We start from the raw sequence: 57,898 nt of genomic DNA on the forward strand, positions 1-57,898 counted from the left end.
TACAAGATCATTTCCTCATTTGTTCAGTGAGGAAAATAATGATTCCTGTTTTACAGGATTGAAGGAAGCTCAGCTGGACTAGAAGGGAAGCCTGTCTATAAGCCATAAACTGCTAGTTGTTGGACGCTGCGGTGGTAGCAGTAACACCGTGGCCTAGCGTGGGGCTATGAGAAGCTTTCTTACCTTAGACATTTGCATCTGGTCCATAAATAGGGCTGGGCATAGGCACTGGACTCAGAGGATGAACAAGACAAGTGCTGGAGGTAGAAGACAGCCAAGTACGAGCACAGCACCTCAAGGTGGTTTTCAAGAAGTACACACGGGGCATGTAAGCAACACCTCCCCTCCCAGTGTATTGGGTTGGCTTGTTCTGTTTTGTTTGTTTGTTTTGTTTTACCATCTCTGCCATCATGAGCAGCTCCCTTAAGGGAAATATGCACAGTTCAGGACCTGCCACCCTTCACCCAGCTTGGGTGCCACACCTAAGGGAGAGGTCAGTTGGGTGACTCCCCTGTCACCTTTTCTTGAGGTCTCCAAAAACCTTTTCTCAAAAACCTCAGGAACAAGTTTGCTGGCTTTCCTTGTGGTTCAGCTTCAACCTGCAGTGGAAACACAGCAGGTGGTCATATTTGGGATGTTTGGTTTTTTACCTTGTACCTGAACAATGCTCTAAATATTTTACATTTATTTTTCAGATAAATTTACATTTACTCATACATGTATATGGTTCAAATACTCATGCATGTGGTAAAAAATTCAAAAGGTACAAAAGAGAATATAGTAAAACGTAAGTCTTCCTCACTCCCCTGCCCTCAAGCCTTGAGTTCCCCTCCCCAGAGATAACCACTCTTATTAATTTCTTTTATGTCCTTCCAGAAATCAAGTATTCTCTTTTAGGAAATTTTTGGGGGGGGAGGAGGATTGTTGTTTGCTTTATTTTATGGTACTTTTTTTTTTTTGGCCGCACCTCACGGCATGTGGGATCTTCCCCAACCAAGGATCGAACCCATGCCCCCTGCAGTGGAAGCACGGAGTCTTAACTGGACCCCAGGGAAGTCCTGTGGTACATTTTAGATAGATGATTTTAATTGTTAAAGTGAAAACATTCACTTTGAAATGAAATTTAAAGGAACTTTAAAGTGAAAAATGAATTTAATCTTTTTTGTCTTTTTCTTGATCTTTTTTTAAACTTATTTATTTATTTTCATTGACGTGTAGTTGATTTACAATGTTGTGTTAGTTTCAGGTGTACAGCAAAGTGATTCAGTTATACATACATATATGTCTATTTTTTTTCAGATTCTTTTCCCTTATAGGTAATAACAAAATATTGAGTATAGTTCCCTGTGCTGTACAGTAGGTACTTGTTGGTTAGATAATTTTATATATAGTAGTGTGTATATGTTAATCCCAAGCTCCTAATTTATCCCTCCCCTCTCTTTTAGCAATTTTTTTAAAGCCATGTTTGTCAAGACATGCTCTATAGACCACCTGAGTCAGAATCACCAGAGTGTCTGCTCCCTGAGTTGCAGTCATTAGAGTTGGAGAACACTTGATTTGAAGAATTTGACAGCTTATCATCCTGCGGTTGGAAAGATATTTCCATATGTTCCTACTTCTAGATGAGGAGACTGTGGCCACACCTGGTCAGCTTCATGCCAGATCTAGAACCGGAGTTTCCAACACTTTCAGCTACCCCAGTGTCTTACAGACTCTGTGTGTGTGTGATTAGTAGCAAATCTTTTTTACGAAAGGAAATTGTACCTGTACACATGTAAAATAAAAGCAGAACTCCTCCTCCTGTTGAAGTGGGTTGGGGCAGGGTAGGGGGCACTCAGCAAGCCTCCTCTGCCTTATGGCAGCCCCTGTGGCACCTGCTTGGAATCCAGGGGTTGAAAGACCACAGTCTCAGCTGACATCCTCGAGGTGACAGGAACTTTGTATTCAGATGGTCCAATCCAAGGTGGGAGAATCCTAGATACCCCCGGTGCCTGGTAAACTCCACCAGCCTTCCTTGAATCCCTCAAGCCCATGAAGGCAGTTTACAGAGAAAGCTGCTCGAAGCCCAACGGTCCCAGGAAGAGAGGTGGCCTCCTTTGAGCATCTACATCCCGATCAATTCAAGTACATTTATGGAGACCTCCGATGTGCCCAGTGCAATAAACTCCAAGCAGTTTAAAATTAGTCCCTGCCCTCCCATTGCCCTCAATGTACCTGGAGAGAGAAGACATAAATAGAAGTGATGACATTAGGCAGGTGTGTGCTGGGTGAGGGGTGAAGGCGGGCAAGCAGGCAGGTAAGTCATCTTCTCTCTGGATTTGGGGGAGCTGGAGAAGGCCTTGGGTGGAAAGGCAGGAGGAACAGCAGGACACCCTTCCTGCGGGGGAAAGCTGGGCCACTGTCCTTCCAGACACGGTCAGAGTCGAAGAAGCAGCAAATCGGGACCTGAAACCTTAACCCCAGCTGAATTAAACTAACTGGCTTGAGGGACTTGGGTTTAGGTCTTCACAGCCAAAACGTCCATCCTTCAAACCTGCTTCTCCATAAATAGCAACTCTATCCTTCCTGTGGCCCCTTCTGGCTCACTCGACTCTCTCACAAGCACTGGCCTGCTGCTGCTTGTTCCCTCTGCCGGAAGCCTCTTCCCCAAACATCTGCACAGCTGGATCCCTCACTGCGTCCCACACCTTATCAGCTGGGCTTCGTCCAGCTGTCTTTGAATAAATATCACCCTTCCCCCCACTCTCAATACCCTTCCCTGCCTTATGTTCTCCATAGCACATATAGCTGTCCGGCATTCTATACATTTACTTATTGGTTGCCTCTCCCATTAGATGTGAGCTCCATGAGAGCAAAAAGGTCTGTGCCCCTGGTGCCTGAAATAGCACCAGACACATAGTAGGTATGTAATAAGCATTCGTTGAACGAATGAGTGCGTGAATGACTTCCCCTTAAGGATTCTCCGTAGAATCCTCCCTAGAATGGAGAGGGCTGCTCATGGTGGCAGGAGCTCTGATTTGGGGACAGCGGTAGGAGCCAGCTACGTCCTGGGGCAATTTCACTGCGAGCAGTCATAAGAGCACGTCGTAAGTCTCACCAGAAGGTGCAGGTGCAAGTTGAACCAGCTTCTCACAGTGAATGATGAGGATCCTGGGGGGAGGAGGAAGACCCAGCCTTGGGAAGGACCACCACAGGGCTTGGGAGGAGCAGGTGGAAGGCGTGGTTCCCTGTTCCCTGCACTGCTCAGTCACCACAGAGCCTGAGCCAGGGACGAGAGAGAGGAGCCCATCGTGTGTGATGGGAGTGGCTGAGGCTGTGGCCAGGTGTCCCCTCCTATCCCCTGACTCAGTGCCCTTAACCTGACCTTGGCTCCCCGGATGAATCAGCAAGTTCCAGCCTCTGGGGTTTGTTGCCGCACTTCCCTCCGGGCCGGACTGGAGGATCTTGCGTGACATTAAGTAATACACCTGGGCGGGCAGGAGGCTCAGGAAGCCAGCAGCAGCCTGGGGACAAGGGTCATCCAGGGCCAAGGCTGTGTCTCCGTATAGAGACCCCAGCCCAAAAAACAGCTGATGCTGGGACCTTGGGGGTGGGGAGGGGTTCCCAGCCTCAGCTGAAAATCAGCACCTGGGGTACAAGTAGTTGAAGAAATACAGTTTCGAGGCAGCACATCCTCACAGAAAGTGAATATGAGTGTGCCTTGCTTTAAGCCACCACTTACAGGAAAACTGCATAGCTCCTGAGGATAAACCAAGGAGCAAGTCCATATTTTAAAGAAGGACTCTCTTTGGGGATAGCGGGCATGGGTGAGCTCCCCTAGTGAACTGGAAATTGTTGCCTTTATGAATATTCCGCTTCCACATAATAATCATTTGGAATGTGGCACTCTCTGATTTATAAAATGCCTTCAAAGATGTAAATACTTTTCCACGTATATATTCTCATCAGATTATCAGAGGGTCCTATGAGATCCCCATTTTACAGATGAGAAAACAGAGGCCTAGAGTGGGTAAGTCATACAGTTCAGCCAGGTTTTTGGACTTGAAGATCTTCCCAGCCCAGCATGCTGTCCCCATGTGATTCCTACAACATCTCTACAGAGCAGGAGACTATGGCCCATGTGACAGAAGAGAAAACCGAAACCCAGCGGGTAAAGGCTCCAACCAGATTCTCAACTCTGAGCCCAGGCTTTGGAGTCAGACAAAGTTTACCACTCACTAGCTTTACTTAGCACTTATTTGACCTCTATGGGCCTCGGTTTCCTCATCTATAAAATGGGGGTAATAATACCCATGTCACGCAAGCTGTGAGGGTGAACTGATGTATGTTATTGCTTAGAGCAGTGACTGACACATAGCTGCTATTTTCATGCCTGTCATTCTTGTTATTTTTACAGTATCTCACACTGGTTATGTGAAATATCCACAGAGACATGTTATGGAGTCTCCTCCAGGAGTGAGCAAGATGTCAGTCCCTCCCTCATCCCAGGCTTTCACTCCCTTCCTGCTCTCGCCCCTTCCAGAAGGTCACACCAGGCTGCTTCTCTCCCAACCCCCAGGAGCTGCCCTGCCACCGGCCCTGGCCCCACCTCACAGCTGCCTTGGCCAAGGATGAAGGGCAATCCCCACAGCCCCTGCCAGCATGTGGTCACCCCGCCTCTGCCTGCAGCAGGGCCTGGAGCCTGGCAGGCTACCAGTGCTTCCTTGGTAGGATGCCCCACCGCTCCCTCCGGGTCCCTCTATTCTGGAAGCTGTAATTTAGACGGCCTTCCCCGCCCCAATTGCTATCTGTGGCAGAAGTCACCCTTCCCTCTGGCCCTGCCCACCACCACTAGGCTGCCTTTTCATAAACAGCTCCTAGGCTGCCCTGTTATCTTAGGCGCCATGGCTCTGGGGAGGAGGCCCTGCCACCCCGGAGATACAAATGACCCCTCAATCCCAGGGGAAGCCAGACCAAGGCAGGCAAAGGAAGGATGGAACCCTCACCCACCAGAGCCCAATATAGCAGCCCTCAGAACCTGACCCTGCAGTCTGCCAGGGCGGGTGGGGTGCAGAAAAGAGGAGAGCCTGTCATTATGCCCCCAACACCCTAGGGACTGGGTCAGCTTAGGCTGTGGTCTCCCCCGCGGCCCCTGCCTCAGCTCGGCATGCTCAGCCACAGGGCCATGGGGTGGGGTGGGGGGCATGGGGGGGGGCGTGTGGCAGTCAATAACAGCAGCAAAAGTGATGTTTCTAAAATGCAAATGTGACTGTGTCAATCCCTAGCTCCACACCTTCAGCGGCTCCCCATGGCCCTTAGGGATGAGCCTCATAACACCCTCTGCCCTCTGCCCTTTCTACCACCTCTCTCACTTTCGGACCTTGGCACAAGCTCTTCGCCTGCCTAGACACAGTTCTTCTCTTCATCTAGCTCCTACTCATACTGCAGGTCTTAGCTTAGGAGTCACTTCTCATGGACCCTTCCCCTGACATCACCACCCATCACACTCCTCCCAGGTCCTCCCTTAGACTGGAATGAGTGTCCATCCCACGTTCACCTGAAGCACCAGGCCCTTGCCTATACACTTGTCTCTCTCCCTTGCTGGCTCTAAGTGCTCCCAGGGCAGGAACTCTGTCTGGCTCAGATTGTTTCTAACACCTAGCCCAGTCCTGGTATACAGTAGGTGTTCAAGAAAAGTTTGTTGAAAGGGAATTTCCTGGCGGTCCTGTGCTTAGAACTCTGCGCTTCCATTGCAGGGGGCCCGGGTTCAATCCCTGCTCAGGGAACTAGGATCCCACAAGCTGCACAGCACGGCCAAAAAAAAAAAAAGTTTGTTGAAAGAACTCATTGATGAATAAAGGGATGGCTCCTCTGCCCTCCAGGATGAGTGGGTCTCTTGGGGGCAGGGGTATTTGCTGCTTTGGGCCCTTCATTTTCCCAGAAAGCCCCATCTTCAGTGTTCTGTCCCTTTGTCCTCTAAGTATAACTTCAGGCTTGCTGCACTGTCTGTCCATTCTGATCTGGAATATACAGTTGCTATCGTCATGGGCCTGCCACTGGGGAGCCCTGAGGGGCTCTGAGGACGCGCTGTAGGACAAGGCAGACATCCCTGTGTTGAGAGGGAGGAAGGCACAGAAAGAGGGTGTCCCCAGGCCATGGGTCACTTACAAGCAACAATTCTGTTACTAGGAGGCAGATGCGGGTTCTTATTTCGGCACTTTTTGCTGTGATACCCCCGTATCACCCACTTCGTATTCTGCTTGCTCCAAAGACAGACATTGCAAAGAAGAACCTACAACCACAGCAATGAAGCTGGAGTTAGATTGTTCTACCTGTCATCCCCCTAAATTATTGGAGGATCTCTGAAATTTGACCTCTGCATCCAAATTGCATTTCCTCCGTCGTTTCTCTCATCCTGAAGTTTCACTTGAGCTTCTCCCAGACCGCCTGCCTGGGAGACCGGGAAAATATGGGCACTGCAGCTGCTTCTACCTCCCGAGAGCCTGAGACCCACTCCCAGGAATACAGCCACGGAGCCAAGGTCTAGGGCCCAGGCCTTTTAGGGGTAGAAGAGTGGGGGCTCAGCACACCACCTCCCTGCTCCTGGAGGCTGCCTGATGATGTGGCCAAAACCAGGCCTGGTGAGGACAATCAATCTAGCGGCAAAATATATTACAAAGTGAGAGCTCTGGTAGGTCCCATAATCCAGACATGCTCCCACCTCAGGGCCTTTGCACTTGCTGTTCCCTCTGCCTGATGCTCTTCCCCTCAGGTTTCTCTAGGGCTCACACACATGGGTCTTTGTTTAACTGACCCTTTCGCAGTCAGACCTTCCCTGGTCGCCCTATTTAAATGGAACCTCCCTCACTCCCACCCCATTTCCCTGCTTTATTTTTCTCCATAGCACTTACTGCTTATCTAACATATAGGGTTCCTTTTCTCCCTCCCTCCCTCCATCCTCTCCTTCCTTCCACTGTCTCCTTTCTACAGAATGTAAGAAACATGTGTACAGATGTATCACTCGTTTAGTTCTCTATGGCTGTGTAACAGATGACCCTAAATTTTTAGCAGCTTAAAACTAGCATTTATTATCTCCCACAGTTTTTGAGAGCCAGGAATCCTGGAATCCACAGTTTTTGAGAGCCAGAGGTGAAGTTGCAGTCACCTCAAGGCCTGACCCAGGCTGAGGGTCTGCATCCACACTGACTTGTGTGGTTGCTGACAGGCCTCAGGTCTGCGCTGGCTGCTGGCCGGAGGCTTCAGTTCCTTGCCTTGTGGGCCTCCCTATAAGACTATCCATGACATGGCACCTTGCTGCCATGAGAGCAAGTAATCCAAAAAGAGGAAGAGCAAGAGAGTGAGAGAGCCCCCAGGAGGGAAGCCACAGTCTTATAACCTATATTGGAAGAGACGTCCCTTTGTTTTTGCCCAATGCCACAGGTCAGACTAACCCTGGGTGTGGCCACCAGGAGGCAGGCATCACTGAGGCCATCTTGGAAGCTGGCTACCAATCTCCAACACATCTTCCACACAGAGAAGATGCTCAAGAAACAGTTGTAGAATGAAAGAAGGAAGGTAGGAATGATTTCAGCAGTAATCAGTTCTCATGGGGAGCTAATAGCTGTGACCACTGCCCCATCCCTGAAGGATCTGGACCACATTCAGCTTCCCTCACCCTCCCCCCCACCTCTGTCCCTGCGATGCTGTCTTATAATTCAACTCCACCTCTTCCTAGCCATGTGACCTCGGACAAGCTGCTAAACTCACGGGCCTGTTGTGGGGATGAAAAGAGATGAGGGTGTAAACATCATAGTGTCTGACTCACACAGCCCTCAAGAAGTGTAGCCATCATGGGCCGTACTGTGTGTTACTAATGCCAGAGGGAAAAACCAAAGTATCTCCCTGGCGTCAGGAGCAGTTTTAGAGCTGCGTGTGGCGTGTGTGTGTTTCTACATGTTGACTCCTCCAGGAGAAGTGGCTGAGAGGAGCTGTCCAGGGTCTCAGTGCCGAGGGCGGGTCATGTGGGCCAGAGATGGTCACGTGCTGGGGCCTTAGTCACCCAAACAAGCAGGACAGACTGTTGAGCACATGGGCCGCTGTCCATTTACAATAAGTAGCATGTGTTACCCCAGTGGTGCTTAACCTTTTTGCAGGAAGGGGAGAGGAGGGCAGGTGGTGTCACAAAACTTTTTGAAAGTTTCCATAAAAAATGCACATTGGTACATAAACACACAAAAATGTATGTAATAAACTCAGGCCATTCCCAGATGGACCACAGATTCAAAATGCTAGCACCGGACTGTGACCTTCTTGAAGGCAATGAGGAGCTTGTGTCTCTTGAACAAATGAATGCATGAATGAATAAAAAAAGAACAAAAGAGTCAACTGCCAAAAAGGCCAGAATCTTGGAATCTTTGCTGGTTAGCAGCACATCATCTCCCCTGGTATAATCACCTCTGGAAAACTGGCTGGCTTCATAAGACCTGGGTTCAAGTTTTGCCTTATCCACCCTACTGACTGTATGACCTTAGACTTGTCACCTAACCTCTCTCAGCCTCATTTTCCTCATCAGGAAAATAATGTGAATTACAGAGAGTGTTTTCTTTTGTTTTAAGGTTTTTTTTTTTTGGCCACGCAGCGCGGCTTGTGGGATCTTAGTTCCCCAACCAGGGATCGAACCCGTGCCCCCTTCAGTGGAAACGTGAGTCCTAACCACTGGAGCACCGGGGAAGTCCCCAGAGTGTTTTGTAAGCTCCAAAGTCTACTGAAAACATGAGGGACTCTTATTTTTGGTGCACCTGGACCTAGGCAAAAGGAACCCAAAAAAATGTTCCTATCAACCTGCCCTCAAGGCCTCCAGCTCCCATCAGCACAGGCCTGCCTTAGGATAGGGAGATTCCTGGGTGGGGCAGCTTGCTCAGAGGAAGGTGTGAAGACATGCTGAGCTGCCAACCCCGTCTATTTTAGCATATCCACAGTCAGATGGCCAGGTTGCAACACAACTGAGGCTGGGACAGCTTGCTTTGGTCTCATTCCAGGCCTAAGGCCACACCCTACAGCAGTAGATGAGGTAGAGACTCCTGCAATCCTTCAGGCAACAAGTATTTATTGTGCGGCTGGCTGCTCTAGATCAAGGCCTGTGCAGGTGCTGCGGATATCCTGGGAGCAAACACACTATGGCCCTATCCTCCTGGAGGTGACAGTCTGATGGGAGGCAGACATTAATCAATCACCCAGGACAAGTACAGGGTGCTGTGGAGATGTGGAATGGGAGGTCCTGACATCAAGGTGGGAGGAGGGGTTGTGGGCATAACAAATTTCCTTTTAGAAGTGACATACGAGCTGAGCCCTGAACTCAGTGAGAGGCCATGGATGGTGTGGGAAGAGGCTACAGCATGTGCAAAGGGCCTGTGGTAGCACATGTGAAAGTCTGAAATAAGGCTGGTATGTTTAGGGCACACAATACGAGGAGGAGAGGGATGCAAGAAGTAACCATGGACACGAGGCAGGCAGAGACTAAATCGCCCTGTTCTCTCTAACGTGACATTTGCAAAAATGAAGAGACTAGAGTGGCAGATTTCAAGCCTCTGAAAGCTGTTTCACAGAAGGAGGGTGCTTAGAAGCCAAATGAGACGAACTACCCCAGCAAGTGGGATCTGAGTCAAACAGCACAGACTTCTTGGCCCAGAGGAGGCCCTAGGGGATTACTTTGTCTACTTCATCTGTAGTGGGGGTCTGCCAGGTAGCAGAAAGGGTGTTTGCTCATTCATTTCTCTATCCTGTTCCCCCTGCCACATTACTCCCCAATCTTGTTGTTTAGTGGCGGAGGACAGCAGACAGCTCAGTCAGGGTGAGCCCGTTGTATGGAGAAGGGGCCGGGACTGGGGAAGGCAGGGAGGGAAATGTTACCCGAAAAACTGGGTTTGCCTCTTGGTGGTGTCCAGCCAAAAGACACAACCAAACCAAAGAGTGGGAGAAGGAAGGATTAATTACCTGCAACAAGTAAGGAAAACACAAGGGATCTTCCCCAAAGCAGCAAAATTGAAGTTTTAAGCTAAGGGTACATGCATACTCTTGAAGGGAATTGGGCAGTGTACGCATATTCATGAAGTGGCTTGAGCAGAGGAGATTCAGCATAGAATTGGGGCAAAGGTGGACAGAGTTCAAGCTTTAGTTGATTGAAGTCAGAAAAGTTCAGCATCATCACTCCTTTTGTTCCGATCAGTCTGGGGTCTCAGCTGTAGTTCCCATCCTCCACCTGGGTGGGGGCCTTAATTCCTGCAGAATTCAAAGATATGCATCGGATTGTTATGTATATCCCTTGAGGGTTAGTGTTAGGGTTAGGGTTAGGAACTAGGACTCTGTTTAATCGCTGAGCTATTGTTTCTTGATTGCCGTTCCTTTGTTCCTGCCCGTAAAATAATTAATAACTGAGACCTGTTTAAGGGCATACTTTGTAGCCAGGCTTAGATCACAAAATGGCTTAGGTCAAAAATGGCCTCACTTATGTCAAGAAAGCCAGGCCTGGTTCTCTCTCTCCGGGGACCCCCTACCCTATCTGCTTACAGAAAGATGCAGGGGTGGAGAGGTGTTTGGGGTGTTTCCAGGCTGCTCAGGGAAGGTGGAAAAGAGAGGGCAGGGGACAGCCAGCAGCAGCCAAGAAGGAGAATGGTCAGGGTGGGGCATCTCTAGGGGACCCTACCCCTGGATTATGAGTCTCTTCTTTTTCCTGGAGGCACCTCAGGTCCCAGCTGCCTTACCTGCTGAAGGACAAGACAGAAGGGCCCTGATGGTCACAGGTAGAACAGAGCTGCCAGTTCTCTGAAACTCCCCCCCACCCCGCACCAACCAGGGATCGAACCCGTGCCCCCTTCAGTGGAAGTATGGAGTCGTAACCACTGGACTGCCAGGGAATTCCCTCTGACACTCTTTTGGGAAGAACTATTTGCTTGTCCCGGTCTTCTCTCTAAATTATAACTCCTGGATGGCAGGGTCTATGTCTTGCTCAATGTCATATCTCCCAGTGCCTGATGCAGATAATATCTGTTGAATGAATGAAAGGACAAACCCATAAATACTGTATAGTAGTGGTGATTTAGAGAGCAGGAGACTGGCGCTCACAGCTACTGATGCAACCCAGCTCTGAAGATCTGAGCCTTGATCTATGTTATTGCCAGATCCTTCCAAGGATGGGGGTGGGGGTGGGGCAGCCTATTCCAATCTATAGGAAGGCAACTCAAAACACAGAAACTTTTAAGGCAGGCCATGTGATGATTAAGAATAGAGCTCTGCGGCTGACTGCCTGGGTTCAAGTCCTGTTTCTGCCTCTTCCTAGCTCTGTGACCTTGGACAAATTACATACCACTCTCTTTGCCTCATTTTTCTCATCTGTAAAATGGGGGAACTAGTAGATCATAGGCTTGATGTGAGAATGAAGAAAGCTGAGGCTTTTGGAACACTGCTTGGCATACATTAAGTGCTCCATCAATGTCAGTAAATGTTGTCTAGGAAGGAGATGAGATACCTGGAAAGGGATTTATCCAGCCCTTATCCCTAAGCCCCAGCACAATGCCTTAGACCCAGAGCACCTAAAACAGATCTTGCAGAACTGCCTGAGCGGGATCACTCCCAGTGGCCTCTTCCACTAAGCCCACCTGCATCAGTTACCAGATCCCCAAGGGAACCTCTGCCTTCTGCAGACAGAGAAGTGCTGAACTGAACATTGGGACTGACCACCACTTGCTACACAGCGTCTTTGGGCAAGGTGCTTTCTTAATGTCCCCAAGCTTCTGCTTTCTTATTTGTAAAATGGTAATACTAAAACCCATCTGCCAGGGTTGATGTGGGGATTATGTTCTTGGCACCCAATCGGTGCCCGGTGCCCGGTGCCCGAATGCAATTGTCCCGGCAGCGATCTGCTCTTCCCTCTGGCCCGTGCCCCTCTCACCACCAGGCAGATTGGAGAGTCAGAGGCCACATTCCTGGCCTCCCGGCCTCCCAGGCCTTACAACCAAAACCTCGGGGGCAAGAGTTACATCCTCTTTGTGAAGACCAGCTGGAGAGCTCTATTCCTGGCCGCCTGAGTCAGGGTTCACCAGGGACTCCTGTCCCTGTCACCTCAGATGACTCCCATCCCCACAAGCTCTCTGCCAGATGGACTGAGCAGAGTTCTAAGGTGAACCCCATGGGAGGGGAGGAAGTTCTGCAGCCAGAGCACTGGGCAGAGGCCTCAACCTGCTGGGGGCGGGGATGGGGTGTGGTAGCAGGTGGGAATTCCCATTCCTTCTGTCCCCATCTTTAGACACATGGCTGATCATCCAACTTGCTTACTCATTGGCACAATGAGAGGGGAAAGTTTAAAGAGAGATAGGGTGTGTCCTGAAAATTTTAGTGCAGGGAGAATTAGGAGTTTCTACATTTATTCCATAAAGGCGCTTTGCATGAAGCCCCTGTTGAACTTTGGTATTCCTGTGGCTGGAAGGCGAAATCAGGCAGTAAGAACTCACTATAGAGGGCTACAGGAAGTTCTCTGCCCACCTCTCCTTCAGCCCCAGGGGTGAATCTGGAAACAAGGTTAAAAGGGCTAATTGCCTCAAAGGGATTAGAATCTAGTGCCTCCTGAGAGCATGTGACCCTGGACAAGTCATTTGATCTCAATTTCCCTGTTGTAAACGGGAATAAATCCGAAGTGACTGTTGGTGTGAAGATTTAACAGGGAACGCAAGTGGAGCACTAATGTTGAGGAGACTAATGTTGAGGTGAACACAGCAGGGGACTTATTTCATCCAACAACAAATATCTAAGGCCTACTATGTGCCAGGGTCTATATACTAGGGACTAAGGGGACACTAATAGATAAGACAAGCGTGGTCTCCGCCCTCATGTTGCCTACAGGAGAAGCAGCGAGGCAGACACTGAATGAGAGGGTGTGGCGTGATGATTAAGGCAGCCAGGTTGGAAGCCCAGCTCTACCATTCACCAGCTGAGTGACCCTGGTCTAGCTCAGCTCTTTGTGCCTTGATTTCCCAACAGTAAAACGAGCCATGCACCCACTTCATAGGGTGGTGAGGATTTCATGAACTGACATATGGAAAAATATTTATGTTACCTGAAAACTAGGTTCGCCTCTTGGTGGGTGTTGAGCCAAAAGACACAACCAAACCAAAGACCAGGAGAAGGAAGAATTTATTATTTAAAGCACACTTTCACTGCTGTGGCCCGGGTTCAACCCCTGGTCAGGGAACTAAGATCCTGCAAGCCAGGCAGCACAGCAAAAAACCAAAAAAAGTCAATAAGGAGAACACCAGGCATCTTTCCCAAAGGAGATTCAGCATAGAACTGGCGCAAAGGTCAACAAAGTTCAAGCTTTACTTGATTAAAGTCAGGAGGGTCAACATCTTCAGTCCATCCTCCACCTGGGCAGGGGCCTTAGTTCCTACAGAACTCAGATATGTATCAGATTGTTATGCAGATCCCTTGAGGAGGAACTAGGACTCTGTTTTATCGCTGAGCTATTGTTTCTTGACTGCTTTTCCTTTTTTCCTGCATTCCCTCACTTTCCTTAGACTCATGAATTACTGAGACCAGTTAACGATAAGCACCGTGGCCAGGATCAGATCACAAAATGGCTTAGGTCAAAAATGGCCTCTCGGGCTTCCCTGGTGGTGCAGTGGTTAAGAATCTGCCTGCCAATGCAGGGGACACGGGTTCGAGCCCTGGTCTGGGAGGATCCCACATGCTGCGGAGCAACTAAGCCCGTGAGCCACAACTACTGAGCCTGCGCGTCTGGAGCCTGTGCTCCGCAACGGGAGAGGCCGCGACAGTGAGAGGCCCGCGCACCGCGATGAGGAGTGGCCCCCGCTCTCCACAGCTGGAGAAAGCCCTCGCACAGAAACGAAGACCCAACACAGCCAAAAATAAATATAAATAAATAAATAAAATTTAAAAAAAAGAACCTGGTGCTTAATCACTGTATAAGATTGCCTTTAAAAAAAAAAAAAGGCCTCTCTCATGTCAAGAAAGCCATGCCTGATCTCTTTCTCCAGGGACCCCGTACCCTATCTGCTTACATTTACAGCACCTACTATGCGCTCTGTTAGCACACACGTGATCAGTATAATAAAAGGAGCTGCAGGATGTATAACAGGGCAAGAGTTGATGTCCAGGCTGAGCTTGCTCAGCAAATGGGGTGGGCGTGGTCCTGAGGAGGAAAGGGCCCCCTGCAGGGGAGCAGCAGGAAAGGGTGAAGCGTGAAGACAGGGGTGTGAGATGAAGTGGAGCAGCAAACCAGTTGAAGGAGCTGGGGCACTGGGAGTTACTGGCAAGGGTTTTAAGGGTCAGGTTTGCAGATTTAAAGCCTTGCTTCCCCTTTGTATATATGGAAACATGGCACACATTTGTCCTATTCATCAATGTACCCCTAGCCCCTGGCACAGAGATTAGGGTACTCCCTGGCTGACCCTCGCTCCCTCTCTGGTTTCCAGCCCCACAGGCCTCCAGATCACTCAGGGCCTTTGCATTTGCGCCCTCTCTTCTCCTGGGAGTGGAGCCAGGGAGACCAGGGAGGACTGAAGTTAGACCCAGGCCTGGGGCTGCCCACCTTCTCCCCACTCACACAGCCCCTTTGTGACCTCCATGAGTTAGGTGTGCCTGGGTTTGAACTCAGTTTCTCCTGCTGTCAACATTCAACCATAAGTGCTGCGATCTCGTACGATACCCGGTTCATAGTATGTTCTCAGTAAATAAGTTTCTTTCCTCTCTAAACATAATCTTCTCTCCTCCTCACCACCAGGGTGGGAGGGCATAAGGGTGGGGCGGGTGTGGCTAGGAAAGGACTCACGGAGCGAGGAGAAAGTGGGTTTTTTATTTACCACACTACTTGCAAAGGGGCAGAGAGTTTGGTCCCCAACTTAGTGTTTACAGGGTAGGGGAGTGGGAAAGTCGGCAACCCCCTGTGACCTGTAACGGGGGCAAGGGTCCCAAGAAGCGGGGCGCAGTGACTCCGCCTGGAGGGCAGAGGGCACCTAGCTATGCGCACGTGGTAGAGGAACTGCTTTTCCTCGGCGGGGTCAACCGATCCCTACTCTCGGGCTTAGGAGAGCAGAACGGAATAAGGGCTGGAGATGGGGGTGCATTTCTGCAAATCTCCGGGATCAGAGCTCTGGAGGCGGCGGTGGAGAAAGTCCACAGCCCGGGCACCTCCAGGTGTGTGCTCGGGGCTTACGTAGAGGCCCGCAGCCGCTCTGAGGGTGCCCCCCACCCACGCCCCTCTGAAGGGACGCGCTCCACCTCCACCCTCCTACCCTTCCCCGCAGCTCCCAATCCCACCTTCGCTCGCGCTCCGGGAGCCTCCGGAGCAGCCGGGAGGCGTGGCCTGCCGGAGGCCCGCCCCCTTAATGTTCTCCGGCACCACTGTGATTGGACAGCCGCTTGTGACGTGCGGGGACTGCGGTGGGCCCGGGTGCTGCGGCAGCCGCAGCGCCAACCGCGGCTCGGGCTCCGGCTCAGGCTCCCGGGTATTTAAAGGGGACGCGGCGGCGGCCCGGCGGGGGGATGGGGGACAAGTGGAGAGAGCGGCCCAGATGCACATCATCCACGGCCCCTCGGGAGTGGAGGGACTCGTGAGAGCCGGAACCCAGAAATCCGGGGGCGGATAAGACACCGCGTCCCCTCCAATTCCCGTAAGCACCCCTTGCTCCATCCTGCGCCCAAATACCTCAGCTAGCCCCTCTCCCCACTCTTTACACTCCAAACTCAGCCGGGACAGACCTCCGCAGCCACCGCTCCCCACGTGAGTCCTGGGTTTCCCGAAGTGGGGAGGGCTGGGGTCCCAGTGTGGGGTGGCGGCTGCGCTGAGTCTGAGAGCGCTCTTTCACACGCGTGTCATTGGGGGAGTCTCCGGGGCGGAGGAATGAGTCCCCTTTTTCCTACCTCAGGAATGGGCTGTCCGCGTATCGGTCCGTCCCCGACTAGGACAAGGCTTAGGAATCCGTGCTCCCTTGCTCCCTGCCACCCACGAGTCCCCTCGACTCCCGAGCTGCCCGCCCGCCGCCCCTCACTGGAGCGAAGCACCCGCCAGCTGGGGGTGTGCCAGAGTGCCTGCTTTCCAGCCACCTCTAAAAATATCTCTCCCCCCAATTCCACCGGCAGCTGCCACCTCCTTGCCTATTGAGGATCCCCTCCTAGCTTGTCCACCCAGGCAGGGCGAGACCAGAGGTGACTCCTGGTCTCAGCTTCCTCACTGGCACGAGAGCTCCAGGACTTTAACCCAGCTAGTCAGGACTGCAAGCTCACAACCCAGGGGGGCAATAGGGAAAGTTCTGGCTGCAGTTTTCCCAAGAAGCAGTAGAGACCCCTGAGTTCTAATCTTGATTCTGATGCTGTGTGACCCAGGATGTTATCTTGACCTCTCTGGGCCTTTCCCATTCACTGCTGGTGGTGGTGAGCAAGGAATAGACCATGACAAAGTTGGGAGTGCTGTCTGAGGGAGGGAGAGAATTCCAGCCTAGTGGTGGAATCTGATTTCTAGTGGTTGATACTAAGAGGACGCGTTACTATAGTATCTCTGGGGTCCTTGCCCCCACCACATCCTTATCCTGCACGTTTCTCGTAGAAAACCGTTAAAACTGCTAAAACTCCATCCATCCATTAAGAGGGGCATTTCAAACTTAGGGCCTATGCTTGTTTCCCTCCCCCATCCCCAGGTGTCCTCCCACCCTATTCCCATAGATGCAATGTAGCTGCACTTGTGTAAAAAGGTGCACGGGGTGGGGGGGGGGGAAGGGGAGGGGAGAGAAGCACTGCTTTTAGGTAGGACTAGAACGTGGACTCCCTGCCAGCCTGATGAAACCCTTCTCTCTCTACTCTAGCCCGCAGGAGAAGCTCAGAGGTCCTGTCCCCCTTTCCTCTGAGGGACTCTTTTTGGTGACCACAAAAGGATTTGATCACGCAGGACAAAGCTAGCAGAGGTGAGTACCTTTTTGAATGTCACAGGAGCCAGATCCGAGCAGGGCCTGGGGTCCCTCTGACTACTCTGGGGTAGGGATGGGTATCACAGCATGGCCTTCTCACTTTCGAGGGGAGAAACCCAGGATGCCTGGCTTTCTGCTCTGGGGACTAAAACAAGGGCAACTCACCAAATAAATGTTTAACTGATTTCCCTAAATACTAGTATTAGATGAAAAAAAATGTAACTATTTCTTTTGCTATGAGAAGTTTTGAACGTGATTAAAAACCAGTAGACTATTCCACCAAATTTAAAAAAGGAAAGAAAAGAAAAAGAACCAAGGGCAATGAAAGTTGGCTTCTGGGTGGCTCCTGGAGACCCTTTTTTATCTTTGTATCTGCCCGGCACATGTCTGTCCATGTTTGCTTTTACAAGGGGAGTGGCATCCCTTGACCTTTTCTCTTTGGATTTGCCTGGCCCCTGGGGGACATGTGATATCAGGCAGGATTCTGGAAGGCTGAAACTCCCTCTAGATGGGGCCTGGGGACAGCCCTCGCACCTCTAACCCCCCAAACGTGCCCTTCCTTCACCTCACATGCCTCCCTCCCCTTCTCTCCCATCTTCTTGAACTGTGTCTCTTCTCCCAACCCCCTCCCTTTTTTTGCCCACTGCCCCATTCAGCTTTGGCCACCACTCTCAATTCCTAGATTACAAGTTCTTAGGGAAAAGGCTGAAACCCACATCCCATCCCTAGCGAAAGGGTTTATTTAACGCAGGCGTGGTCAGGGAGTGGGGAGGGATGGGGTACCTCAAGATGGAGAGCGAGAGAGCCCCTCCCTCCTGGGATATCCCAGTCTCTGTCTTGAGGGCTACAGCTTCTCCTTGCTGTCCTGGGATGGTCTGGGGAGAGTCAACTTGACAAAGTCAGAGGGGTACCCAGTGTCACCCACTCTCACCACCAGAGGGCAGCAGCCAGCCAGACCTTTGCTCCTTTGCTCCTTAGCCTGTCTAGTCTCCGGGCTCACAGTAGCTTTCCAGACCTGTCCCAGCTGCATCTAGTCTCTCATTTAACCCCAGGATGGAGGGGAGGCGCTGGGAGTTGTGGGTTTGTAGCTGCACTGGTGAAGGCCCCACGAAGCCAAACCCTGTCCCCAAAGTTACATAGCAAAGTCCGGCAGAAATTTCAACCCGACTCTTGCTGACTGCCAGCCTCTAGAAGCACCAGGGAGGAAGACAGTCCCAGATCACCTGTGGTGCCCAGGGGTCCCGGCCCTCCAGCTGTGGTGCAGTGAGCCTGGTCATCTGCCCCTTCCCCTTTGAGGGCAGAGGGCAGGCAAGGCTGTGGCCAGGTGTTCATGAACCAGGCTCTGTGCCACGGAACCATCATAGCCTTGGGCAAGTTATTAATTCTCTGAGCCCTTCTCATCTGCTGAATTCATGGGATTGTGATGAGCAGGGAGAGAATATGAGTGAAGATGATTTGTAAACTATGATGTACCATACACAAGAATGGGGCAATGACCTTACAGAGAAAAAAGCACTGGTCTCAGACTCTGAGATCTGGTTTTGAGATCTCTCTCTGCCACATACAGTGGGTGATGTCTGCACAAGTCGGTTAACCTTTCTAGGTCTCCAATTGTATCTGTAACCTTTCCAGCATCGTGGGGGATTGTTAAGAGGGTGCCTAGCAAGGGCTTTGTGGTCCTTAGCCTATCTGAGGGGCTGTTTTTACTGAGTGGTTCCTGGGGCTCAGGAGAGGGGTTAGGACAAGGAAACAAAGCCACCTGACTGGGCACCCTCAAACGGAACTTGTATGGTTGTCAGGAGCTCTGGACGACGGCTGGAGGCCAACAGTCCCTACAGGTGGTGCCCAGGGTGATGTACTGACAATGAGCGGGTGTTTTCCAGTTGCTGGCCTCCGATGCCTGTCTAGGGTAAGTGGGTCCCTCCAGGGGTCTCTTAGGATGAGGCCTCAGCTCCCATGTTCCCACCATGGGGAGGGAGGAGCCCTATCCAGCCCCTTTGAAGCCTGCCCTCACCTCTACTGCGCCTCCACTAATCCCTGGACGCTTCCATCCCAGGGGTGGGGCCCTGATGCTTTACATCCTCAACTCCGGGGATCGTGGGCCACTGAAACTCACAGACAGATGTTGGTGAGACCAGAGAGTGACTCTAGGGATGAAGTCAAAGGGACAATTCTCTTAGGGAGGCAGATAGCAGGTTCAAATCCCAGTTGGGAAATTAGGAGCTTGGCCTTCTGTTTACAGGATGTGCCAGGCCATAAACGTCACAGGAATATTGGAAAGGGAGGTAGGAAGAAACCAGAAAGAGGAGTGGTTCTGTCTCAACTAACTGGGGTGGGGGGTTGAGAGGCAGAAGAAAGCCAGCATGGTGGATATTCTGAAGCTGTACATAATCTGCTCGCTGCCCTTCTGTCACATAAAGCTGCTGGCAGGCAAAGAGGCAGGGACAGGCTGCAGAGGGCTTCTGCTCTCCATTTGCTTGCCTTCGTGCCCTCACACTTGCCCTGTTGCCTCCCATCCTCTCCCTTGTGTTTCCCACCCGCCGCCCCCCGCCCCCCCCATCAACATGATTAACCCAAGGTCTTGACTTCCTGTCCCTTCTTCCCCGTGCCCCCTGGCATGACTTCCTCCTAGCCCTCTTCTTCCCCACTCCTGCCTCATGCCCCCCACCCATGTCCCCACTACCTGCTCCCTCCTCTGCCTTTTCAGCCACTGCTGCTCTCTTTCCTCTCCCTTACCTGTCTCCCAGGTATGTCGTGGCCTGGTGTGGGAGGCTCTGACTTCCCCAAGCCCCACTGCTTCTCCTGCTGCCCGCTTGCTTCGGACTCTGGCAGAAACCCCACCTGCTGACAAGTTCCTCCCAGGGAATTGGCAAGTGACTAGTGATGAGCTGTCAGCACAGGGCCCTAAAACTCCCCAGAGAAGTTGTGTCCCATCCTTGGACCCCTGCCCAGTGCCACTGGCTGGAAGCAGATCACAGAGAGCCTGCCTGGATTTGGGATAGTCAATCCACCTACCTGGTTCTTCCAAGAGCTAAAATCCAATTCTCTGGCCAGTGCAGAAGCCCAGGCATCTAACTCTCCAGGCCTGGCACTGATTGCCCACATGCCTTGGGTGGTGCCAACAAGTCTTCCCTGGCTCCTCCGGTCCACCACAGTCCCACAAGCCCTCGGCTGTGCATGGCCACAAAGGGGAACGAGGAGGCTGCTGGAGTTGGATGAATGGGTGGTTTCCCTTGACTATGTTAGGGGAGAGGGAGTAGAGAGTCCCTCCCACCCTCCCTGTATCCAACGGACAGCTGGGGTCACTGGAAGTCTCCAGAATAGTCTAGTCCAGAAGCCTCCCCAAAGGAGTGCCCCCTTGGAAGCTGCTCTTCCACTCTTTTAAGCTGACCCTCGTTAAGCCCCCATAGCCCCGGATGAGAGAAGAAGCAGGTGCCAAAGAAGCCCTTCTGGGTTCTCGAGGAGGATGGTCCCCTGAGGATAAACCCCAGCGCAGTTAACCGAGAGGTGCAAGGGGGTGGGCGGGGAAGGCTGGGGGTGGGGTCGGCGTTGCTTAACCAGTCTTGGGTCCTCCTCAGGTCTTGGATGTGCCAGCGCCTCTGGCCGTGGCCCGCTAACCAGCCTCTCCCCGGCCGGCTCCCGCCGCGCCCCCCCTCGCTTGCTCCCTCCTCCTGCTCCTCTCTCCCCTGCTCCCAGGACAGCGGGATGGCTGCGCAGGGCGCACCGCGCTTCCTCCTGACCTTCGACTTTGACGAGACTATCGTGGATGAAAACAGCGACGACTCCATCGTGCGCGCCGCGCCGGGCCAGCGGCTGCCTGAGAGCCTGCGTGCCACCTACCGCGAGGGCTTCTACAACGAGTACATGCAGCGCGTCTTCCAGTACCTGGGCGAGCAGGGCGTGCGGCCGCGGGACCTGCGCGCCATCTACGAGGCCATCCCCCTGTCGCCCGGCATGGGCGAGCTGCTGCAGTTTGTGGCCAAGCAGGGCGCCTGCTTTGAGGTTATTCTTATCTCAGACGCCAACACCTTTGGCGTGGAGAGTGCGCTGCGCGCCGCCGGCCACCACGGCCTGTTCCGCCGCATCTTCAGCAACCCGTCGGGGCCAGACGCTCGGGGGCTGCTGGCGCTGCGGCCCTTCCACGCGCACAGCTGCGCTCGCTGCCCCGCCAACATGTGCAAGCACAAGGTGCTCAGCGACTACCTGCGCGAGCGGGCCCACGACGGCGTGCACTTCGAGCGCCTTTTCTACGTGGGCGACGGCGCCAACGACTTCTGCCCCATGGGGGTGCTGGCAGAAGGCGACGTGGCCTTCCCGCGCCGCGGCTACCCCATGCACCGCCTTATCCAGGAGGCGCAGAAGGCCGAGCCCAGCTCCTTCCGCGCCAGGGTGGTGCCCTGGGAAACCGCCACCGAAGTGCGCCTCCATCTGCAACAGGTGCTGAAGACGTGCTGAGGACGTGGCCTGCAGGGGGCACCCGGGCGGGGAGGGGGTGAGGGGGTGGGGGTCGGGAAAGACAAACCTAGCTTTATTACCCCCTTTCCCTTTCGCTTTGGTATGACCCTCCGGGAATTTCCGGAATCCTAGGTTCGTCCATTTGGGGACTGGAGGAGGGAGTTCGGAGCTGTCCCCGTCTATGCAGTTAACCCAGCTCTGCGGCCTCCCCCAGTCCCACTGCAAGCAAATTCCGGAGTCTGCCCCACCCGGGTGGTGCGCATACCTGAGCAGGCAGCAGTGTTTCCGGAAACCTGGTCCTCCCAGCTGGGAGGAAGGCGTTCCCTGGCAGGGTAGAGAAGGAACGTCTCCCGCTGCGTTGGGTTAACTGTTGCCTTGGGCTGCATGACCTCCCTCCCCCAGCCTTCTGTCAAGGGGACCCAGGTCCTGCACTCTCCACCACCCCCTCCCCCGCACCGGACTCCCCGCGGAGAGAGGTGGCGCTCTCTGCCGACGGTCCCAGGCCTAGATCTTGCTTTACCTACTGTGACCCTACACTGCTCTCCTTGCCTCCCTCCCCCCCACCCACCCTGTCAGCATCCCAACAGGAAAAAAAGCCAGAGGGCACAGACACCTCCTGGTGGTGGAATGAGGTAGCACACTGACCGGGTCTCGGGATGGCCAGCCAGGGACCTCACAGACCCCGAAGATATCTCCTCGCACCCCAGCCTCGTCTATGCAGCAAGAAACCAGGGACTTAACCAAAGTTGCCCCGCCGGCTGGGCCCTCTGAGTCCCCCTTCTCCCGTACGGAACAGAAAGCCATGATGTTTTAAAGCAGAGCCAGTGGAAACCCAAGGCCCTCCTCCCTCTTTTGGTGTTTCAGAGCTATAAAGGAGGTGAAGGGGCAGAGGTGGCTGAGATCTCTTGCGCCGCAGTCTGAGGGATGAGGGTGAGGTGATCTGTGCTCTCAGAGAGCCCCACTTAAGTGAGGGAGCTGGTCCCCACTCTTGGGAGGAGTGCCCAGCTTGGGGAACCAAGACTAAATACATAACAAAGCAAGCAACAGGCAAAAGAGCAGGGTGCAGCCCATCTTTGCAGAGGGGCACAGGGGTCTAGTGCAGAGGGCTCAATGAGCACCGAGGAGACGGGGGATACTGCTGCTTAGGGCAGGCAGAGGGGGCTCAATTAGCGGGAGCCTTACAACTGGGTTGCCTTTCAGTCCCTCGGTCCCCCAGCCCTACAGGGCAATCATCAGGTCATCAGAGTTTTATTCAAAGTTGGCGCTTGCAGCTGGAGACCCTGTCTTGCATGGTGTAAGGGTCCCCTGTGGATAAGTTCACCAAACTCCTTGGTTTCCAGTTCTTTCCTGTCTCCAGCAGGCCTCTGGAGAAGTAACAGACAGCTTACAGCCCAGGAGATGTGCAGGCCTGGTCCAGTCTCGACTGTGGAGCTGGCTTTGGTGTGGGACTCAAGAGGCTCACTCAAGGCGGTGCTTGGGTCAGCATCCCAGCGAGCCCAGACTGTCAGCAGCTGGGCTCCACATAGTTCCCAGGGAAGAATCCAGACCCCTCTGAGCAGACGCCCTCACACCAGCCATCGGAGTAGCGGCGGGTGATGCAGATAACGGTGCCCTCAGAGAAGGAGAGTTCGTTGTCCTTCTGGCGGATGTATGGGTACAGTGTCACCACTGCAGGGCGGGAGGAGAAGGTGCCATGAGATGTGCCTCTTGCCCTGCCACAGGGATGCTGGTGCCCGCATACTGGACTCTAGGGAGCAACGTAGGGAGTGGGGCAGGAGATGCCTTCTCCAAAGCCCCGGGACTCCTCCCCAGCTGAGATAATATTCAATATCAGGCCGGCTGCTTCTCTTCTCTACGGGGGTGTGGGGAAAAACTGCCTCACCCCTTTGCAGCTGGAGGGGAGAATGGCTCTGGGCTAGAAGAGGGGGGAATCCTGACCCCAGGATCTGGTGCCTTTCAGTCCCAGGAGTCAAGTACCTTTCTCCAAGTATGCATCAGGAACCCAGCTGGGTTCTTCAGGCCCAAAGCCTGGTGGTGGCGGAGGTGGCAGCCCCAAATCATCTACATCCAAGGGTGGAGGAGGGGGCAGGTCCAGGGGCATGGGCAGCTCTGGGGCTGAGAGGGAAAGCAGAAAGGCTGCAAGTGTCACACAGGCAACCCCCTCCATGCCAAGAAACTTCAGTGTTGGAGAGCAGGGCCCCAGGATCTACCCATTTTTTGCAATCTGCTTTCAGCCCCCGTTCATCCTGGTCCTCCCACAATGCCTCTAGCAGGTAGTAGGTGCTCAGTAAATACAGTAGCATTGAACAGTTGTAGGGCTGTCAGACTCTGCCACTTGGCTGAGTGAGCCGAGGCACTTAGTTTAACCTCTCAGGCTCAGCTTCATCTATTAACTGGGAGTGTGAAGATCCTAGGAGGTTAAGTAAAAGTGAGAAAATGGATGAGAAGCTTTGACCCTGGGGTCTGGTATAAAGCAGGGGCTAAATTATGTTAGTTCGCTCCCTCCACCGCCTTTCTTCCCGTTACTCCTGCCTTGGACAAAGTGATCACTGACATAGACCCAGTTGGATCCAACAAGGGTGAGGGTGGGGAGAAGTATTGGGAGGTGAGAACGATCCCAAAGTTGAGCTAGGAGGAGAGGGCAGAGCTCCTTACCCGGCGGGGGCAGGCACAGTTCCCCCAGCGGAGGGGGCGGCAGGAAACCGTCGGAGGCAGCAGGTGGAGGGGGTGGAGGTGGGAGTACTGCCTGCTCCTGGGTCGTGGAGACCCCACCGACACCTTCGGCGCTGCTGAAGACCAGAGAAAGCGGGCGCTCGGCTAGATTGGGGGCGGGGGGGGCACCTTCCTAACTCAGCACCAACTGGCCCCGCCCCTTCCGTCATAAGCCCCGCCCCCGTGATCCTGAGTACTCTTAACCCCCCACCCTTCACGACCACCCCCAACCTGGACCTGTGCGGCTCACCCGGCCGAGGCCAGGGAGGAGGCAGAGGAGGCGGCGGAGAGTTTGCCGTCCGGCACCACGGGGAGCTGCACAGGCTCGGGGATCCGGGGCGCTCTCCTGGGGGTGGGCAGAGAGAAGGGGTGTCGTCAAGGCGAAGGCATCAGGCGAGCAGGCGGTCGGTGCGGGGGGGAGGTGGCAACTGGCGGAGGAGGAAGTTTGGCGCCCGGCTTGAAGGGGGCTGTGGGGGAGTAGGGTTTCTGGATGGGGCGGCGCAGGTGAGAATTGCGGGGAGGCCTCACTCACCCCAGGGTGGCGGAGCCGGGTGTGGCAGGCGCCTTGATGCTCTTTCGAGACAGGGTCCCGGTCCGCGACAGCTGTGTGCTCAGATCCTGCGGGAGGAGCAGGGGGCGGGGCTGACACCCGGGGGTACCTGCAATAGCCCCCTCATCCCAGAGAGGAAATGGGGGAGGGGCAGACGAGAACTGGGAGGGAGAGCGCGGACACAGCAAGTTCCCGGTTCCACTTCCCAGCCCACTCTCCCACCCCGCCCCACCCACTCTTGCTCGTTGCCTGGATCCCAGGCCTCAAGTCTGCCTAGGCTCAGACAGGCACGGTCAGAAGGCCACTTCCTCTGCATGGCCTCAGCGGCTGAGCCCCACCCGCTCGCAAAGCATCTCAGCGCTCAGCTCGGTGGTCCCTAACTCTGAGAAACCCCAACTCCAGTGCGCGGCTGAGGAGGTAGAGGTTGACTTAGAAATGTCCCACCTGTCATTTTCGCAGGCCTGGGGAACTGGCTTTGGGGAGTTTGGGGCAGAGAGGAGCAGAACATTTAGAGTGTACCAGTGACAAGGTGCAAGCCCACATGCAAGAGAGCACCTCTGTTAGTGACAGGGTTTCCCCGAGAGTGGGTGCATGGGGAGTGATGTCCTCTGCTACCCTTCACAAGGGACTCGAGCTCAAGCATAAAGAATTTAAGTTGGACAGAAGGAAGAACTTGCTGGTGAGGAAGCCTGGTGACTGAAGGAGGGAGTGTGCTTTCTCTTTCTGGGGGGAGATGGCGTGTTAAGGATATCAAGGGGCCATTTAGATACAGGGGAACGTCCCATCTAATCTGGAATGTTGGAGTGTGGGGACAAGTAATCAACAAAATGGGATGGGGGGTGTCCTCTCCCACCTCTCAGAAGGACATGGGCTGTGAAGAAAATGCCAGTCATTCACCGTGTCCTCCTTTGAGTGGCTGCGTCCCGGCCCCTTCCCACCCAACAGCAGCTCTGGGGTGACTGTTCAGTGCAGTGACCTCAAACCTCCAGACAGAGGAAGTTGCCAATCTCATGTGGCTGGGCCGCCATTCTCATGCACACCCTGACATTCTCCCTCCCCCCTCTTCCCTTTCACACACACCCGCCACCCACAAGGATGGGGGGGGTGGTGCCCAGATGTCACTCGCAGCAGATCGTGTGATACAGGGTAAAGGTCAGTTATGAAGAGACGGGTCATGAAGAATTTTTAAGGAGGAAGGGGGGGAGGGGACTCCTCTAAGGAGGCCTTGTGGAGTAGGGGAGCCACTTAGGGTGATGGCTTCAGGGAGTGAGGACGGAAAGGGACTGCAGCTTGGGACAGGAACATGCTTGAGGAAGAAAACAGGGTCTAGAGAGAAGAGAGTCATGAGGCAGAAGAGGGAGGGGGGACTTCCCTGGTGGTCCAGTGGTTAAGACTCTGCACTTCCACTGCAAGGGGCACAGGTTCGATCCCTGGTCAGGGAACTCAGATCCCGCATGCTGTGTGGCACAGCCAAAAAAAAGAGAAGAGAAGAGGGTGAGTTGTGGAGAAAGAGGAGGAGCCCCTCTCTACCTTGACCCCATGACCGATGTCATCCAGGCAACCGAAGTTGAGGGGTCTCCTGTAGTATGGCGTGAGGGGAGGCAGGCTCTCAGGGGCGATGATTTTCTGGCTGGGGGGCAGCCGCTGGACGGTGGCTAAGGTGCCGATCTCCCTTCGGGCCACCTTCTCCATATGCATGTTCACCATCTGCAAGACAGGGTTGGAGATGACAGTGGGGCAGCCTCTGCACAGCGCCCTTCCCCTTAAGACTTTGGGGTGGGAGGAGGGACCATCGGAGACAGTGAAGTCCAGAGGAAGAGTGAGCTTTGTCCCCAAGGGCACACAGCATTTGGGGAAAGGGTTGCCAGTTGAGGATGGAGCCACTTTGGAGCAACTTCCTGGTGGAAGAGAACAAGGGTTATTATTAGCTGAGCAGGAACCGAGGAAGAGAAAACACAACATCCCTGGGGATGCTGGGAAGAGACTGGGTTGGCTTGGGAGCAGAGGGGGATAAAGTGGAGGTGGCTGAGAATTGTGGCTGGATCAGCTCTTCCTTTGGGGGGACAATAATATAAGTGAATTAACTTCCTCTTGGAATGTACTGTGGAGAAACCTACAGCACTGAGAGGGTGGGAACTCCAATCTGCTGGGGTGAGAGGAAAAGACACACCCGCACTGAACATGTGAGTGATGCACAGGCCAGACCAATGTGTAGCTGGATCTGTGCGTGTGGTTTATGGGGCAATTCCTCGGCCAAGGATCCAGGAAGGAAGGAGGAGGGTGCGTATGCTAGATGGGCGGGGGGTGCTGTGTGGTGGTGGCAGTGCTTCCAGGGCTGAGGATGACCTTGCCAAGCAAGCACTCTGAGTCTGGGATATTTATAAAATCACCGCCTGTGTTTATATGGAAACAGGGTCCATTTGCCTCTTTCCTGTCCTATGCAGCCACTGTGGTAGGGAGAGCCTGCTTTCTACCATGTAGGATAGAATTCAGAGAAAGATAAAATTCTGCCATCAGGGAGTTCCTGGTCCGATGGGGCAACAAGGCCCACCCCTGAGACACAGCCACAAAGACAAGAAGGCTCGAAAAGTTTGGGGAGTGCCAGCCTTCTGTGACAGAGGTGGGCGTTTGGACATGGAGGGAGGCAAGAAAGAGCTTTTGCTCCAGAAGATGTCCAGGTGGGGCTGAAGAGTTGGGGTCTGAGGCGAGCAGCATTCCCACAGCCCTTACCTGGCCCAACGTGCTCACACGGGCTTCCACCTGCCGCAGGGCAGACGCCTGAAGGTCCAACATACGCAGAGTGTGTCCAGCCAGGTTGCCCACCTGGTAGGCCACGCTGGCCAGGGCCTGGGTGGTGAAGGCCATGGTCTCCTCCAGCGCCTTCCGTTTGTCTGTGGCCTGAAATACACACAACCCTGGCCTGAGGCCAGCATGTTCCACTGGGGCCGTGGCTGGGTGGGCTGGGATGGGATAGGGTGTAGGGAAGGTGGGGGCTGAGTTGGGAGAAAGTGGCAACCCTCAGATGTTTGAGGAGGTTTCTGTAAGAATGACGTAGTAAGGGCTTCCCTGGTGGCGCAGTGGTTAAGAATCCGCCTGCCAATGCAGGGGACACGGGTTCGAGCCCTGGTCCGGGAGGATCCCACATGCCACGGAGCAGCTAGGCCCGTGCGCCACAGCTGCCGAGCCTGCGCTCTGGAGCCCGCGTGCCACAACTGCTGAGGCCCGCATGCCTAGAGCCCATGCTCTGCAACAAGAGAAGCCACCGCAATGAGAAGCCCGCACACCGCTACGAAGCCCGTGCACAGCAACGAAGACCTGACACAGCCAAAAAATAAGTAAAATAAATTTAATTAAAAAAAAAACAAAAAAAGAATGATGTAGTAAGAAGGACTCAGGGGACATCAGGAAAGTGAATCTGCAGCCTTGAGGACTGGGTGCAAGGGAAGGAAAAGGCACCCTTCTCAAATAGTCACACAGGATTGGCCCCACCATCCTCCTGAAGAGATTTTGGGTGGGGGATGGGCTAAAGGGTGAATGGTAGAAAGGAAAGAGGAAGTCAATACTGGCTGGAAGAGATATTCTCAGACTTGAAAACCAAACAACCAACCTCAGGCCCCCATCCCAGACCTTCTAACCAGAATCTCCTGGGCGTAAGGCCAATGAATCTGTGTACCTCTAAAAGTTCCTCAGGTGACTCCTGTGCTCCTGGTTTATCTCCAGTCTTCAAGTTGGTGTTTGGGAAGCAATAAATTGATCCATTTTATAGATAAGGAACTGGGGCCCAGGAAGAGTGACTTCAATCATTCATTCCCTCCAACAGCTTCCCAACACACTGAGAATAAAGCAACTTCTAACCGTGGCCTATGTAGGGCCTCACAAGGCTGGCTCCTGCTTTCTTCCTCACCCTCATTGCCTTCCGCTCTCCCTCACTCACGCCCCTCCAGCCACACTGGCCACTGGGTCTCTCTTCCTGATCAAGCTAAGATTGTTTCTACCTCAGGACTTTTTTCTTTTTGTCTGCGTTGGATCTTTGTTGCTGTGTGCGGGCTTTCTCTATTTGCAGCGAGCAGGGGCTACTCTTCATTGCGGTGCACGGGCTTCTCATTGCGGTGGCTTCTCTTGTTGCGGAGCACGGGCTCTAGGTGTGCAGGCTTCAGTAGTTGTGGCACGTGGCCTCAGTAGTCATGGTACGTGGGCTCTAGAGCACAGGTTCAGTAGTTGTGGCGCACGGGCTTAGCTGCTCCGTGGCATGTGGGATCCTCCCGGATCAGGGATCGATCCTATCTCCCCTGCATTGGCAGGTGGGCTCTTAACCACTGTGCCACTAAGGAAGTTCCTCTACCTCAGGACTTTGCACTTGCTGTATTTCTCTCTAGAATCCTTATTAAATCTCAGCGCTTCAGAGACACCTTCTCTCACCACCCTAAGATCTCCTCCAGCCCACTTCTGTATTGACTCACTATCAGATTTACTCTGTTCTCTTTTCTTCATAGCACTTAGCACTATCAGAAATTATTTATCTATGTACTTTATTATCTATATACACACACACACACACACACACACACACACACACACACAAATGTAAGCATTGTGAGGGCAGGGAGCGCATCTGTTATATTCTGTATCCTATCCTGGAATAGTGCCCAACACACAGACAATACTTAATGAATATGTGTCTGTGAGTTACTCAGCGGATTGAATGCAAACCCAGACACTTGCTGGGCATCTTCCTGCTGCGTGCCAGGCACTGTGCCAGGTGCTGGCCAGGGCCACACTTCCAGTCAGTGGTGGTGGGGTGGGCAGGGAGTGGCTGAAGACAGAAGAGGGGTTTTTTTCTGTCCCAGATCGGACTGTGTGGGCTGGGACAAAGCTTCTCCAGTCATTTGGTTCCCCAGACAGCTTCCTCATCTCAGGTCAGGGACACCGAGGGTAGGGGGCCAATCCATGGCAAGTCTGGGGAGAGGCCAGTGGAGTGACCTGCAAGGCTGCACGCTGGGGTCTCCTTGCTAAGGGCTCTCAGGTACTCCTCAGGGCCTGCAGTGGAGAACAGACCTAGAACCTGTCCGAGCAGGGTGCTGAGAGAGACCTGGGTGCCTCCAGTGTAGCCCAAGCCAGGCTCGAGCCAAAGGGCAGGCCCAGAACCTTCTGGACAGCACACACACACACACACACACCCTGCCCCACACCCCCCCCTCCACGCTTTTCCCCTCAGGTGCTCCTCCCTGCCTTTCTGTTCCAACTGAGGGTAAGAGCTGCTCGTTTGCATCCAATTTACATCTCATCAACATATGTAACCAAGCGCCTTGAAAAGGCAAAGAAATCAAACCAGAAAGCATAGCAGGTCTTATTCTAGTTCAAGACCTTCCTTTAGTAGGCAAGGAAATGAACAAAGGCCCAGAATGGAGCAGTGACTACTTCTCTGGTCTTAGCTGGCCTCTCCCGTACTGTCCCCTCCCTGGACTGGCACATGGAATTCATCACTGGATTTTTCCTGTCAGTCCAAACAGGAAAAATGTCTGCTTGGGCCCAGCTCTGGGAGGCTAGAGCCTGGATGCCTACTGACCCCTGGCTTTGCTCTTAATCGAAAGTGAGGTCTGGAGGGACAAAGGTCTGGGATCCATCTTCATGGCTGACTGCTTAGTCATCATGCAAATCACCCTGTCTACAAATTCAATGGACCCTGACAGAGAACTCTGCAGTTCACCCCAGCCTGCCCGCCCCCATTCCCCATGGGTTTCCTGACACCTGGTTGGGGTGGAGGGAGGGGTGAGGGAGGGAGGGAGGTCGTGGGAACCAGGCTTTGTTTAAGACCAGTTCTGAGAAGTCATCCAAACACTTCCTAAGCATTTGCTCCCCCAGACAAAGATCGTCAGAGAAGTCTGGAAAGGTAACTGGTTGTGTGGTCTAGTAGTTAGTGTTCTGCATGAAGGAAGCATAAATCTACAGATTCTGACCTGGGTCAGGGCTTCCGATGCCCTGAGTGTTTTTGCAAGGGCTGCTTCACCTCACTAGAATTGACTTTTAATATCTATATGTGTCTTCCATCCTTCTGATGAAAGATGATGATGATGGTGATAATGATAACAGCTGCCATTTATCCTGCACTTCTTAAGGAGGAGGCGCTGGGCTAAATGCTTTAATACATTATTACATTTAACCCATATGACCACTGTGAAGGAAGATATAAAAATCAGAGGGGAAACTTGTCCCAGGTCCAGGAGTTGGAAATTGGACTCAGCTCTTTGCGACCTCAAATTCTGTGTGCACACTGTGTGCAAACGAGAACCCATCTGGAAGTGCTCTGAGATGCGCAGAAGTTACTGGAGGAATGGGAAGGCCAGCCTCCATCCTAGTCCATAGAAGGAGCATGCCTTCCAGTGCTTGGAGAATAGAGCTGGTTTACAAGCCACATTCCAGCTCATCTGCAGTAGCTACAATCAGTCACTCAATATCTACACGTGGGGTAGCATTTTCAACCAGAGGTTTGGGGGTGCTGCTCTGGAGTCAGAGTTGCCGGTTCGAATCCAGGTTCTACCACTAGCTTGGAGACCTTGGGAAAGTGAGTTAACTTCTCCGAAGCTCAGCCTCCTGGTTGTGAAGTGGGAGTGGTCCTCACCTCACAGACTGGGGTGAGGACTGAAGGAGGCGATGAGGGCAGTTCGGGTGCAGAGCAAAGCGCCTTAACTGTTGCTATCATTGACTCTCTTTAATCTGTCATTTTCCCATAAGCACTTGCTCCTTTTATTATTATTTTTTTCCACACCCCTACTGAGCCGGGAGGTCCCAGTGCAAATAACTGTCTTAAAATCATACAGCATGTCAGGGAGGGGAAGGCAGGGAGGAAAGGGCTCATCTTCAGAAGTCAGGAGTCCTGGGCTGATGCCCGCTCTACCATTGCCAAGCTGTATGACTTGGACAAGTCACCTCACCTCCCTGAACTGTTGTTTCTTCATCTATGAAATTGGAATAATGATACTGTCTCGCAAGGCGGTTATGAGGGTTAATGAAATAACAGAGGTGCTCGATCGTTGTTAAGTTTCCCGTGCTCCAGACTTGCGGTCCTGGGACAACCCCACAATTTAGAAAACTATTCTAAAATGCCACTATCCTTATCTTTTGCCCGTAGCCTGTTCCCGGCAGTCGTATTGTCCATCTCCCTGCCTCTGAGTCAGACCCCATCTCTTTAACCTAGCGTAGCCTGACGTTTCTCGGCTCTCCCTCAGATATCAGGAACAGAACTTTCCCTCGTCCATCTCAAGTTCATGACAATGGGAAGAAGTTCTTCTGAAGTCTCACCTAGAGCCAGCTTGAACATGGAATGATGGCACCAACAGGTGTGTGAGGACAAGTCTTTTGGGCCTCTGGATCTGAGTGAAAGGCTAGGAGGGAGATGAGCCTAGGATGAGGCCTGTAGCAGGACAGGGTAGCGCTGCCTGCCGGGCATCTCTGAGGCTCTGGGAGAGAGAAGGGGCACAGTGGGGGCTTGGGGAGCATGAGTCAGCGTTAGAGTTTGCGGGACTGGGATGAAGCCGATCTGGAGTGGGAGGCTAGATCAGCCAAGGCCAGGCCGAGCACCTGTCAGGATGGGGTCCGGGCCCCTGGAGGGGCTGGGCCGCCGGGGCCGCGCCTGCTCTGCTTACCTGCACGTAGTTGTCCTCGCAGTAGTCTGCGACTCGCAGCAGGGAGCTGTAGTTGCCCTGCAGGGCCTCCCGGCCCGTGGGGATCTCAAACTCCTGCAGCTGCTGCAGCTCCGCCATGGCCCCCCGCCTCTGCCTGGCTCCCCGGGGAGCCCGCTGGTTTTGCGCCTCACCCTGCCCTTGATTGGTCGCTCCGCCTTCCCTCCCTCTCACTGCTTTTGGTTTCCTCTGCTTGAGAGACCCAAACCCACTTGCAAAGGGCAGACATGCTCATTCCGGCACAAGAGGAAGTTAGTCCCCGCTCCCTGGGCCTGTGCTTCTCTGTCCCCTGCCCAAGCGAAGGGGGAAGCTGGGGGCCCCTTGCGGGGGCCCAGCCCCCCAATCCCTCCCAGCAGAGGAAGCCAAGGTCGGGGCGGCTGTGATTGCTCCCTGGGCCTGGAGAGGAAACTGCAACGGGGGCTGGGATGGGAGACAGGAGGAAGGGGGCTGGCCTGCTCTGGGGGTGGAGATGGATTTTCCACTCATGGAAGGGGAGGAAAGGGCAGAGGGTGGGGGCTTCCTTGGGAAGCTCAGGGATGAGTCACCAAGAGACAGGGGACTGGAGGGTGGAGAGGATATGGAGACCGGTTGTGCTCGGGGCCACAGGGCGGTGGTGCCGCAACAATGGAAAACAGTCGAAGCAGCAGCCGGGGAAACCAGGCTGGACACCGGGAAGATACAGCCAGAGGTCCCCTGAGAATCATCATCAAGTCTCTGAAGGGTCACCTGCAATGAAGATCTGGTGTACATACATGCTCTGTGCCTGATAGCGGCAGGACAAGATGAAACTGACCAAGCGTAGAATCAGGGACTCGGATGGGACAACAGGAAGGACTTGGCTTTGAGAAGCACTAGGTTTAAATTCCAGATGAACAGGTCAGTCTTAGGAGGCAGCGGTGGCCGGAGCCCTGAGCCCGCCTCAGGAGATCTGTGCTCCATCTCCTGCATTCACAGGAGACTCAGACTGGATGACGTCCGGGGTCCTGTCCTGATCTCAATTTCTTAGTGCTCAGAGCTGTGAGTGGGACTTGGATCCTGGAGCAGGGGAAGTTAGGATGGACTCCGGGGCTCCTCCCCGCCCCTCCCACTGGGGAGTCTGTCATTCATTCTAGAGTCAGGAGAAAAAAGAGGATCCCTCACTGACCACATCGGTCCCTTAACATCTGCTCCTCGAGAGGGTTCCCTGTCATTGGACGGGCATCAGCCTGAGCAGGAGCTCAGTGACTGTTAAATGGCATAGCCCTTGGGTGGTCCTGGGAGGAGACCAAGAGAGAGATCAGGACGTGGGCCCTGAGCTCAGGGACTGCTGAGGGAGACCCACACATGGGGCTCAAGAGGAGGCATGGAGGCAAAGAAGTGTGGACACAGGTGTTAGAGGTAGCCATGGGCCCAAGTGCTGACAGGCACAGCATCCTGAGTACATTTTTACTGAATGAGTGAATGAAGATTGAGCTGGGAGAACCTTGTAAGGTGAAATGGTGGGGCTTGAAATGGGGACACAAGACTTCTCGGGTGAGGGAAGTTAGGAGCTGGTCTAGGAATTGCCTCACTGGGAAGAATAGCCTCAGAGCAGGCTCAGAGGTAGGGGAGGAGAGGGCTTGGGAGAGAAGGCTGGGGAAGGGGAGCAATCAGGGCTGGAGGGTGAGAACAGGGAAGTGGGCTCTAAGCCAGAGGGGTCATTACAGGAGGGGGACAAATGCAGGGGGCAGGGTGCCTGCAGTGGTGGCAGTCTTGGAGGCTCAGGCTGTTGGGTGGGCTTAGAACCTTGAGCCTATGATCAGCTTAGGTATCAGAGATTTGGGCTTCCAAACCATCTGCTTTATCCAAAGACTTTCAGCTGATGAGGAGCTAGGAGGCTCAAACTCCATCTTGTCTGAATCGGGGACAAGACTTGAAGTGCACATTCTTTCTTGGCAGGTAAGAGGGGCTAAGGTTGCACTGGGCTGATGATAAATGTATTGTGTTCATTAAGTGCCAGGCAGTGTGTGAAAATATTTTACATGCATTATTTTCTTAGTACTCACAATAATCATATAAGGTAGGTACCATTATTATACCCATTTTGCAGATGGGGAAACTAAGGCTCAAGGAGGATGAGCAACTTGCCTAAGTCCACACAGCTTGGAAGCAGTAGAGTCACGATCAGAGTTGGAGTCTGGCAGATTCCAGAGTCTTTCTCTTAGTCACTAAACTACTCTCTCTTCTGACAGGACCTGGAGTTTCCTGAAAACTTCTACCTGTGTCATTAGGTGGAACAATAACTTTGCTTCCCAAATCTGCCTCACTGAAAAAAACCCTTCTCCACGCTCTGATTCCCTTTCCTTCCATAGACAGGTCTTATCTAAAGGGCAAAGATTGTGTGTGCCTCCCCCATGAGGCTGGGAGCATCCTCTCCTCCGGAGGCTAGACTCATAATGGGGTGGGGGCGGGGGTGCAGTGAATCTACGGTGAGTGATGAGAATATACGGTGAGCAGGGAAGAGGGTAGAAGTTGAGGTGTGGGGAGTACAGAGGAGGGAGCTGGGGGAGCCCAGGGGATTTGCAATCCCAGCTGTGGAATCCTTTCCAGGACCTGGTCTCTCCAGGGCAGGATGGCCCAGGAGCTCAGCGAGAAGGAGCTCTTAAAGATGGAGGTGGAGCAGCTGAAGAAGGAAGTGAAGAACCCAAGAGCTCCGGTGAGCCTCCTATTCCCTTCCCTGCTCCCTCTTCTCCATCCCTTTCTGGTCCTCATGGAGCCGGGACACAAAGGAGGAAGTGATGGACAGCCCGGTGGTGGTCCTTCTCCAGGGCAGTAGAAAGAGCAGGAGGTGCCTCTCTCTGGAATGGGCTGGGAAGTGGAAGGAGGCCAGGGTTTGATCCCACAAAGGTGTGTAAGAGATAACCTCAGGGCCTGGAGGGCTCAACGTGTCCGGCCCTGTCCCTGGGCCGGGCCTGGCCAAAAAGTCCCTCACAGTAAGAGTCAGCCTTTGCGGTTCTGGTCGAGGAACTCACACCTGCCTGTGCCTCTCATCTTTCTCCTCTCTGGCCTCTATCCCCACCCTGCCCAGAAGCCTGCTTTCTCGGGACTGAACAAATCATGAATCCTGAGCAACAGACAAGGGCTAGAACCACACTTTACTTTCTTGCAGATTTCTAAGACAGGAAAGGAAATCAAGGATTACGTGGAGGCTGAAGCAGGAAATGACCCTCTTCTCAAAGGCATCCCTGAGGACAAGAATCCCTTCAAGGAAAAAGGCGGTTGTATGATAAGCTGATGGCACTGGAACCCCTCACCCTGAATGCCTGCCCCTCCTCAGCCCCCTCCGTATCCAGAACCAAGTATCCTGGGACGCCCAGGGAACCAGTGGATGTTCACCTTCTCTTAGTCACAGAATGAGTAAAGATGCCTGGCTGCATGCATCATGAATCCATTCCCCAGTCCTGCTTTGAACTCTTCTCTCCCATTACCACCTGCTAGGTCACTGCTGACCCCACTTGGAAACACTCCCAGGAAAGCTTCCCTGGCTCAGCAGTTGACACCTAAACTCGTGGGGTCTGAAAAGACTGCAGTGCCCTGAGACCCGGGACAGTCCTTGGGAAACAGTTACTCCTCCCATTTCCCCCCTCCATTGTCTGCCTAGGAACCAGAATTCCCATCAGAGCTTTTGGGTTGAGGACTGGAGTTGGGGTGTCCTTTTCCCCCACCTCATGTCCGGTCCTGTGGAACTCCTCCTAGTCATTTGGATCACCCCAGATGGCCTGGTGACAAAAAGAGCTTGTAAAGTCATGATGTCATGATTTATTGAATATTATTGAGTGCCTGTTCCATGCTGGGCTAGGATAGAAAAGTGAGCTAAATTCAAATGGCTCTTATTTTCATGGAATTTAGCATAGAAGGCATGAAACAGGGATACAGTTTAATCAGTAAGTGCTGCCGTGAGGAAAGGAAAGTCAAGGGTGGTGCAGGAACACACAGCAGGTGGGCAGTCAGGGCAATGTGAACTGTCAAAGTGAACTGTTGCAGGCAAGTGGGGGGTGCGGGGTGAGGACAAACCTGGGAGGGGTAAAACATGGGGCTGGAGAAGAAGATGAGGTCAGGTCTAAAGGACCTTGCTGTGAGCTCAGGTAAGAACTTTCTTTTTGACCCTCATTGCAATAGGAAGCTGCTGAGGGTATTTAAGCCGCAGAAGGCCAGGTTTTGATTAGCATAAGGGAGGCTGGATCCTGCTAAGGTCTGGAAGACTAATTCCTAGGCCTTGTTAGCAAGAAGATTACTGTCTAAAGGAGCCACAGACAGACATTCATGATACAATGCATTCAGTGCAATGTCAGAGAGGTCTGCGTGGAGTATGAGGGGGACACATAGAAGGGCTATCAAATCCAGCTGAGTGGCTGCATTGCATCCTGGGAGGGAGGACAGGAAAGGCCTCGAAAAGTAGGTGATATTTGCAGCTGAGTCCTAAGGGGTTAAGTTGTAAAGGGTGGATGGGTGGCAAATCTGGTTGAAGGGGCAGTATGAACAGAGGAATAGATGAAAGAAGAAGAAAAAAAGAACATGGGTTTGAATGCAAACACTCATCAGATCAGTTGTTGGAATGTCAAGAGAAAGGCCTAGATTTTTAGGATCTGCTGCTAGAGAGGTGGGGTTGGAGACCATCAGAGGGTCTTGTTTGCAATACTAAACCACTGAATCTGCTGGGAGTGGGTTGGTAATGTTTGCGTTTAGAAGGGAATAGCTTTTGACAAGATGGAAAGGAGAAAGAGTGGAAGCAGAGAGGGAGTTAAGGAGATGATTGTGAGCTCAGGGAAGAGGTGGGTCAGGGCAGTGGCTATAAGTCTAGAGGGGGAGTTCTTTGCGAAATAAAGTTTTCAGATCTTGACATCTCATTGAGAGATAGGCGAGGGACAGGTAGTGGTCAAGGATGCTGACGAGTTTCTGGCTTGGGGGGTGAGAGAGAGAATTGAAAGCAAGTATCTGAAAACAAACCTAACATAATACATTGAGCTGAAAACAAACCTAACATAATACATTGATCTGAAAACAAACCTAACATAATACATTGAGCTGAAAACAAACCTAACATAATACATTGAGCTGCAAACTCCCTCAACCCCTCCCCAGTGGGCCACAGCCCCACGGTGTGTCCTGCTCCTACAGGTGAGGTCATGGGCCACTGGTCAGAATCCAGGATCTCCCGGGAACCGTCCACTCCTTTCCCAATTCCATAGTAACCACACTACCCCATTCTGTGACCTCAATAATAAGTTCAGCCACCCCAATATACTCTGCTTAAGAGCAGGAAAAGAAGAGGAAACATTTAAATATAATACTTTTTTTTTTTTTTTAATGGGGAAGTGTTAATATTCCATATGGCTCCATCAGTGAGAAAGGAAAAACAGATGGGGGCTACAGTCATATGGGTGTAGGTCATGGGCTATGGCTTCCTTCTTGGTTGGAGTTCTTGGTCCAGGGGCTGACTCCCACCTTCATTCCTCAGGACTCTGAACCCTTATCAGGGCTCCAGGTAGAGCAGTGGTTTCTTCTGCTCACCTTTGTTACCTGAAAAACCCAGTCTGCCTCCTGGTGGGTGTCAAGCTAAAAGACACAACCAAGCCAAAGAGTGGGAGAAGGATTTATTACTTACAGCAAGTAAGGAGAACACCAGGGATCTTTCCCAAAGCAGTAAAATTGGGGAAGTTTTAAGCTAAGGATACATGCATATTCATGAAGGGTCCACAGGAGTCCAAGCTTGAGTTGATTGAAGTCATGAGGGTCAAAAAAGGTCCACATCATTATCCCTTAGGTTCCAGCTGATCTGGTGGTTGAGCGCTTTAGGCTAATCTTTACCAGTGAAGCAGAACTGGGAGTCTTTACAACTGGTATATTATCTTTGATATAGTACAATAACTTCTCTCACCTGATAACAGTTGTTTGTTTCTGCATTCTTTTGTTCCCTTAAGATCTTTAATTACTGAGACCTGTTCAAGGGCAAGCATTGTGGCCAGGCTTAGATCATCAAATGGCTTAGGCCAAAAATGGCTTCTCTTATGTCAAGAAAGCCATGCCTGGTTCTCTTTCTCCAGGGACCCCTTACCTTATCTACTTACACCTTTACTCAGGGCACAGTGCCCCAGAGGTTCTCTTGGCTCCACCTGTACCCTCCTAGTCCCCCTAAGATGTGGTGACCATCATAGGACCTCAAGATCAGTGGTGGGCCCAACAGCCTGACTCCCTTTTCTGTCTGTTTTCCTAGTGCCAGGGGAGCCTCCAGTGGCCAAAGGCAATCTCAGCTTCCACTTCAAAGGAATTAGTATTTTGTGCCCTGGTGACAGCATTCCTTCCTTCACATGAGCAAGTTCAGAGGGCAAGAATGATGTTCTGAGGGTGGGTCACTGAAGTTATCCGAGCCACCCTTCTCCACCTCCACCCCACAGAACCCTGAGCCTTTTGCCATGAAAGGAAAGCACCAGATGGATGTTTTTACTGGTTCAGGTCAGAGCACGTCCAGCAGGCTCTTCACAGCACCTCATCTTTGGAACATGGTATCTCCTCGCTGGCACCAAACTGGGGCTTCACCAGGCCAGCGCTCACTCTGTAAGGCCACCAACGTCCAGATGATGGACCAGATTGACAAACCCCTAGGGACTTTTGCTTTACTGGGATGGAGGAAGAGGGCCGTGAAAAGACCAAGCAGAGAGGGTCAGAGGTGTGGGGACACCAAGCAGAGACACGATCATTGAAATTCTGATGATCCTGAGCAGTAAAATGATGCCAAGCCAGGAAAAGGGAGGAAGGCGGGTGGGATGCTCTTGAACTTCTGATTTCCTGGTCAACTAACATCCAACTGAATAATTCCCAAGTTTCAAATTCTCTAGCACCTTCCTTCCACACTGCATGTTCGCCTGGGACTCCCAGGATGAAATTCCCAGGCATCAGAAGGAGGAGAGGGGAAGAGGAGACAGCTGACTCGTTAATTCCAGGCTCAGCTCCTAGGGCTGGCTGCAGCTTGAAATCCTGCCTAGTGGATCAGGCAGCTCCCCCTCCACCCCTGCAGCCCTAGGGAGTGGAGTGGGGGCCGGGGTCTTATCTGCTCAGCATGTTGGTACCTCAGGCAGAGGGCAATTACCCAACCCTGACCTCAGGGTCTCTGGGAAAGTTAGTCAGAGCCCCCAGCCACCTCCCACTAGTTCCCCAGCTGAGCTTGAGGCCTGGGGACTTTGTGGGTGTATTCCACCTGTGCTGTCACACGGGGCCCCCTGCTTAGAAGGGCCCTGTGCTTCATTTAACACTCTGTTGCTTCCATCTTGAAATTCTCAATTTTTGAACAAGGGTCCCACACTTTCATTTTGTCCTGGGCCAACATGTGTCTGGTCCTGTGTAGGGAGACAGAGGCCCCGGCCTGCTGGAGAAGGCAGGATGCTTATCCAGGGGCAGGGTTTAAAGTGGGGCTCAAAATAGCATCGAAATGCTCGTACTCCCTGCCCCCCTCCACCATTTCTGAGGGTTAGAAGCTGGGGTCGGTGGGGGGGTGACTCTGCAGTAGTGTCTCCATGTCCCCCTGGCCCCTCTGACTTTTCTCTACCAGACCACGGAAATGGGTGAAGGGGGTGACATCACCTGCAGCATCGGAGCTGAGGAAACAGACCAGTGGGGCTGGGAGAGGAGAAAAAGGCCAAGAAGAGACGAGGACTCTGCCCACTCCCCCATGCCGTCTGATCAGATGCAAATTCCTCAAGACTCTACCTTCTACCCTGCTCACACACTCATCTGTCTATCCCTTTGTTCCAACAGCATCCCACTGAGCTCCCCTCATCTGGCCCCTCTACTCCCACCCCCAATGCCTTGGCTGCAGTGTCTCTCTGTGGCTCCCTTGCTTACTTCCTGTAAGACTTGTGGGTTTAGCACCAAGGCCCTTCCCACACCATGGGTAAGGGTCCTGCTTACGCCTGCTTACCCCTGAGGCCTCAGCTCTCCCCACTGCTCACCCCACCTGCCCCCAGGGCTCCATCAGTGGAGCTTTTCTTAATTCCTCCACCAGCTCATGCTGGGCTTGAGACACCTTCTGTATCCAGCTAATTCATGCAGAGTCACAACTAGGTTTAAGCATCCCTTCTAGGAAAGCTTTTCCAGATTCTCTCCTTTATGACTGAATGAATAGGTCATTCAAAATTAGGTAGTTCAGAATTTAAGAAAGAAGTGTAAAATGGCATACCATGAACAGTCCCTCCCTCCTCTTCTCCTATATTCCTCCCTGGAGAAACCAATGTTACCTGTTTCTCACATGAGCTCTCAGAGATGTTTTATGCAGATACAAGTCAACACATATAAACATTCTCCCTCTTTTTACACAAATGGTAGCGCTTCATGCTGTTCTGGGCTTTGGTCTGTATTTCTTTTTTTTAACCTTACCTAGCTGGACTTCACTTACCTTTGGTGTCTACATGTACTCCTAAGCCTATAACCTTTCATTTTAAACTCTCCTTTAGTCTTCCATTTATTAGTCAAGTTTCAAGCTCCTTGAGGACGGGGGTCAAATCTTTGATTTTTGTATTTCCAGCACCTAGAACATAGTAGGTGCTCAACAAATGGGTGTGGAATGACTGAGTGATTCCACTTTATAGGCTTACTATGCGCCAGGCATTGTGTATTGAATATACACTATGTCATGTACAAATGAATAAATCAAAGACGATAATGAATGGACAGCCCTGGGAATCTAGCATAAGGGAGGGGCCAGGCTAGGCACAGACCCGGCTTCCCTGGAGGTCCTGGTGTTCTGCCCTCTGCTGGTCACTCCAGGCAAGGACAACATCCTGCAGGCGCTACCTTCCCGACAACGCTGTCCCTGGGGGGCCCTTCCGTGAAATAAACCTATGGTAGGGGCTCCTCAGACTGTTGGCAAGGAGGAGAGAGAGGTTCTCCCCTCAGCTACTGCGGATGGAAAAGGAAGGAAAGGTGGAGGGGGGTCTCAGAGAGAGAAGTCCCAGAGAAGCTGAGCTAGGAGGGGAAGGAAGAGGGGATGGTGGTGGGTTCAGAACCATTAGTGAGTAGTTGTGAAATCACTTTAGTAGTTGTGACCAGATTTATTTTTTTTTAGTATTTATTTCTTTCTTTATTATTTATTTATATTTATTTTGGCTGCGCCAGGCCTTAGTTGCAGCACACGGGATCTTCGTCGCGGCTCACGGGATCTTTAGTTGCGGCAGGCAGGATCTTTAGTTGCAGCGCGCAAACTCTTAGTTGCGGCATGCATGCAGGATCTAGTTCCCGACCAGGGATCAAACCTGGGCCCCCTGCATTGGGAGCATGGAGTCTTACCCACTGGACCACCAGGGAAGTCTCGAGACCAGCTTTAAAAGAATAAAAACAGAAAATATCAGAGTGCAATTTACATGGAATAAAGGTGAATATTGTTTCTCAAACTTTTATTTCAGTTTTGTGTATGTGTGAACTGGTTTGTGATGTAAAACAGATATATTATTGAGGATCTTTGTACAAACAAACAAACAAAAAGTGGTGAAAGCCACTGGAGACATGATGAGAAAGGTCCTGGGGAGTAAGTCCTGAGTGGATGTGAGGATTCCCAGCAGAATCAAAGCTCAGAGAAAAGCATAATTCAAAAAGACACATGCACCCCAATGTTCATTGCAGCACTATTTACAATAGCCAGGACATGGAAGCAACCTAAATGCCCATTGACAGACGAATAGATAAAGAAGATGTGGTACATATATACAATGCAATATTACTCAGCCATAAAAAGGAACAAAATTGAGTCACTTGTAGAGACGTGGATGGATCTAGGGACTGTCATACAGAGTGAAGTAAGTCAGAAAGAGAAAAACAAATATCGTATATTAACACATATATGTGGAACCTAGAAAAATGGTACAGATGAACCGGTTTGCAGGGCAGAAATTGAGACACATGTAGAGAACAAACGTATGGACACCAAGGGGGGAAAGTGGCCGGGGGTGGGGGTGTGGTGGTGGGTGGTGGTGTGATGAATTGGGAGATTGGGATTGACATGTATACACTGATGTGTATAAAACTGATGACTAATAAGGACCTGCTGTATAAAAAAATAAATAAAATTAAATTTAAAAATTTAAAAATATAAAAGAAAAGAATCAAAGCTCAGGGCAGAAGGCAGGGCAACTTTTGTGGAGCTCAACCTCTATCTCAGTGCAGAAATCTTCCTACACCCCATGTGACAAAGACTTTTGAGCTCCCTGACTCCAGACTTCCAGGCACCAGAAGCTCAAAATTTCTCAAGCCTGTGCCATTGATGGACAGCTCAGACTGTTAGAAAGTTCTTCCCATTTGCCCCTCTAACTTCCACCCTCGAGTCCTCATTCTCTGCCTCTGTTGCAACCAAGACTAGGAACAACTAGGCAAATAAACTGACAACTAACAAGTGCTCTATAAGTTTTATTTTCCTTCCCATATAAGCATTTGTTTTTTTCGCAAGAGTCTGACTTTCCATAGTCTTTATTATTCTGGTTATCTTTCTAGCAGTTAACATTATTGAGCCTCTCATGGATGGGACACAGAGAAAAGGACTTTTTGCTTACTATTTTACCAAGTCTTACAGCACTGCTATGCAAAAGTCACCGTTATTGTCATTTTACAGATGAGCGCAGAATTTTTTTTTTCCAGCTTTACTGAGATGCAATTGACATATAACATTGTATAAGTTTTAGGTGTACAACATAATGATTTGATATACACGTATACATTGCCAAATGATTACCACAGTAAGCTTAGTTAACACATCCATCACCTCACAGAGTTACAATTTCAGAACATTTAAATGGCTTACCCAAATGCACCCACCCAGTTAGTGGCAGGATGAAATTTATCAGTCTTTGTGTGATCCCTAGAATTGAACCTGATCCTCTGAATGTGGTTCGGCTGGCTCAGAATAGAGAGAGGATCTGTATCCTGACTCCCTCTCTGTGGACAACTTTTGATCTCAGATTTCTCATGTGTGATCATGGCAGAAACATGTCTCTAGGCAGGTACTTTTTGACTTTTGTTTGTTTGTTTTGTTTTTTAACTTATTGAAGTATAGTTGATTTACAATGTTGTGTTAATTTCTGCTGTATAGCAAAGCGATTCAGTTACACATATATATACATTCTTTTTCATATTCTTTTCCATTATGGTTTATCACAGGATATTAAATATAGTTCCCTGTGCTATACAGTAGGACCTTGTTGTGTATCACTTTTTTTTTTTTTTTTTATGGCTGCGTTGGGTCTTTGTTTCTGTGCGAGGGCTTTCTCTAGTTGCGGCAAGTGGGGGCCACTCCTCATCGCGGTGCGCGGGCCTCTCATTATCACGGCCTCTCCTGTTGCGGAGCACAGGCTCCAGACGCACTGGCTCAGCAATTGTGGCTCACGGGCCTGGTTGCTCCGCGGCATGTGGGATCTTCCCAGGCCAGGGTTCGAACCCGTGTCCCCTGAATTGGCAGGCAGACTCTCAACCACTGCGCCACCAGGGAAGCCCCTATTACTTTTTGAGTTTTTAAATTGACATTCAGAATAGTGCACACAACATAGTGCGCATTTTAACAAAATTTTGTAAAGTGAACAATCTATGTAACCTACACCTAAGGACAAGAAATACAATAGTACCAGTACCCCTGGAAGACTGTTGCTGGCCCCCTTCCAATCATGGCCCTCTCTCTTCCCCAAAGTATTCCATATCCTCACTTATATGTGAATTACTCCTTTGCTTTGCTGGATAATCTTACCATCTAAGTTTGCAGCTCTAGACAATATACAGTAGTTAGTTTTGCCTGTTTAGGAACTTTATTTTTTATTTTTTAAACTTTATTTATGTATTTATTTATTTTTGGCTGCATTGGGTCTTCATTGCTAAGTGCGGGCTTTCTCTAGTTGCAGCGAGGGGGGCCTACTCTTTGTTGCGGTGAGCAGGCTTCTCATTGTGGTGGTTTCTCTTGTTGCGGAGAACGGGTTCTAGGTGCGCGGGCTTCAGCAGTTGTGGCTCACGGGCTCTAGAGTGCAGGCTCAGTAGTTGTGGCGCTCTGCGGCATGTGGGATGTGGGATCTTCCTGGACCAGGGCTCAAAGCTGTGACCCCTGCATTGGCAGGCAGATTCTTAACCACTGCGCCACCAGGGAAGTCCCAAGAAACTTTATACAAATGGAATAATTTATCATTTATCCTTTTGTAGCTACCTTCTTCTGTTCAATAGTTTAAAAAAAAATATTCACCCATTTCCTTGCATGTAGTTTTCCATTTGTTGTGTTGCTGTGTAATATTCCATTGTGTGGACTTACTGCAAATTATTTATCCATTCTACTGTAGGTGGACATTTGAGTTCCAATTTTTGGCTATTATGTTGCCCAAAACTCTTACACATGTCTCTAAGTGCACAAAAGCACACATTTCTGTGGGTATATGTACAAGAGTGAAATTGCTAGATCATAGGGTATGATATCTTCAACTTCAGTAGATATCAAACTGCTTTCCACCAATTTACGCTCCTTTGAGAATTCACATTATTCCATATTCTCGATAACATTCAGCATTGTCATTCTGGTGAGTGGCATCTCAATGGCATCTCATTGAGCTTTTAATTTGCATTTTCCTGATGACTGATGTGTTGCATCTTTTCATGTGTACCAGTTATTTTGCATTTCCTTTTTTCTATGAAGTGCCAGTCCAAGTCTTTTGTTATTTTCCATTAGGTTGTTTGTCTTTTTTCTTACTGAATTTTAGGAGCTTTTAATATACTCTGGATACAAGTTGTCAGTTATGCATTACAAGTATCTTTTCCTATTCTATGGCTTACTTTTCACTTCCTTATTGGGGTCTTTTGATACGAAAAACATAGAATATCATATTAATATGGTGACATATATCAAACTTTTAGAACCTTTTGTGTCTTGCTTAAGAAGACTTTCCCTACCCTGAGGTCATGAAGATATTCTCCTATGTTGTCTTCCAAAGCTTTATTGTTCTTTTTTTCACATAAAGGTCTATAATTCACATGCAATGTATTGCTGTGTTAGTGTAAACTGGGAGGAATTTGATTTCATATTTTTCCATATGGACTCTCAATTGTCCCATAATAACTTATTGAAAAAAAGGTCCTTTTCCCCACTGCTCTGTTGTGCTATATGTGTCATAAATCACTGGTCCAAGTATGTGTGCAGCTGTATCTGGGCTCTCTATTCTGTTCCACTGGTATGTTTGTCTTTCTTTTCACCAGTACCACACTGTCTTAATTCCTATAGTTCATAGTTGATAATAAGCTTTAATATCTGTTAGTGCAAGTCCTCCCACATCTCATGTTTAGGTATTTTTGAAGCTGGGATCGCTCATACACACAGATTCATTCAAATGTTTAAGGAGTGTGTGGGGTGGGGTGGGGAGGAAGGGTGCTCAGGAGAGAGATGGGGAGAGCAGAGCGAGGATTTTGTTTCCATGGCATCCTCCCAAGGCGCGGGGCCGTATAACCACAGCGCCAGTCACCCTGTAGGGGGATCACAATGCGTGAGCGGGTTCCCTCGTCACTTGTCCCCGAGAGACAGCTCTCAAAACCCAGATACCAATCCAAAGAAGACAACACTCCGTGTACGTCTCTTCCCCGCTACCCCAGAGGTACAGCCTTTCCTGCAAACCACGTGCGCTTGGTCAGCACTCAAATCACCGACCCTGGACAAATTCGCCAAAAGAGATTCGCTCAGCCCTGCGGGTGAACCCCATAGAGATTCCTATCGTCTGCTCGGGAGAAATAGCCGATCGATACGGCGAGAAACCGCCGCCAGAGATACCCTGACCGGCTGAAACGGATTGAAGAGTGGATTCCTTGACTAAGGGATTTTTTTTTTCCGACTGAAAGACAACCTCGCAGTCTACTGCCCGAGTAGCGGACAACCCAGACAGACACACTTCAGTATCTGGCCGACTTCCGGGCGGACGGACCCCCAAACACACGCCCTCCTCCGCAGTCGGTTATTCCCTCCCGCTCCCCTCGGCTCCGTTGGGCCATTTCGTTCGCGGTTTCCAGAGCAGAAGTGTTTGGCACTTCTGCATGTTAGCCAATGGGGAGAAGCATTCCCGGCAGCTTGCGGGGCGGGGGTGGGGGTGGAGGTGGCGGTGGCGTGTCCTAGACCAGAAGACTGCCACTGTTCCCCGCCCGAAGCGGGATCCTCGGGATCCCTCGGGCGCCTTCGGCCGTCCCCGGCAAGCTAAAGTCACGCTCCAGCCCCCACAGACACTTACTTTTCCGCCCCGAGTCTCGCGCATGCGCACCGCGACCTTCAGGCAAGTTCTGAAATGAAAGCATCTTGAGAAAGAGGGAGGGACCCTAAATCGCGGTCAGGTAGGTCACGGGGGGGCGCCGGCATTGCCTGAGATGGCCACTGCCTCCAGGGACCTCCAAAACAGGAACTGTACAACCAAAAGGTTCCGAGAGGTCCCACCGAGATTTGAACTCGGATCGCTGGATTCAAAGTCCAGAGTGCTAACCATTACACCATGGGACCCGCTGGCTGCTTTAGGCGGCCGGGAGCCTCCTCAAGCCACAGACCGGGCGCGCCGGGCTGCCTTTCGAAAACGGCAGCGGATGCCGGGTTTACCGGCTCTGGGTCCTGGGCTCTGGTCCCCAAGCCGAACTGGCGGGCAGGAACGGAGCAACGAGGGCTTCAGCGTCCCCGGCGTCCTATACGATCCCGGTCCCAGGGTGTCATTTCTTGCTGCCTCTCTCCCTGCTCTCCTCCAGGGGTCCTCACCGCGTTTGGGGAAGCCCGGGGGGCGGCAGGCTGGCGGGGTCGGCCTTAGCGGGGCTAGGCCCGCGATGACCGGAGAAGGCCGGCTCCGACCCATTAGACCCCGAACAGGAGTCTCGGCGCTCGCATCCTGGGCTTCGTATTGTTTATTTATTTATTTACACTGCGAGTACCCCGGGTAGGTTATCTTGGCCGAGTGGGGAGGGAAACTGACTGGCACGTCTAGGGACAGCCGTTCAAGGCCCAGGTGCCCCAAGCGCGAATCGCCGCCAGGAAGCGCGCCCCACCTGATTCCCTGGCGTTCCACGTAGCTAGAGCCACCGAGAAATCTGCACAGAAAGTTCCGCTTCCATTTCCCTCTCCTACTTTAAACGCTACTTGGGGCATGGTTCCTTTTAACATGTGGATTAGAATCAGATCAGTGAAAGAGACAATCCCTTTTGGACTTTCTCATAAGTTTTAGTGAAGGTGTAAAAGGATAATGTTTCTTCAGGTCAATCTGGCGACGGATAAAATTTTATATGCCATTTGCTCAGCAATTGCACTTTTGGCAATTTATCCTGAGGGACTACTAGGACGAGTGCCAATTGGTCAAGGATGTTCTCAGCTGTGTGGTTTTTAATAGTAAAGAATAAAAATAAATGTCCATTGAGTGAAACTTGATTAAATTAATACTGACAATATCTATACAATAAATACTGTACAGGAATTTAGGGGGGAATTTATTGTATTGGCATGAAAAGATATACTGTCCTAAAGAAACCAAAACCAAAACAAAAATCTACTTGCCAATTAGTGTGTATAATAAAATCCAACTTATACACAAACAGAAAAGCTGAATGAATACACATGTAATGAATATTTGCCATTTATTTGCCCTCGGCCGTCTGATTCACTCCGTTTCTTGAGAGACTCAACATTGCATGGGACTGGGTGACAGCAGAGTTGTGCCCCAAGGTAGACACGCTCACTCTCCAGGCTTTTGGCAGCCAGAGTGAAAGTGTGTGTCCTTAACTTGGCCAATTGGATTTAGAATCCAGAAGCAGGAACGTTTTAGAACTTAGTTGGCTGCCGGTGGTGGCTGTGCCATCCAGAGCCTCAGGGGCAGTGATGGCAGCCGTCCCATGTCCTCTGGCAGCAGAAGTGGCATCCTAACTAGACTGTCCAGGATCCTGACCTTGGCTGGGTTCCTGGTTGCCTAGTTCCCCTTCATTCTTGCCCATCTTTCTGAATTTGCTTTCCCTCTGGTGCTGTGAACTATATAACATCCTCCTAGTAAGTTCCTTTTCTATGTAAGGTACCCAGAGTCCCTTTCTGTTGTATATAGTCCAGAACCTGCTTAGCCCAAATCCGAAAAGATCTGTTGATGACATTTATCTCCTGGGAGTAAACTTATGAAGTCCTGTTTTTTTGTATTGCTTGAAAAAACCGTTTATAATTCTTGTATATTGTCAGAAGAAACATTAATGATTTTCCATTTTGAAGAATGAACCAAATTCCCCTTCAGCTCCTATGGTGAGATAAGGGTGTCTCTCTCTTAAGGCTGGAGTGACTTAACATCAAATGACTTTAGCAGCTCTGGACCTCAGCTTTCCCATCTATTTCCTTCTTACAAGGGTTCTGTACTGGCTAGAGGGTATTGAAATTAATTTTTCAAAAGCTACTGTAGAAAGCTACTAAAGGGTGATGATTATATCCTTTGAAAGTGTATGACAGTTTCTCTGTCCGGTGTGAGGGAGAAGGAATGACTGCCCTCCTATTCCCACTCTCCCTACTCCACTCCCTAGTTCTTCTTTGCAGTTCCCTCCACTTTCTTTCTCAGCTTGAAAAAAATCTCACCAGCCCAAAGGAAATCCTCCACTTGCTCATTCCTAAAAGGAACGTAAAAGGATCATCTCCCTTAGTGCTTTTGTCATGACTCACTGGAATTATAAGAAATTGTGTTCTGCGGCTCAGTCTCTCCCATCTTCCCTCTCTCTTCCCCTTGGTTGGGCTGTGAATTCCTTGGGACTTGCTTATCTTTATGTGTGGCTAGTGCCTTAACAGACGTGTTCCCTGAACCCCCTTAGAGGGCACAGGAGAACTTAGGAGGAAGAAACAACATTCTAATTTTGTGTTCAGAGACCCTTTATAGCATCACATTCTATATATATATATTTAATGATAGCAGAGAAAACGGAGACAATATGTAATCTCCCTGCCCCAGTGTGACTAGTTTCTTTTAATATAAATCCACTGCACGTGACATCCCAAAGATGGCATCCCATGACGTCTTTGAGAACAGACTCTCAAGCTTCCACAAGGTGGCTCCTGAAGCTGGGGGAGTCCAGGGCTCTGCTGGAGGTGGGGTTAGTGTGGCTTCAGCTGTGGCATCCTAGCTGAGGGCTGAACTGGGGCAGAGTGTACCCCAGAAAGTACAATGAGGCCAAGGGTTAAGAAAAGAGGGCTGAAATCCAGGATTAAGGACTTTAAAGATATTCTCCCAAGTTTCTTATGAGCCTGTAAATATATAGACAATGGAGTAGGGACAATAATGCTTTGAGGAGTCAACATGGAAAGTATTCATATTCACTCTCAAGGCTGTGTTCAGACAGTTTCCTGTATCCATGCTAGGCTGCTCACAGCTGGGTTAGAATGGACCTTGTTCTGTGTCCTCGCCACTCAGGATAAGTGAGATCTGCCACAAGTCCCTACTTTGCCTTGGGAGTCCTGATTTTGCCAGACAAGCCACCACTTTGTGCAGGGTGACAGCTTGCCCCCACCTAACCCCTCTGGTCCAGGCCCCCGCTCTGGGCCTGGCATTCCCCAGGCTCTGATGGGGAAATCTGACCACTTAGTTGTTGTTTTTTTTTTTTTAATTGAAGTATAGTTATTTACAATGTTGTGCTAGTTTCAGGTGTACAGGAAAGTGATCAGTTATATATAATATATACATATATATATTCTTTTTCAGATTCTTTTCCCTTATAGGTTATTACAAGATATTGAATATAGTTCCCTGTGCTATACAGTAGGTCCTTGTTGTTTATCTATTTTATACATAGTAGTGTATATCTGTTAATCCCAAACTCCTAATGTATCCCTCCCAGGCCACTTACTTTTTTTGAACAACAAAAAAAAAGCAGCATTCACCTTTTATCCTTTTCTTGAGTGTTTTCACTTTCCCTTTTTAAAATAATGACCTTGGGACTTCCCTGGTGGCACAGTGGTTAAGAATCTACCTGCCAAGGAAGGGGACACAGGTTCGATCCCTGGTCTTGAAGATCCCACGTGCCGTGGAGCAACTAAGCCAGTGTGCCACAACGACAGAGCCCACGTGCCACAACTACTGGAACCCATGCTCCGCAACAAGAGAAGCCACTGCAATGAAGATGGAAGGCAGCCAAAAATAAATAAATAAATTTAAAAAAAAATAAAATAATTATCTTTTCAGATTACAAAGGTAAAATATTTATGAAAAATGTAGAAAATACAGTAAAGTAGAAGGAAGATTTTTAAATAACTGCAATTCCAACAAGCACTTTTACATTTGATATTTCATTTCCTTTTTTTAAATGCATTTTTACAGTCTCACTGTACATATAATTTTATGTTCTGCTTTTGCACTTAACATAATTAAAATGTTAAAAATATTTAAATGGATAATACAAAATTCAAAAGGTATAAAAGGAAAACACAGATAAATAAAACTTCCTGACTATAATTTTTTTCTGTTCTCAGAGGCAACTTCTGATATGGTCCTTCTAGAGAGATTTCATTCTTACACAGATATACATGCATATGCATAATCCTTTTCTAGAAAAAGAAATCAAAACATTGTTCTGCACCTGGTTTTATTTATTTAGCACCATATCTTGAGCATTGTTCCATAACAGTACATATGAAATGTACCTCACTTTTTTTTTTTTTTTTTTAGAAATTTCATGTAATGTCTGAAACATTTATATTAACATATTTCCATACATGTTTCCATATGTACCTCACTTTTTAAAAGGCATTTTATTTTGAGATATTATTTACATTAAGGAAAATGCACAAATCTTAATGGAATCAATTATTTTTTACAAATGTATACACTTGTGTGATCATCACCTAGATCAAGATATAGGGCATTTCCATCACTCCAGAAAGTTCCCTGGTGCCTTTTTCCAGTTTTTACTGAAATCACTGCTCTGGTTTCTATCACCAGAAATTAGTTTTGCCTATTATTATAGTATATGTATACTGTTTTGCAGTATCTATTGCGTGTGGCTTCTTTGGCTAAACATGTTTTCGAGATTCATCCATGTCACTTTGTATATCAGCAGTATGTTTTTCATTGCTGAGAAGTACTCCACTGTATGAATATACCACAATTCGTTGGTCCATTCTTCAGTTGATGGACATTTGGGTTGTTTCCAGTTTGGGCCTAATATAAGTAAAGCTACTATGACCATTCCTTTACAAACCTTTTTAGTATATAACTAGGAATGGAATTGCTGGGTCGTAGGGTAAGTGTACATTTAAGTTTATTAGGAACTGCCAAACAGCTTTCCAAAGTGCTTGTACTATTTTACACTCCCATCAGCAGTGTATGAGAGAGTTCCAGTTGCTTCACATCTTAGCTAACAAGTGGTATTATTAGTCATTTAAATTTAGCCATTCTAGGAAGTGTATAATAATCTTTCCTTTTGCTTTTAATTTGCACTTCCCTAATGGTTAATGATGTTGAACATATTTTTTTACATTCTCACTGGCCATTTGAATATCTTCTTTTCTAAGTGCTTCAAGTATTTTGCCCATTTAAAAAAAAACTGTCTTTATCTTATTGATTTATAGGAATTATGTATTTATACATACTTATATATATATATGGATCCATTATGGATATATATATGATAATTATATATATGGATCCTTTATCAAATATTTGTACTGCAGATATTTTCTTCCAGTCTGTGGCTTGTCTTTTCACTTTCTTTTTTCTTTTTTTAATTTTGCTAATTTAAAAAAGTATATTTGTCTATCTGGTTGTACTGGGTCTTAGTTGTGGTAGGCAGGCTCCTTCGTTGCAGCATACATGCGGGATCTAGTTCCCCGACCAGGAATCGAACCCGGGACCCCTACTTTGGGAGCACAGAGTCTTAATCACTGTGCCACCAAGGAAGTTTCTTCACTTTCTTAATAGTGTCTTTTGATTAGCAGGTTTTAATTTCAATCAAGTCAAATTTATCTTTTTCTTTTCCTTTTATGATTAATGCATCTATGTTCTTGCATGCAGAGATCTGGGATATTTCCAAGCACACAGGATAGAAGAGGGGCTTGTGCAGTTAATACAGATTACTCAATTATACAATGAAAATTTTGATAATCTCTTGGTAAAATTTAAAGAGGGATGTAGGTTTTATTATTTTTTTTTCTGTTTTACTTATTTTTTTAATTTTTGAATTTTATTTTATTTATTTTTTTATACAGCAGGTTCTTATGAGGGATGCAGGTTTTATATGGGAGAGTTGTCTGAAACTGGAGCAGGGAGGCTGAAGGGCAGAAAGGTAGCTGGAGCATCCAGGCAAAGGATGAAGAAAAAGAGCTGTATATAGACATGAATACTGTGAAGGTCATTAGATGTAGGTTTGAGCAGAAGAAATGGGGTAGAGAGCAGTGACTTCCTGGGAAGCTGGTGATCCTGAAGTTGTTACTGGTGTCTGAAACACAAACTATGGGCCTATCAAGACTGTAGAATATCAAGAATGGGAAATGGTAGGAAAAAATCAGGATGTTGGCATGTGTTAGTCTTCATGTTGGTCCTATGAGAGAGATAAGTTTTAGGCTGAGGCAGCCTGTTTTAAAGCAGGTGTAGTATGGTTTTGCTGAGAGTGTCTTGCAATCCAAGTTTACTGGATGTCCTATAATTTGGAGCCTTGCAGGACTAGAAAAGCTAAAATCTCCAACCCAAGAGAAAGCACCGGCAGAGACAGAAGACTTCGCAGGAGACCAATTTGAGTAAAAGACCAGCCTACTACACTGCAATGCTTTAAACATTTTCTGCCCATTAAGAGGAAAAACCTGGGGGCAAAGAGCAAATTATAGATGGTCTTTCTGTACCTTAGATGTCTGTTTTGAAGAGCATCAAGGCAGAGGCCAGGTGCAGCGACCTGTGGGCTTGGAATCCCTAATACATATTCCTGTCGGTCATAGGACACCTGTGGTCTGCCCCACCTCTGGGCTTCAACCAATATATGACAGTTTAAGACAGTTTGGGTCAAGTTTCTGGTACTTGCAGACAAATGCATTCTCATAGATACACTTGGTAGTGGCTTGTATATGTTGTTGGTCTATCAACAATCAAAAAACAGTTGGGGAGGTACCTTCCTGAGTCAGGGAGAGACAGTATCCAGAATGAGGCGGACCCCAGTCCCATTTCCACTTCAGCCACAGGGAATGGACACGCCCACGCACGCAAAAAAAGGCCACTAGCCCAATAGCCAATAGGATCCCTCCTTTCTGAAAGTCTTAGGAATTTTCCTTTCCTGAGCAGGAGGGCGGGAGTAAGTAGAGGGGAAACAGAGAGAGTGGACTTGAGCTCCCCCTGGAGGCCCACACAATTATTTGCACCAAGTTGTCCAGGAATTAGGAGTTTAGCCGCAAGTATCAGAGGCCCTTCACTGTCCTGGAAGGATACCTTTGTCATTGGTTTGGTCCAGGCTGCTCAGTTGTGTCTGAAATTGAAGGTTGGAGAGAGGCCTGTGCGGCGGTTATTTTCTGTGATCTGATTTTTGCTTCCAAACCACCCAAAGAGAAAACCTTTTATTTATGCCTTTCTGTTTTGAAAACACACAGACACACAGAATGGTTGTATTATTTACGACACTTTGCTTATAAGTCACAGGAGCCAACTGAAATTCGATTAAGCAAAAAAAGGAGAATTATAAGGGTATAGTGTTTCACAAAACCCCAGGGAAGGAGTATAGCCAGACCTCAGGAAAGAACCAGAAGGCCGCCAGGAGTCTCTCATTTCAGCTCCTTTTTGTGCTTATGTTGAATTCTTTTCTCACTGCAGACTGGCTTTCTCTGCTCCCCGGTCTGCACAGTAAGGGGCTGCCCCGCTCCTCCCGAGTGTGATGCCTGCCATCTAGCCACCCATATAGAGCCCCACTGGATGTTCTCAGGCCCAATTCAAATTCCAAGAGAGACAATCTGCTCGGCTATTGGTACAGCTTCTCTTAGTCCAATATATTTTGACTAGGGAATGGAGGCACACACTCTCTGGGTAGCTGATCTATTCCTGGAGAAGAATTCTTGGAGAACTGGCTCACAGTTTAGGCAAACACCCTCCATTTTAAGAACTCCTCCCTGCTGGAGTAGAAGGTTCCAGTTCTTGGGACAGGGAAGAGGATTTTCCTGGAACCTACCGATGGTAACCACAGCACATCACAACAGTCCCTGCTGGGGGATGTTTTAGGATGCTACAATTGCCATGAAAGCACACACCTTTATCTCCCTGTCTCAAGAATGCAAGAAATTCATCAGGAAGGCAGACAATTTTTTTTTTTGGAACCAGGCCTGGGACAAATTAAATATTTGTCTAAATATTTAATTTACATTTTAACTATGTTTATATATTTAAATATTTAAAAGCTATAAAAACTGAAGCTAGCAAATTGTTAAAATAAATGTTCTATCCTCTTACCTTGACAAATATATCTTTAAAAAGGCAAAATCCAAAATATTGTAAAGCTGTGATTTTTGCAGTTACTTTATTTTCCCCCCTTTTTAAAAAAAAATTTTTTTTTTTTGGCCATGCCCTGCGGCATGTGGTATCTTAGTGCCCTAACCAGGGATTGAACCTGGGCCCCCTTCACTGGGAGCGTGGAGTCTTAACCGCTGGGCCACCAGGGAAGTCCCTTTTGTAGTTACTTTAATTTTAAAAAATTTAAGCCATTAAATATTTTTATAAAAATAATTACAATTTTTGCATTCAATAACCACTTAATTCCCAGTGTAAAGAATTGGTATTGGGACTTCCCTGGTGGCACAGTGGTTAAGAATCCACCTGCCAATGCAAGGGACATGGGTTCGTGTTCTGGTCCGGGAAGATCCCACGTTCTGCAGAGCAACTAAGGCCAAGCGCCACAACTACTGAGCCTGCGCTCTCAGCCCGCGCACCTAGAGCCTGTGCTCCACAAGAGAAACCACCGCAATGAGAAGCGCGCACACCGCAGTGAAGAGCAGCCCCCGGCACCCCCCACCCTACCGCAACTAGAGAAAGCCCACGTGCAGCAACTAAGACCCAATGCGGCCAAAAATAATAAATAAAAAAGAATTGGTATCACACTTCAAGCATGATACATCTAGAACTACATGTATAAAAATTAGAGTAATAAAAATTGCTTACTATTTTTATTTATTTTTTAAAACTATCCAATTTGGAATGTTTATTTTTGGCACGAGGCATTGAGGACTCTTTTACATTAAAAATTAAGGTAAGATCTTACTCCAATAAAGATCTATTTAAAAAAAAACCAAAACAAAAGAAAATGTCTCATAGTAGCTTGTTCAAAGATCTTTGCTTGCTATTTTTAAATGTTCTTAAGCCACACGTGCAATTGTTGTGAACAGCACACTAATTTTCTAGTACTTTTGGAACCGTGAATTGAAAGGCAAGAAAATAGATACTAGGTAGTGGGCAAGACTCTATTGCTATTTATGTTATCTGAGAGGAAGAATCTGACAAATTTTAAAATGTGTCTTTTTCTTTTACCTAAGCACTTTGCTGCTCAAATCTTACCAGCATTCCAAAGAACTGTCCACAGACTTGCAGTGCGTTTACATGCAGTCGCCTTTTGTTTTGAGAACATAGGGCAAAAGGAATGGAGAGGGCTTCCCTGGTGGCAAAGTGGTTAAGAATCCGCCTGCCAACGCGGGGTACATGGGTTCGAGCTCTGGCCCGGGAAGATCCCACATGTTGCGGAGCAACTAAGCCCATGCGCCACAACTACTGAAACCCACACGCCTAGAGCCCGTGCTCTGCAACAAGAGAAGCCACTGCAATTAGAAGCCTGCGCACTGCAATGAAGAGTAGCCCCTGCTCGCCGCAACTAGAGAAAGCCTGCGTGCAGCAACAAACACCCAACGCAGCCAAAGATGAATAAAACAAATAAATTTATTTTCTTCAAAAAAGGAACGGAGGAACATTTCTCTGGAGCGTGAACAGTGTTTAGTCCCAAGAGGGGATATTTAGGGAAACAGGTTATGCTGTCCCGGTGCTAAGCACTAGATCCTGAGTGACAGAGATGCCCAAATGTTCATCAGTAAATACATGTGTTTGTTCTTTTCCTCCAGTTTTATTGAGATGTAATTGACTGACAGTAGTGTATAGTTAAGTAGAGCATAATGATTTGACTTTCATACATCATGAAATGATTATCACCGTAAGTTTGGTGAAAATCTATCATCTCACATAGGTACAAAATTAAAGAAATAGAAAAATAAGATTTTTTCCTGCGATGAGAACTCTTAGGATTTACTCTCTTAACCACTTTCATATATTACACACGGCAGTGTTCGTTATATTTATCATGTTGTACATTATGTCCCTAGTACTTATTTATCTTATAACTGGAATTTTGTACCTTCTGACCACCTTCATCCAACTTTGCCTTCCCCCACCACCTGCCTCTGGTAACCACAAATCTGATCTCTTCTGTGAGTTTGTTTGTTTTATTTATTTGGTTGCGCTGGGTCTTAGTTGCGGCGGGCGGGCTCCTTAGTTGTGGCAGGCGGGCTCCTTAGTTGTGTCATGTGAACTCTTAGTTGCGGCATGCATGTGGGATCTAGTTCCCTGACCAGGGATCGAACCTGGGCCCCCTGCATTGGGAGCGCGGAGTCTTAACCACTGCACCACCAAGGAAGTCCCTGTTTGTTTGTTTGTTTTTAACATCTTTACTAGAGTATAATTGCTTTACAATGGTGTGTTAGTTTCTGCTTTATAACAAAGTGAATCAGTTATACATATACATGTGTCCCCATATCTCTTCCCTCTTGCATCTCCCTCCCTCCCACCCTCCCTATCCCACCCCTGTTTGTTTGTTTTTGAAGTAAATACATGTGTCTGTGATATGCAGGGTTCTCTAAAGCACAGGATCCAGGTAGGAGCTCATCTTGCCTGGGTCTAAGGACAGTACTGAATGGAGCAATCCAACATCGTCCCCCTGTGTAGCTATGGTGTTGTACATAAAATACATACTATTGCACTAAATGATTATGTGTGTTAAAGTTATAAAAACTTCAGCAATAGAATGTTTATGACATACACAATGGAATGAGGTATGTGCTTTATTCCTGTTTGGGAGAATAAAAAATGATTGCCAGTCTGTATTCGTATCTGAGAAATGCTAAATTGAAGTTAAGCCAATTTCTTTACAGCAGGACTTCTCAGAACCTTGAATATACTAATGTGAATTGCGACTGTCCAAGAGGGAGATAGAACGTGCAGTATTTTTCAAAATTATTTGACCACCAAAACATTTTTCATGAAGTTTTATTAATATCTCACAGACACATTTTCACAGATCCTGAACTACCCTAGGCCGTCTTCAGGAGGAAAGAGTAGAAACCAAAAGGCAGAGCCAGTGCAGCACTGGGAGAATCTGCTGACTCCCAAGATAACCTGCCTCATCATGATGGCTCCGCTCTGTAGATGACATGGGTCTTGAGTGGTCAGCAACTGAACTCAAGGCCCTGGTATTTAGTGGCTTGGCCGCTGCACTTACACTGTTTATCATGGCACCTCAGCACAGGGTCCAAGTTCAATCCCAAGCATTCTGGAACC

At 49.8% G+C, this 57,898-nt stretch overlaps 3 protein-coding genes and 1 non-coding gene across 6 annotated transcripts; 2 read left to right on the forward strand and 2 right to left on the reverse strand.

Annotated features, from left to right (window-relative positions):
* The first annotated feature begins 18,813 nt into the window (after window positions 1-18,813).
* PHOSPHO1 (phosphoethanolamine/phosphocholine phosphatase 1) lies at window positions 18,814-21,404 on the forward strand. Of its 2 annotated transcripts, XM_068531556.1 has the most exons (3): window positions 18,814-18,858; window positions 19,697-19,818; window positions 20,528-21,404. In XM_068531556.1, the coding sequence occupies exons 1-3, from the start codon at window positions 18,814-18,816 to the stop codon at window positions 21,402-21,404; spliced, it is 1,044 nt and encodes a 347-aa protein (XP_068387657.1). The 2 variants fall into 2 exon arrangements, with proteins under 2 accessions (XP_068387657.1, XP_068387658.1); XM_068531557.1 differs by lacking the exon at window positions 19,697-19,818 and having other exon boundaries at window positions 20,646-21,404.
* Window positions 21,405-22,566: 1,162 nt separating this feature from the next.
* Window positions 22,567-32,426, reverse strand: ABI3 (ABI family member 3). Of its 2 annotated transcripts, none has more exons than XM_068531095.1 (8): window positions 32,310-32,426; window positions 27,415-27,564; window positions 26,197-26,373; window positions 24,649-24,734; window positions 24,367-24,462; window positions 24,060-24,193; window positions 23,382-23,519; window positions 22,567-23,072 (listed from the first exon to the last, which is right to left on the reverse strand). In XM_068531095.1, exons 1-8 carry the CDS (start codon window positions 32,424-32,426, stop codon window positions 22,909-22,911), a joined length of 1,062 nt encoding a protein of 353 aa, XP_068387196.1. In that variant the 3' UTR covers window positions 22,567-22,908. The 2 variants fall into 2 exon arrangements, with proteins under 2 accessions (XP_068387196.1, XP_068387195.1); XM_068531094.1 differs by having other exon boundaries at window positions 27,397-27,564.
* A 2,509-nt stretch (window positions 32,427-34,935) lies between these two features.
* On the forward strand, window positions 34,936-35,598 carry GNGT2 (G protein subunit gamma transducin 2). The gene is made up of 2 exons (XM_068531549.1): window positions 34,936-35,019; window positions 35,473-35,598. The coding sequence occupies exons 1-2, from the start codon at window positions 34,936-34,938 to the stop codon at window positions 35,596-35,598; spliced, it is 210 nt and encodes a 69-aa protein (XP_068387650.1).
* Window positions 35,599-46,773: 11,175 nt separating this feature from the next.
* On the reverse strand, window positions 46,774-46,845 carry TRNAQ-UUG (transfer RNA glutamine (anticodon UUG)). The gene has a single exon. It is a non-coding gene; the product is annotated as a tRNA-Gln (tRNA).
* Between the last annotated feature and the right edge of the window lie 11,053 nt (window positions 46,846-57,898).

Source organism: Eschrichtius robustus, chromosome 20 (genome assembly GCF_028021215.1).
Source record: "Eschrichtius robustus isolate mEscRob2 chromosome 20, mEscRob2.pri, whole genome shotgun sequence".
NCBI classification, from domain to species: Eukaryota; Metazoa; Chordata; class Mammalia; order Artiodactyla; family Eschrichtiidae; genus Eschrichtius; species Eschrichtius robustus.

Excerpts from the sequence above, each read along its gene's own strand:
- PHOSPHO1 (XM_068531556.1), top strand. The coding sequence starts at position 18,814 with ATGAGCGGGTGTTTTCCAGTTGCTGGCCTCCGATGCCTGTCTAGG. Across the intron at positions 18,859-19,696 it reads GCCTCCGATGCCTGTCTAGG|GTATGTCGTGGCCTGGTGTG; the intron begins GTAAGTGGGTCC and ends CCTGTCTCCCAG. Across the intron at positions 19,819-20,527 it reads AAGTTCCTCCCAGGGAATTG|GTCTTGGATGTGCCAGCGCC; the intron begins GCAAGTGACTAG and ends GGTCCTCCTCAG.
- ABI3 (XM_068531094.1), bottom strand. The coding sequence starts at position 32,426 with ATGGCGGAGCTGCAGCAGCTGCAGGAGTTTGAGATCCCCACGGGCCGG. Across the intron at positions 27,565-32,309 it reads GCGAGGACAACTACGTGCAG|GCCACAGACAAACGGAAGGC; the intron begins GTAAGCAGAGCA and ends TGTGTATTTCAG. Across the intron at positions 24,194-24,366 it reads TCCTCCCTGGCCTCGGCCGG|CAGCGCCGAAGGTGTCGGTG; the intron begins GTGAGCCGCACA and ends TCTGGTCTTCAG.
- GNGT2 (XM_068531549.1), top strand. The coding sequence starts at position 34,936 with ATGGCCCAGGAGCTCAGCGAGAAGGAGCTCTTAAAGATGGAGGTGGAG. Across the intron at positions 35,020-35,472 it reads TGAAGAACCCAAGAGCTCCG|ATTTCTAAGACAGGAAAGGA; the intron begins GTGAGCCTCCTA and ends ACTTTCTTGCAG.